Raw genomic sequence first — 72,089 nt, forward strand, 5'->3', positions numbered from 1 at the left:
GAGAAAAGCACCTTAGTAGTAGGAAAAATGTGCTGCACTGCTTTCATCAAAATCTTCAGTTGACTGAACACACGGGAACAAGGCATGGAACCCAAACAGAAGCCTCCAAAGTGCATGATCACAACATGTACAGTTGCCAAATAGGCCACGCATTGACATTCTAGAAGCAGTCCACGGAAACAGCACGATTCAATAACACTCCACAAAACGTCCACTCCCTACAAACCTAAATTGCTAGACAACTCTTCTTCGAGGGCATACACGCACATATCTTCTATAAAGTAATCACCCAAAAAGAAAACTGTGCGTCTTGCCATGTTTGCCAGCCGCAGTACAGAAAGTTCTGTAAAAGTGAATGCCTCCCTTTCCTGTGACGCACACCCAGAGCACCTGATTGGCCAAAGGCCATAGTCCCATTTTCATTGGCCAACATGGTGAGAAGGGCAAAATGTGGCAGGTGCCTTTCCCCAATCACCGCAAGGGAGTTGCCCTGCTCAAGCAGGACTCCTCCTTCTCACTATTGGTGCTCTTTTCTGTAGCGTACACCCTGACCACCTTATTGGCCAAAGGGCATAGTCCCAGTTCTATTGGCTAGCATGCTCACAAACGCAGAATGTGGCAGGGGTCTTTCTCCAAGTACCACCAGGGCCATGCCCCAGTAAAGCCGGAGGAGTCCTTCTTCCTATTGGTGCACTTTCCTTTGACGCACACCCTGAGCAGCACATGATAGGGTAATCGCTAAAGTCCATTTTCTATACGCCAACATGGTGAGGAGCGTCGAATGTGGCACGTGTGGGTCCCCAAGTACGTCAAGGGCTAGTCCCCAGTGCAGGAGTCCCTCTTCCTTTTGCTGCACATCCTAAGAAACTCATTGGACAATCCCCACATTTCCATGTTCGTGGCCGCCACCCACAAAATCCCTGCATGTGACTTTCGTACTGTGTGCAGTCATGGGGGAATAACTTGCAACCGGGGCATGGGGAGTTCGTAGTAGGGGGCGATTCTTAAAAAAGTCTGTTTTTTTGTGTAGATCCTTCTACAAAAACACCTTTTTTGGCTGTTTTCAGTAGCTTTTGTGTTTTCTTCTACACACATTAGTTCCGTAAACTCTTTACCACATCCTGTAGACGAGCAAACAAAACTGCTTTACCAATGGATGACAACAAAATGCCATTTTCTTGGAAAAACTCTGCATGTCCACATTAATAAGGTAATTGTGGCCGAAGAACATTCCATGAGCGGACAAAAAAGTGTACATGCTTCTATTGATGAGGCACTTTCCTTTGTCTGGCTCAGAACAACATCCATGAGCAGTAGGCCATACTCGCGGTGTTATAGTTGAGAAAAGCACCTTGGCGGTGGGAAAAGCGTCCTCACGACATCCAGCATCCTCCTCAGTCTACGAGACAAATGTAAGCAAGGCAGGTAACCAATATGCATGCAGCCTTAATAAATTATGATAACATCTATTACTTGAAACGTGGTGAGGTCTTTGCAAAGTGCATGCATATCGACAAAATGGCACTCATGCACAGCGTTCCACGATGTGTCCACTCCTTCCAAACCAAAATGGATGTCAAAGTTTCTTTGCAGAGCACAGTTGTGCACATCTATTACAAAGGGATCACCTACAGGACACACAATACATTTTGCCATGTCAGCTACCCTCAGTACGCATACTATAATGTGCAACTGTTTCACCTAGCCTTCCTGTTTGTTAACCACACCCACTGTTCCTGATTGGCTAATCCTCACTCTGCAATGGCAATTGGGCAGGGTGGTGTAAAGGGCAGATTTTGCCACGTGCGCCTCCTAAAGTAGCACGTGGGCCGCGCCCCTGTAAAACCAGAATAGTACTTCTTCCCTTTGCACTATCTTCTCTGCAGCTCTACTTCATTAGGTTATTGGTAAATAGGCACACACGCATCCACCAATCGCATTAAAGACGCCATCATCGAACACTGTCACTGCTGTGCAACACTTGAAATGTACCGTTACACATTTACAGTACAAATGTCGTGCCATTTCAAAGCATTTCCACCACAAAGTTCAATGAAAGTATGCACGATTTCTCCATTTGCATATATCCACATAGCCACCCAGCATGTGGCACGTGCCATCATGAAAGTACTGTGTAATCCACTACCTTTTCGTGATAGTGAAGGTGGGGTGGGTGGAAAACAATATGAAACTAGGCAGGGGATTCAGTCTTCCAGTGTACATGTATAAAGTGTTTTTTTACGTGCGAGCAAGCACATTTTATTTGTATTTTTTCTTTATATGTGTTTCTGTTTGCCTGTCCTCACATTTTTACAACATTCTGGTCAATGCTACTAGAACAGCATGTAGCCATTTCAACAGAACTGCTGCATATTTTGTGACCTAATGATCTCATAGTGGGTGGAGAACATGCTGACAATCTGCATAAACTGACGCATAAATCTGTTTATAGCACACATTCTGACCGGTGGCTGGGGACAAATTACACCGTCATGGACCCACACTGCTCTTGGAGTTATGCATGAGAAAACCACCTTGGCAGTAGGGAAAAAAACGCATCACTGTGGTCAGCAACCTCATCAGTAGACAGATTAATCGTCCACACAACATGTAACCTAAATGTACACTTCCATAGTGCACCACGACACAGTCCACGTTCATGACGGATGCCACATATCTGCAAAGGCGAACCATCCTGCCAAAACTGCATTCAATCTGACAGACCCAGAAAGTGTCCACTCCTTCCAACCCAAAATTGCCAGCAACGCCTCTTTGCATGCAACACCTGTGCAGATGGCAAACAAAGGTATCACCGACGATAAGCATTATGAATCTCTCCAAGTCGACCACCCTCATGACACAGTATTGTGACAAAATGGTAATGCCCCTTCCTATGAACCACGCCCTAAACTCCTAATTGCCTATTTCACAGAATTCCATTCCCATTTCCACCCTGCTCATAATGGGAGGATGTGCATGTGCGCTTTCCCATCTACAGTAAGGGCCACAGCCCAGTAAAGCTCTGACAATATGTCTTCCCTTTGCACTGTCACTTTTTGCAGCACTCCTCAAATTGGGTGCTGTCACATTTCAATAGACACATGCACAAATCGCATACAAAACCTCTGCATTGCACACTGTCATTTCTATACACCACTCCTTTTTTACCATTAACACTCTCAGTACACATTCCGTTTGATTGCAAAGCCCCTCCACCAGACATTTCTGCTACAGAAGGCACTATTGCAGCATCCACAAACATCCTAACATGCCCCCGAGCACACCTTAAGGCATGCACACAACATTGCCACCCTTTCCACACCCACCGCAACAGTACACATCCCAGCAAGTGACCATGTGGACACCTAACATTATGCACAAACGTTACATACACAGTTCTACCCATTTCCCCCAACCCATTCACGAAAATGTGTCACACTTAGCAGAAGCCACAAACACAACACAGTCTGCACCACCCCTATGCACTACCATTCGCACGCTATTGTGTCACTGCCAACCTATGTACACCACCTTCACAACATTGGCCCTACTTCAATAAAGTAACCAACCACATATGAGCTGCCCTTCAACCATACCCACTTCCATACTCATATGCACTGCACACTGTGGCAACACTATCCAACTTCTCACTGCACCATCATCTTCCAAATACTGTGGCATGTTCCAACTATCACCACAAAATAGACAGTAATTATTTTATTAAAAAGTATTTATTCCTAGGTCTGAGTCCCTGATATTGGCTTTCTTACCCTGTGTGTGGATAACTCATACCCCCATAGTGTAGCACACCCGTGCCTAGTTGGCTATGCTGTGCCGCCTACAAAGGGTATGGGAATCCTTACCCTCAACTCTCTCACCACTTTCCTCAGTCTAGGTGATAGGTGCATATATCCTGGGGGTCGGTGTTTATTATTTATTATTACCGCCTCCAGTCTGTGTGTCTTATGATTAAGAAAAAATGTCTTGACCAGGTGGTCAGGTACATAGCTTAAAAGAAAAGTTCTATCAATCAATAAGGTAACTTGTATATTATTTTGATAGAGTTAAAATTGATGTATTTTCATTAAGTGAGCCCTCTCCTCCAATTGTATATGGGGTCTTGGAGTTGTGGTCATCAGCCTGTCAACTCTTAAGGATAGTCAACCGGTTTCAGCGGTCCTCGTAGTTAGCCGCCTTCTTCAGGACGGAGAATCTTGCATTCTCATTGACAACATGATTCCTTCACATGTCTCCACATCATGGAGGGTTAAGAGAGGTGCTTCGGGTTACCCACGGGTGTCTTTTGCTTGTGTCCCGATCCCTGTTGGGTTGCAAAAAATGGACAGAACGGGGATAATGAGTGGGGAAAGTTCTTAATTGATGTTCAATTGTGGGAAATACCATACAAGTGGACGACTGTTACCTGTAGTAACGTTTTCTGGTCAAAGCAAATCCACCTGTGTTCTTGATGCCTTCCTGCTTTTACAAACTGGGAACAGATATCTTGATATGTCTTATACTATCCCATCTTTTATACAGGGATGTTGTCAGTGTGCAGGCATATATTCACTTTGTGATATAATACCTGTTAGGTAGGAATCCTACTTCTCAGGGTCTGTAAAAACTGGATAAAGGTGCTGGATGGTCAATTAAGTCCAGTCTTCTTCATGGTTTGTTTTTGGATACTTCTGTGGGTTAAATGTCAAAAACAGAACGTTTACAATAAAATCTTAAATGCTAGGAGGTCAGAACACATCTGGTACAGAGCATGAGTGAAAGTCTGTTATAGCTACAATGTCTTGCGTGCATTTCGCTCCCATGTTTTGTGTAAGGTGTATGAGCACTAAGCTTTATACAGACGGAAAACCACTCTGTCGTGACTTCCCCTTTGTTTTTCGTTTGCAAACACGCCCGTTGTAGGGCAAAATTAGCATGCAGCCAAAAACAAAATAGTTTTTTTTTATCTAGCTGCAGCCCAAAGTGTGTCATTGTGGCTGGCGTCCTGCATTCTAAAGTGCATACCCGCCATTTTGTTTGTCATATATACAATCAGTGGACTTTTTTAGTCACGTACCAGCACAACAATGCAAGGCTGATGGGAATTAGTTGCCTTTCTTGCAGTTTGTGCATTCATCGGCCGACCGATACTTGGTCATGTGTGATGGGGCTGCAAATATGCTGATGTATTATGTCATCTGTACCATTTGAGATGATATGCAAACTAAGCCTTGTTTTCAGTTCGAGCAAATACTGACTGTGTCAGTACATGGACATGTGTCGGTTAAAAACTACACATAATATGCGGTCATGATGGGAATTGTAGTTCACTAGAGCTGGCAGTATTACTGTGCCATGTATGAAGTTATGTCTTGACCAGTTGGTCAGGTACATAGCTTAAAAGAAAACTTCTATCAATCAATAAGGTAACATGTATATTATTTTGATAGAGAAAAAGTATCCATACACCACCAATGAATACTACGAGGGAGCAGAAAAGAATACCAATGCCCTGAACAACAATCCCTCTACAAGAGGGAGACATTTCCAACAGAAGAACAGACCAAGACCAGGGAATTGGAATTTCTCAAGTGGGAGTTCCGATGAGGATACAGGCTGATCCAATAAAACACTCCGCCTGATGATCAAGAACAAAGCAGAGGGGGAAAAACCCTGGGTTTTCAGGCACCATGAGGACGTGGCAGACCCAGAGGTTGGTGGCAAGAGCAGTCTCCCAGGGTTACCAGGAACCAAGGCAGAGGCTGGTACGAACATAACCACGCCCAAGAATAAGATCCAACCTGGATAAGCCTCAGTCAAAATCCCTAGTCGTTAATCTTTCAGATCTGACGTTGACACAAGACCAGTTGCACGTTTTAGAAAAAGGACTGTCATGTGTACCCACAGCAGCACATGATCCCTTTCAAACCAGAATTGAATTGACACAGCTCATGAGGAAAATTTGTTTAAAACAATATTTTTCTAAAAATATTTACGAGGGAAAACAAGACATTACCCAATTACACAATACATCCACTTTCTATCCCCCCCACACGCAATACCAGCAGAATCATTGACCTTCGAGAAAGTCATCCTTAAGAAACTTGAAACCATTGAGAAGGAAGAACATACTTATTACAACAACATGACTAGGAAAGAAACAGCAGCACTGTCCGAATTGAGAGGGAATGATAAGATTATAATAAAACCTGCCGATAAAGGGGGTGCAATCGTTGTCATGAATAAAAATGACTATGACAAGATGGTAAACACCTTAGTTGAAGATGTAAATACATACCAAAAATTGGGAAGTGACCCAACACTATGACTAAGGAATTTGATCAATACCATTATAGAGGAAGCAGTGGCAGAAGGCCACATCAGAGCCAAAGAAACAGAATTTCTAAGTCCAAAACACCCGAAATGGCCAGCTTTCTATGCACTCCCAAAAATACATAAAGGGATCTCACCACCACCAGGGAGACCGATAGTGTCGGGTATTGGTTCTATATTAGAACCTCTGTCGCAGTTTGCCGAATTTTTTCTCAACAATGAGGTTTTGAAAATGCGTTCTTACACCAAGGATACCACAGCCATCCTCAAGTACCTTGAGAATCTCACTCTGGCAAACCTAGACCGTTTCATCATAACCATGGACATAGAGTCATTATACTCTAGGATCCCCCAACGAGAAACTCTAAGAGTGGTTGAAAAGGTCCTAATGGAAAAAGCAGGGAGCATAGACATGCCCATCAGCCTTATCTTACAATTATCTGAAATTGCACTCACCAAGAATTTCTTTCTTAAGGAAGATACGTATTATGAACAAACAGCTGGGACAGCCATGGGAGCGACATTTGCTCCCCTTTGGCCAATCTGTATGTTGCCTCTTTTGAGGAAAAATACATCTATCCCATAAACAATCCTTTTTTTAAACACATCCTCAGTTGGCGTCGTTACATTGACAACATTTTTATGTTGTTTGAAGAAGATCAGAACACCCTCACAAATTTCATCACATGGGTTAATGAACTAGATCCATATCTTAGGTTTACCCATGAGGCAAGTAAAACCGAAGCTACCTTCCTGGATCTCAGTATTAAGAGAACAGGACATACCTTTGAAACTACTGTGTTCCGAAAAGCCACAGACAGGAATTCACTTTTAGAGTACTCCAGTTTTCATCAAAGATCTCTTAAAGAAAACCTGTATGACATACAAGCAAAAATACTCTCATCCAATCTAAGGGAGAGGAACTATCCCAATAAGATCATACAACAAGCGTGTAAAAGGTCAGGAATATACCTAGAGAAGTTACCCTCACCCAACACAGGAAAAAAGATAGGGGACCAGATGTTATCACAGCAGTGTTCAGTCACTCACCAGTGGTTAATCGTCTCAAAAAAGAAATTTAAAAATCCTGGCACTTACTAAATGTAGATAAAAATAACCTACCGGCACCACTTTTTGCCATCAAAAGAAGGAAAAACCTTAGGGATAGCCTTATACATACACATCAAGAAACTGAACCTCCAGAGATCAACACACTCTGGAATACACCAAGAATGCCTGGACATGCCCCTTGTGGCAATTGGTCACTATGTCAATTTAAGAAACGCTCAACCACAGTAAACATTGGGTGGAGACTCCCGTGGGAACAGAGGACGTTTACAAATTGCAACACAACCAATGTGGTGTACCAAATTATTGGTCCATGCAATATGAGATACATCTGAATGACAACAAGAAATATAAAAACGCGTATCTGTGAACACAGATCCAATATTAGAACAAGAAGATGTACTGCTCCCCTAGTAGAACACTAGGTGAAAAAGGGACACTCAGAAAATGAAATAGCATAGACCATCTTAGAGAAAGTAACGGTACCAAAAAGAGAAGGCAATCTAGCAGCATTGCTTTTACGAAGAGAACAAATGTGGATTTTTAGACTACAAAGCCATAAGATTGGTCTGAATGAAGAAATGTGCTGGCAAACTTTAGCTGTACAGTGATTTTCGCTTATGATCACTGAGAGAATTTTTATTGCCTGTTACAGCATATTTCCTGTCTCTTTTCCCGTCATAGTAATTTTGCTGGATTATCGCTGGTTTTTTACCAAATTTCCACAGGTCTGGGTCCACATGTGCCGCACTCATATATCTTGCTTGATTTAGAACTCGAGCACAGCCCTTTCAACCATACTGAATAGTGGCATCTACGCACGCACCTGTTTGGACCTAGACATTTAATAAATACACACAATCATTGTCTGTTACATTTAAAGAACACATGGTGCTGACTGCAATTGTGCATTTCCCTACTGTTATTTTAACCCCTTGGTACATTTTTGGGTTCATGCACGGCTCAGCTATATAGCCTGCTCTTTTGAATCTGAATAACTTCATACGTGGCACAGTAATACTGCCAGCTCTAGTGAACTACAATTCCCATCATGACCGCATATTATGTGTAGTTTTTAACTGACACGTGACCATGTACTGACACGGTCGGTATTTGCTCGAACTGAAAACAAGGCTTAGTTTGCATATCATCTCAAATGGTACAGATGACATAATACATCAGCATATTTGCAGCCCCATCACACATGACCAAGTATCGGTCGGCCGATGAATGCACGAACTGCAAGAAAGGCAACTACAATTCCCATCAGCCTTGCATTGTTGTGCTGGCACGTGACTAAAAAAGTCCACTGTTTGTATATATGATAAACAAGATGGCGGGCGCTTGAGCAGCCAGTTCATTAGCAGCCCGTGTCCGAGAGAGATCACATTGTGGGTTTGTTTAGGTAAGATATTATTATTACTTAAGGATACATGTGTGCACTGGGGTAGTCATAACTAGTATGAATAACACGTGCCAAATTAGTTGAACGGACTGTGCGGAACACAAACAATATTGGACTTCAGTAAATCATTTTACCATTTAGCCTATAACGAGTGGTATGCACTTCAGAATGCAGGACGCCAGCCACAATGATCCACTTTGGGCTGCAGCTAGATAAAAAAAAAACTATTTTGTTTTTTGGCTGCATGCTAATTTTGCCCTACAACGGGCGTTTTTGCATACGAAAAACAAAGGGGGAGTCACGACAAAGTGGGTTTCCGTCTGTATAACAGCTTAGTGCTTATACATCTTACCCAAAACATCGGAGCGAAATGCACGCAAGACATTGTAGCTATAACAGACTTTCACTCATGCTCTGTACCAGATGTGTTCTGACCTCCTAGCATTTAAGATTTTATTGTAAACGTTATGTTTTTGGCATTTAACCCACAGAGGTATCCAAAAACAAACCATGAAGAAGACTGGACTTAATTGACCATCCAGCACCTTTATCCAGTTTTTACAGAACCTGAGACGTAGGATTCCTACCTAACAGGTATTATATCACAAAGTGAATATATGTCCGCACACTGACAACATCCCAGTATAAAAGTTGGGATAGTATAAGACATATAAAGATATCTGTTCACGGGTTGAAAAAGCAGGAAGACATCAAGAACACAGGCGGATTTGCTTTGACCAGAAAATGTTACTACAGGTAACAGTCATCCACTTGTATGGTATTTCCCACAATTGAACATCAATTAAGGACTTTCACCACTCACTATCCCCGTTCTGTCCATTTTTTTGCAACCCAATAGGGATCGGGACGCAAGCAAAATACGCCCGTGGGTAACCCGAAGCACCTCTCTTAACCCTCCATGATGTGGAGACATGTGAAGGAATCATGCTGTCAATGAGAATGCATGATTCTCCGTCCTGAAGAAGGCGGCTACCTACGAGGACCGCTGAAACCGGTTGACTATCCTTTAGAGTTTAAAGGCTGATGACCACAACTCCGAGACCCCATATATGCTTTGAGGAGAGGGCTCGCTTAATGAAAATACATCAATTTTAACTCTATCAAAATAATATACAAGTTACCTTATTGATTGATAGAACTTTCATTTTAAGCTATGTACCTGACCACCTGGTCAAGAAATTTTTTCTTAATCATAAGAACACACAGACTGGAGGCGGTAATAATAAATAATAAACACCGACCCCCAGGATATGTGCACCTATCACCTAGACTGAGGAAAGTGGTGAGAGAGTTGAGGGTAAGGATTCCCATACCCTTTGTAGGCGGCACAGCATCGCCAACTAGGCACGGGTGTTCTACACTATGGGGGTATGAGTTATCCACACACACAGTAAGAAAGCCAATATCAGGGACTCAGACCTAGGAATAAAAAGTAATTACTGTCTATTTTGTGTTAAACTTGTCAGGGCATAGACAGATAGTGGAAGCCCATTGACTCCTATTGTCATTACCAACTATCACCACAACCATAGAATGTACAATACACACTTTGCAACTCACTTGTCCTGCTGTAGCACATTGACAATGTGCTCCACACGCATTCTCCAAAGATCACCACCCTGTGCCGCATACACTGCCAACCACACATTCCCCCCACCGTAATTGAACAATACATGTCAGCATATCGCCAACTACCATTATGCACATATGCACCACTGGCACCAGCACTCCTAACCAACCTCGACACCGCAATGGACATACACATCATTATGTATAACTGTTACCATAATGTATACACATTACACATACTATTCTCTTACCCACTTCCACTCAGAAAGGATTGTTTCACTGGCAACATAAACACAACATGTTTAGAACATTGCCCATACTGCAAGCATGTGCACACAGCACACTATCCAAGCACATATAAGCTGCCCTTCAACCATACCCTGTAACATACTGACTGTATACAAGCATTGCACTCAGTACCCACACAGCATTACTTTTCACTGCAGCATCTCCAACCACAGAGCACCGCCATGGAGGTATGCAGACACTCTCTCCTGCATCCCTGTGCACTTTCAATCAAATACTATGGGTGTAGCCACTACCATTCACAAAGTATTGTGCCACTTCTGACGTACCCACAATCTATATGCAACAGTGGCCTATAACGGCTTAAATGGGCTCCACACCCATTCCTTACATGTCAACACCCTCTAACCCATGCACATTGGAAAATGCATGACTGGCGTGCATGTCCTCAAGGCCTAGGCTCTTGAATGCATGGCCGTAGGGCGTGCGTGTCATCAAGGCCTAGGCTCTTGAATGCATGGCTAATGCAATGCCTACGGCCTTCGGCCAATCATCCAATAGTCTAGGCCTTGAACACACTCACATCAACGTAATGCCACCATGCATGTCTCCATATCAGCATCTGCGACAATCCACATAGACAACACTGCCACCAACACTCCTACCCAACCTGTACCCCGCCATGGTGCTATGCAGCAGCAAATGGCAACAGTTAACGTAATGGCCATGTGGGCAGCTACCATTTTGCACAAACGTGCCCCACGTAGGTAGCAGTACTTCACCCCAACTCCCCCACACCATAAAACACCCAATCACGAACACAGGTCGTACTTACCAGAATGCACAAACATACCACATCCTCCACCACCTCTACCCACAGCCATTCACAAAGTATTGTGTCACTAACCACAACATTTTCACAACATTCGGCCTACTTCATCAATTCTGCACACTGCATAGGCCTTCAACACACCTACAGCAACGTAATGCAGCCATGCATTTCACCATTTCACCAACTTCGACCATCGACATACACACCACTGCCCCAGCAGTCCTACCCAACCTGCGCACCACCATGCAACTATGCAGCCACAAATTGCAACAGGTAACACAATGTGGAAAGAAAACACTCTCTCCTGCACCCCTATACACTTTCATTCACATACTATAGGCGTACCCACTCCCATTCACAAAGTACTGTGTCACTGCCAACCTACCCACATTCAGTTTGCAGCACTAACCCTACTGCAACCAATCGGCACACACCGCACTATGCAAGCACCACCCTGTACCGGATGCAGACTGAAACATGCCTTCATGCGGTTTGTATGTTGCAGCCCTATGCTCCTCAGTGCATGCCCTACATCCTACGGGCTACGGGCTTCGGCCATGCACCCTATAGTGTAATCCTTTCACAGACCTACCGCACCTTCATTCACCCATGCATGTCTCCATGTGCCCAACTACTACATTCCATATGCAGCCCACCGCCACCCGCGCTCCCACCCAACCTATCTCATGTGCAATTCACTCCGCATTTGCAAATGACCTGCCACCACTCACCAAGAAAAGAGTTTGCTGCAAACAGGTTGCGGCAGAAGCTAAGGGACCGTTACGACAGCTGCCTCCAATCACCACAAAAAATACTAGCCTACATATGTCACATATAAACCACTTCTCACTTCCCCAGCCATTCCTTCCTTTATGGCCGCCAACACAATGCGTACGGTTCATTTTCCAGACCATGCGACCACTGCACTGTCCTCCGACACACCATGGCGGCTTTCCGAAAAAATGTTGACGCACAGCACGCTTCCCTCCAGCCAACCACCGGCCGCGTCCAAACTTTTCTGATACCATGCCGTACCGCGATCCAATGACACATCTGTCTGCGGAGAGAAGTGGGAAATGGATCCACATAGTGGACCCAGATATCACTAATTTTTTGGGATGTACATTTCAGTGTTTTGAAACAAATGTACCTGTCCCGTTTCCACCAAACACACAAAAGCATGCTTTCTGGCCCAAGTGAAAATCCGTCTAGCCGTTTGACCTGTAGCCGTGCGCAAAGTTTTTCCCCATTCAGTCTATGGGAAAATAAAAACATTGGGACCCCCTATAACATCCCCCCACGCATGAAACCTTGCCCATCTTGGCAGAATAATTCAGAGCCGTACATATACTTTTACTGCAAAGTTTGGTGAGGATTCTTCCAGGGGGAGCGAAATTATAAGCTGCCAAAAAAGTGCTCTTCCTATGAGTTTAGCAACTTGACCATAACTACACGCCCACTACCGCGGGCCGTGTGATATATATTTCTGTTTGTGTTGTTTTGTCCCTGATAAATGCTCCACTTCTTCACAATGTCATAAACTGGCTCACCACTACATCTTGGTGCTATTGTACAGGCACCCTTCATGGGAATGTCTTTGCCATATGTAAATGTGTTATTGTAATTCGTTTCTGCTCGAAATTGACATCCTTCTTCTTCAAATAAATACAATTTATAAATGCAATTTAAAGAAAATAAATATGCTACTACGTGTAGTTTTGATTGCAAGGTCTACTTTACATTTTAATTGTAATTTATGTCAGTCAGTTTCTTCAGAAAGTCATGTGAGGCTGCAACAAGGTCAGTCACAGAATCATACACCACACATGGACTCAAAAACCACGAGAGCCGCGCATCACAACGAACTCACACAGTGATGAAGGAATTTACAGAAGATCTAACGGACTTAAGGAAACAAATGTTAATTGATACACACCTTGTAAAAACTGTAATATACAGTTAAATCAAGAATAAAAAATAAAAATAAAAAAATACATCTGAATATGACAGAACCAGTCCCTGCCCAACTGGTCTTTCAATGGCACCAACCGTTTGGGGATCATGCTGTTATCATCATAGCTGGTTAAATCATCACTGTAACAGACCGTTAAAACTTTCTTAACTAACTTATGAAGGGTTGGCATGCCAACTTTGTTGCCATTAGTGCTCCAACATTTCTTAACTCTGGGAATTGAGGGGAACATGTGATATCATCCCTCGGTCTGCCCGGCTGACATCAACCTTATTCCAAGCTGGACACTTTAACTACATGACAGAATGGTTTCCCACATCATTCCAAACAAAATTATATCCAGAAAAAATACAGAGATAAATTATCAGCAAATAAATGAACTCAAACGGGAAACAGAAGTGATGACAGGCATATCGCCAGGGTTCACTGAGATGTGGAGAAAATCATGATGAGAACAAAACGCATGTCCCCAATTAGCCTCAACCCCCATCCACAATTCCTCGTGTTTCTCACAGTGAGTGCAAATGCACAGACTTGTCAAAACATTCAAAGGCCCTAAATGAAAAAGAAGTGTTTAAAGCATGTATAGATGTCTACTGCAAGTAGAAATTGCATTGGGGAACTAATTAGGAACAGAGGGAGAGTATTGCAATGGGGAACTAATGGGGAGAGAGAGAGAGAGAGAAAGAGAGAGAGAGGGAGAGAGAGAGAGAGAGAGAGAGAGAGAGAGAGAGAGAAAGCAGCCATCTGAGCAACAAACCCGTGAAAAGAAAAGGAAATTAAATTGACGATAAAAGCAAAGAATGGATGGAAGAGGAGGAGTGATATCTGAGACAGATAATGAAAGAATGACAGAAAGTGAGAGGATGGGCAGCAAGGAAAAAGAAACAAATAACAGACAAATACATAATATGTGAACATGTAAAGAATCAACAGTAGGAAAAGCCTGAAGTTCAATTAAAAGTAATGAAGCAGACAGAAAAGACAGATACTGGAAGAAGGAATAATTAATCTGAGAGAAAGGACAATGGCAGGAGCAGGGACGTAAATTCAGCAAAATCCCAGTGGTAGCGGAAGTGACATCACACAACCCTAGACCTCCAATGACATCACAGGAAGGGATGTAATTTGACCACAACCCCAAGTGGCCTAACAGGAAGTGATGGCACACGTCAGATGTGTCTAACACCCGTGTTTCATGCGCTCTCATTTCAGCCAGATATATGAACCGAGTCACAGAGGGAGGCGAGATTTGTCCACGATCACACATTTGGGGAATGTCATTTTCCAGATTCAACGTGGAGCATATATGTACATAATGCGTTACTTGTAACAGGGCAACCGAAATCTCTAATACAGGCTACAGCTAGTACATGAAACATCAATAGATCAATGGAAATGAAATTAAATGAAATGATATTTTATTTATATCGCGCTCGTACACAAGTGCTTCAGAGCGCGACCAGGCAGAAAGGGAGGGGAACAAAGAAAAAACAGAAAACAGCGATCTTACTAGGCCCAGTGACATTTAAGAAAGCGCAAGTGCAAGGGAAAGGAAAATGGGGGAGAAGTGCAGGGGGTGGGGGGGAGTGGAAAGTGCGAAGCAGAGGAGAGGAAACATAAATAAATATTAAATAGAATAAATAATCAATAAGGGCTTTAAACCATGGTAGTGCAGCCAGCAAGTGGCAGGTGAAAGTTAGTCAAAAAGGTATATCTGATAAGTGCAGAAGAAACGTGGGAGGGGGACTGTATGGGTACAGACACAGAACTCTAGTGCAGATGGTGGCCTGGAGGCAGTGCAGGAGGAAGGCAGGGTGAGCAGATACCTGGACCAGAAAGAACAGAGGGTGGCCAGGTGCACAATGCCATGAGAAGAAACAGCTCAACAGGGGAGAAGGGGGGCAAAGGCAGAGGCAAAGAGGAAGGTCTTGAGAAGTTTCCGGAACCAAAGATGTTTTTCCTCAAGTTTCAAGGTGGCCGGGAGGCTGTTCCAAAGGGAGGCACCAGCGGAAGATAGAGATCTACCCCCAGCTCGTTTTTTTGCAAAACGACTAACCCTGAGGGAGTTTGAAGTAGAGGAGCGAATGGACACAGAAATACTCGTTATCTGTGGCATTGATCTGTTAAACAAGCCAAAAAAGCACTGACCTGGGGAGGAGTGCCCTGTCTGTTTACCTAGGAGCAAAATGTTGCACGAGCAAGGCTTGCAAATTAAATGATTGACCAGGATTTTAGTATCAACAGAATTCCTGGTTATAAATGTATCTATGAGTCAGCTACCACTATGATATAAGAAACCTATTGTGCGGGTGTAAGCTGAGGCCATCTGCTCTGTGTGCATTCATCTAAGGTATGTGACAAGCAACCAAATGTTGTCCCCCACAACCCAGAGCCGAACATAATACATTAATGACCTAGGCTTTGATAAATGACTCTTCTTCAATCTTTTTTAATGGGGTGAGGATTGGGCAGGGGGGTGTGCACTTCCCTCAAGAGTGGGGCTTAATCCATCAATGAATTTCAGAGCTCTATGTGCGAGGTATGTTATTCAATGACGCACAACCCTGCCCCCAGGACCGATCCATGAATGAAGCATCCACAAATGGCTCTCTCACTCTGCTTATTTTCTTAAACAGGGTTGCACCAGAGCAGGATCCTGGTCGATTTTGTGAACCTCTCAACCATTCACATCACTTGCATTCAAGGTGAACAGACCCCAATCAGTGGCGTAGCACAACATTTGGCGGTCCCCCTGCGACCCATGCAGAGGGCCGCCACCAGGCTCCTTAACAAAGCGCAGAGCACGCCAGACCCCGGGCAGGTCCGGACCATCACATGTACGCAATGTCCATGATGATTATGCCGCTACAGGGGCATCCACTACTCCAAGTGAAAGAAGTAAATATGTTTTTGATCAAAGCTTAACTGTTACACCTAGCGTAGAAAGAAGGGGGTTGTGCCTGCTCCCCAAATATACCAACCCCAAGTGGTGGCTGGTGAGTTGTTTTATTGGAGGGTGCAAATATTTGCAACCGAGCATAGCGAGGGGGCCCGAACTAACAAAAACACCTTGGGGGGAGGCGGAAGAGGGTCACAGGGATTCTTCCCCGTCCCATGAGAAAATGTTTTGAATAATGGGTTAAAATGGTGCATTAAACAGTACACTTTCTGTGAAAAGGTGGGTACAAGGTCAGACAGTTTGCAATCCGTTTTGCACGGTGTTCGGTAACTCATGGAAAAAAGTACAATAGATGCAACTCACCAAAAGTGCATAATTTCATTTCCCAATGCATTGTCATGACGGTCCCTTCAAAATATGCCAGTATAATAAACATTTTCATGCTGGCTGTACCCATACATTTCCATCCAGGCTCTACCAACATATGCTAGTATTCCCTTATAAGAACATACTCATGTTTGCTTTGAGATGTTTTTTATAGTATCATTGCTGGCACTAGGCAAAAAGCTGGCTCTGCAAATATATGCCAGTGCTCCTATGTAAGAACATACTCCTGTTGGTTTGACCATGAAAAGTAACATGTCACAATAAGAAAACCTGTCCAAACTGGTTCCAATGTAAGCCAGTTTAGACCCATAAGAACACTTAGCATCCTTGCTTAATCATAGATGCTCATTTAATAAAAGGTCATGTTACAGTAAGAAATACACAGGCTTCTACAACAAAACGTCAGTCTAGCGAGGTAATACTACATATCATGCTTGCTTTATCAAAGATGCTGCATAATAAATGTCATGCCACAGTAAGCAATGGCTAGATTGGCTGTACCAAAATGGCAGTCTAGCCAGGTAATGACACACATGAACTTCACATGTAAAGTCAATAAAGGATGTGTCACAAATGCTCTAGTGATCCCCAGTCTCCCAGGACCTTACACACACACATGCAGGCATCCCCTTCACTCACCCATACACCTCCTTGCACATTCATTCACCCTGCAATCACCACATAGGCATGCACCCACCCAGAACATTCACCCACCCCAGCCACTCGCCTATATGACGTAGGACCCTTTGGGAATGTGCATGCAATGGATGGGATCACACAGAATAACTCCCACTCCAAATAACCAAACCATCTCAGGAAGATGGTAAAGTACTGTTTTATTAACAATTATCTAAAACAGGGTGTTTACAATGAGCATCAACAAACGTACACTCAGGCTCTCTCAGCGATCATTACACAACAATAGCTTTTATTACAAAAATACGTCAGAGGTGACGTCATACTATGTGTCAAATAATGAAAAACCTACCAAGGGTCGGGATTGGCTAAGGGGAACATCTAAGTACACATTCTATAGGAACTCGGATTGTGATTAGCTGTCCACTATTGGGTGTACATATGCCTACCTCTAAAACATGTAATCTTCAGAAACCTTAGATACACAGTTTTTCATTGGTCTTCAAACTATGAGTTCCTTCAATATATGGACTACTACGATTGGTTGGCATGCTCGTACCATGTCTGGAAAATTTGGTTCACTTAGCAGCACGTAAGCCAAGACCGAAGGCAAGAAGATGGGCATGACACTACCTCCCCACTCAATTAGCCCAGCATCTCCCATCACCCATACCTTCTGCCATGAAGATTGTCTTTGATCGTAGCCTTGCAAAGTATCCTTGTCTTTAGAATACATGGGAGTGAGAACACTCACTATCGTGTTCTGGGATTACAAGTCCGAACTCTGTATTCATCCTTGGCCCACGTTCCAGGAGACCATGATTTGATCCATTTTGCAGGTTTTAAATGCTCTAAATGAATAGAACTTGCCACTCTTGGTGTTCTTTCTTTGCACCTTATCAAGGGATGATTCATCCTTTGCACGTTCGCTCCTTTCCAGAATAGATAGCTGACCTTGGCTGCTTCAGTCTTGACTCCATGCCAGACAATCTCGCCATGCAATCTCCATGATGCTGCTTATTCTTGCTGCGATACAGTTTTTCCCTTCCCTCTTCCTGCGTCCTGGCTTACTAAATTCATGATACTGATTTCCAGCTCCTATACAATGGCGGCTTCACCTGCATTCTATTTCGTACGTATAGCCAGCTTCTATGATGACTTAGTCTACTTGCGTTTCAGCATCTGTACAATTATTGAACGGTTGATTTTCTGCAGCACTTTGTGCAAGTGTAATCTTCTTCTTCGTATTTACAAGTTCACTTAACTCTTTACTTTGTCATTCGTTTCTGTAGGATCCATACATCTTCTTCAGCCAGTATCTTTGCTTTTTTTCATTTTCTTTCAGGGGTTCCTCCCTTAGGTTGTCATCACTTCGGGGATACGTCCGATAGGGTTGTCTCAATGGGTATCTTCTTTCGAACACACACTGTGGTATTGGCAAAACAGCAGGTTTCAAACATACAGCTGCTCCTCTACACCTACTCACCCACTATTCACTCACCCATAAACCTCTCACATCCACTTACATTGCATTCTCCACACAGGAACGCACCCACCCACCCACCCAGAACATTTAAACACACACTATCACATTCCTACTCAATCACCCACAACTCACTTATCCATACACCTTCGTTCACATCCACTCACACTGCATTCTCCAGACAGACACGTACCCATACAGAACATTGAAACACACGTTCACATTCATACTCATTCACCCAGCAGTCACTGACCCATAGCACATACATACATACATACATACATACATACATACATACATGCATACATACATTGGCTGATCTCTGCAATTTCACTTTTGCCACTTGGGTTTTCCTCAACTTCTCTAAGCACTCCCTTGTGCACCCTCTGCTTAAGAAACCCTCTGCAAACCCCTCTATTCCAGCAAATTACCGCCCTATCTCTATCACCCCTTTCCTGGACAAACTCCTGGAGAAGCTGGCTATCTTTCAGCTAACCCTCCACTCTGAATCTGCTGGTTGCCTCCACAACCATTAATCTCACTTTAGAGCATCCAGAGGCACATAAACTGCTCTTCTGAACACTCTTGAAGACCTGCTCTCAAATCTTGACACTAACACTCCCTCTGTCCTCATTCTTCTTGACCTCTCCTCTGCCTTTGACACAGTAAACCATAACACCCTTATAGTACATCTCCGTGACACCCTGGGAATCACAGGTCAGGCTCTGGCATGCTTAACCTCTTTCCTTTCAGACCTCCCATCCCAGGTGGAACTTGGGTTCTTTCTCTCTGCTATCACTCTTTAAACCTGTGGCGTTCCCCAGGGTTCTAACCTATCCCCCTGGTTCTTCATTGTCTACATGGCTGCGCTGGCATGTATGATTGCCACTTTCACCTCTAACCTCAGGCTACCCTCAGCCTCCTCCTCTATCTCGCTGATATCTGACTGTCTGTGTGCAATTCAGTCATGGTGTGCTCAAACGACCTCTGCCTCAACGTCAGTAAGACTAAGATCGTTTGCATTGGGACTCCTGCTCCAGCTTTCCCATGCTCACTCTGGCCGGCCTCCCCTGGCCCTGCGGCCGCACTCACCTGCGAGGCGAAAAACCTTGGGGTCATCTTCGACTCCATTCTCTCCTTCTCCACTCGCATTTCAGACATTTCTAAAAAGTTCAACTACCAGTTGCACCTCCTTAGAGGTACTCTTACTTTTCACACCTTCCCCCAGTGGCTCACTTTCTCCAGAGCCCTGGTTCTCTAAAAGCTGGACTGCTGCAAAAGCCTCTTTCTCAACCTCCTTGCCTCTGCTTTGCACCCTCTGTAACTCATCCAGAACAGAACCGCAAGAATTATGCTTGGCCTCAAGCCCAGGGACCATATTTTTCCAGTGCTGAAATCCCTCCACTGGCACCCCGTAGCTGCAAGGATCAAGTTTAAGACCCTCTTCATTGTCCACAAGGTTTCTGGGGCCTGGGACCTACCTATGTTCAACAATGCCTACCTAAATACTGTCCTTCCCAAGCCCTTCACTCATCTATCTCCAACCTTCTGCCAGTGAGCTGGTTCTCCAAGCAGAGATTTGGAGCAAGATATTTATCCTCAGCAGGGGCCTCTTTCTGGAATAGTGTCCCTGCCATGCTCCATCTTAGGACTGATCTCCTTAAGTTCCGGAAACTCCTTAAGACATTCCTTTTCTCCTCTTCCTTCTCTCTCCCTTTAATCTGCTAACCTCTCTCTCCGCTCTATCCCTCTCTTCCTCCTTTTGAACACAGCTTGCTGACTGGCTGTCGGGTGTACCTCAGAGTCTCACAGGTCCCTGGCTCCCTCGCCAGTCCTATCGCACTTGCCTCATCGCTACTGCACTTGGTCAATGACCCATGAGAGTGACATCTCTCAGCATTTACCCCAGTTTCTGACTGAGTGGGTGCACTTAGACTCCCCCCTGAACGTGTTCTCCTCCTTCGCCTATCCTGTACCGTCTTTGCACTTGAACGATCTGAACGTACCATGCCTTGAAGATCATCTATCTATCTTCCCGGTCTTCCCTCCTTGCATGGTGCACCTCAATGCACTTGGAAAAACTGCAGAATCGTCGTCAAACCTATTTGTTGTCATCTACACTGTTAATTGTATTATATGCTCATACTATTCATGTGCCGACTTGAATTGTTCAGAAATTCAAGGCCTTTGAATGACTGTTGTTTTTTTCTCCATGTTCCCTCCCTCCTTGAGCGCTTTGAAACACTTGCCTTGTGTACAGGCGCTTTAAAAAATAAACATTACCATACCAGACATCTTACATGGACTTCGGCTCCTCGGTGCTGCTCACAAACAGGAACCAGGAGGCTGGGAGAGCTTCCTGTTTCCTGTATAAGAGCCGTGAGGAAGCCTGAGGAGAAAGGGTTGGTGCTGAACGTGGCATGTGACATGTGTGAGATGTCACCTCAACTCCAACCCCTACTGAGCGTTTCCTTCTCGCACTGCAAGCCCCAGCCTAGCCTTCACCCTAACGGTTGAGGACTGCGCCAAGGCACCCCCAGACCTGGTGTGGCGGAGCCGTCGCATCGCAGGGACTGTGGGGGACCTCGCTACTCCAGGACCTACAGTTTAAAAAGTAAATCGTTTTTTAAACAGGTGCAGCAAGGGAGATTGCAGGGGTAGCAAGGGAGAACACAGGGGTTGCAGGTGTGACCCCTGATGACCCCCAAATGACATGCCTGACCTGGAGAGAAGGAATCCTGTTATCCACTGAGGCGGGTGAGAAACTAATTATGTAACACATCTTCATTAACCATTCATCCCTCTTTCTTGTCACAGTCCTATGCATTTCAACTGAAGATGATCACTTCTGAGAGACAGTCACTCTGTTACCTCAACCAAAATCTTTGTATACATCCTTATTAAAGGGGAGCACACAAGCATCTTTACAGTAAGTCAGTAATCCTGTTTTGTTGTGTATCACTATGCAGACAGACTTTCCATGATGTTGTCTACAGGAATCTGCAAGTTCCTGTTAGGCTGCTAAGTATATATAATGGTGTTTATTTGTCTTTGAAATAACAATCTGAGCATCTTATGTGAGGGATAGGAACTCAGTTTTGGCATCTGGAACAGCAGCAAGGATGCCCTGCAATGCGTAAGCTCTGGATTGCAGTAGGGCATGATACTGCACTAGCTCGTTTGAGCTGATTGGGCCAACATGGAAACGGGAGATACATGGGAAGAGTCCTCAAGGGAGGCACAGAGCTGAATACCCAGAGTGTGACCCACAAACAACCCGCCAGACATGCAATATGGGAAACCTGAGGCAGACAGTTTCACAGTCACAATAAAGGAAGATGCTGGAACTGTGAGTGTACAGAAGAGGTAGGAGTTATGTCTTCTGTTGCACTCTATTTTGGTGAAATGGAGGGGAAGAAGCATAAATTAAGAAGACACCATGGGGGTCATTACGAGTTTGGCGTTATATGGTAAAAGTGGCGGTAATGGAATTACCGCCACATTTACCGGGTAGCTGAATTATGAGTCAGCAGTAATAACGTAGATGGTAATACCGCCAATGGTAAATCCGTCTAATGTATTTCATTTTGCCGAATTATCTTCAGTGAAATTACCGCAGAGACACAAAAGCTGTATGACTGTCGATCACAGGTCAGGACATGGTAGTAATGACACTGACATTTTGCGGTAATTCTGCCGAAAACACAGCTCAGCTACCTCCACCTTTGTGGTGGAGTCAAACCAGACAGGTGCCAGAAATGAAGCTATAGGTCCACCCAATCCACTCAAGGGGGCTACATAAGTCACATGCCCTTCCCAAACACAGTTTCCAACACCATGCTATCACTAGACATCGCTGCACATGGACCTACAGAGTCAGGAAAATCATCCCAATGACAGGGTGCAGAGAGGAGGATGAAGAGAAGCCATGGAAGGCAAGCACCCATAGGCAAGCACCCAGAGTCAGGCCTTTAACCTGGACTCTCAGGGACATCCAGCAGGTAACCATGTACCACCTCAATAGGGAGACCATAGGTGAACTGCTTTCCATAATCCAGGGGGACATTGAGAGCAGGATTAACATCAGTACAGTTGTTCCCCCAGCTGCTAAAGCTAGTGTCCGTCCTGCAATTCCTGGGGACTGGCACCATTCAGCACTCTGTGGCCATGTTGCACGGCATGTCACAGCCACCATTTTCAATCATACTTGTACAGGTGCTGGAAGCCCTCCTGCGCCATGTGTCACAGTATATCTCTCTGCCCACCACCCCAGTACAGGAGCATGCTATAAAGACCTGATGTTATACTGTGGCACACATGCCAAATGTCATTGCAGCCTTGCACTGCACCCATGTGGCATTGGTGAACCCCCAGGCACATGAAGCAGTGTATAGTAGCAGGAAGTACTACCACTCACTGAATGTCCAGGTGATCTGCGATTCAGACCTCTACATCACAGACTGCTGTGCCCGCTTCATTAGTTCCACCTACAATGCCATAGTCATATCCTGCCTGGATACATGGAGAGGCACAGAGGACAACGGACGTTGGTAGTCGGTGAGTACAAGTGCCATCACAGAATGTCAATGTGCTGCACTACAGAAAAGCATAGTGAGGGGGGCTGCATCGACACAACAGCAGAATGCATGCCCTGACAAGGCCATGTGCATGCAGGACCTTCCCTCTCACCACACAAATGACAGCCTACATACCACAGCACTAGGACGTGATGGACAATGCTGTATGAATATGCATATATGCATTGTCCCAACGACCTACCAACACACCCACATCAATACAGGTACCAGAATGCAACATCCCTAATCATTGTACTGCAAAATACAACACAGCAGCAAAGCATAGTAACACTGGTAGTTGTGCAGCCTCAGGTACATGTCACCATCAAGAAAGAGATGCAAACACCAGAAACCCGCTGAAGTACAACTAGCAAACCATCAGAGCACATGCACATGCATGAGAACAATCATTAAGACCCAAAACAAGCACCATGGCATCTTGCCATAACAATCATAGACCCAGAAAATGACAACTGCTGCCAGTGAGCTGGGTACATCGGGTAACAAACCAATGCAAATACTGCCAGATTCCACATGTACATGCTGTGATAGGAAGACATGTGGTGAAATTAAACTCATAATGCATGTACATAATGTCCATCAAAATGATGTAGTAATTGACAACACATCCACACTGCACTGTGACTAACACATTTTACCTTTCTCCTTGCAGGTGACTCCAGATATCCCCAGCTGCCTTGGCTCATGACATCTGTGTGGGATCCGCAGATGCCACAGAAAGTGGCCTAGAATGATGCACACAGCAGGACAAGGCTTTGTGTTCAGTGGACCTTCAGCCTTCTGAATGCCCATTTCCACTTCCTGGACCATACCAGAGGGACACTCATGTAGAGGCCTGAAAAGGTCAGCAAAATTGTGCTGATATGTGCCATACTGCACAATATGTTCCTCGGGAGGAATGTTCCCCTAGCCTCTGATGTGGACATGCCACCCCCTGAGGAGGCAGATACACTGGCTGTGGCTGAAGTAGTTGCACGTAGTGGCCGGGATGAGTTCAGAGCTGGACAAATATTGCATCAGGAACTCATGGACAATTTCTTCTGAGCACATTTCGTTCAACATGCCATGCACTGTATAAATGTTGTCGCATTAAGGATTAAACACATGTACACAAAAAGGAAAATCCTGGCATTGCTTCAGGCAAACTATTGTTTTATGTGAAATTGTGCACACACTCAACAAACCCTCCCCCCACCACCACTCTCCTCCCAACACCATCTCCAACACACCCTTGTTCACTGCCCCATCCCCACAACCTCATCCCCAACACACCCTTCCCCACAACCTCCCCCCAGAACCCCCTTCCCCACAACCCCATCCCCAACACACCCTCCCAGCGACTGCCCCCTTGCCACACACTCTCCCCCCACCGCCCCCTCTCGTGTGCCTATTATATACAAATGAACAGTCACTTGTGTGGCCGCTTGCCCCTAAGAGTGTCCTCCAGCACCTTCTGAGCCAGATTTCGCACAGGTCAATGCCTTGGTGTGCTAGGCAGTGATCCCTCGGGCCGGGGGGGGGTGAAAGGGATGGATAGATCAGATTCAGGCCCCAGGTTTTATTGCATGTCCAGGAGCATGTTAGCCTGCAATGCCTCAGCAAAGGCTGAGATGCCCTCCGTCAACTCCCTCACCCTCTGCCCAACAACAGTTAGGGCCTGCTCCATGGCCCTCAGTATCTTCTGTGAGGGTCCCTGTATGCAGTCACGGATGGCCGTAAATGTTCGACCTGTGATACCGCTAGTGACTCTAAGCACACCTGCCGCTGCTCCATGTCATCAAGCCTCCTCCATATGGCTTCCTGGAATGGATGGATAATGGGATGAGGGCTAGGTGGAAGGCTGGGGCTAAAACAGGGTGTCCCATATGACCGACCATTGCTGCCACCCTCTGACTACTGCCCACGATGTTGCTGGGTTTCCTGCTCAGGTGACATGGGGGTATCATGTACAAGGTGGGTGGGTGCGTAAACAGTGTCCTCTGTGCACCTGCCAGCATCTGGCTCCCCTCACACATCCTCAGTTGGAGGGTGGTTGCTGGTTCCAGGGGTGCTCTCCCTTACTGAATTTGGGCTTTTGCAGCAGGTGTTCATGCACCTTGCCTTGGGATTTTTCCTGGGACATGACTTCTGTGTCCTGTTGCTGTGGATGGCTGCAGGAAGTGTATTCAGGTTTGATTTAGTTTTCAAAGATGGCCACCGCCGTACTTCCCGTTCTGGCGATGACGCTATTAATGCCGATTGAAATTCCGCCTTTGGAATAAAATCTGATGGCAAAGCATTAACGGTAATTCTGCCAAATGTCTGTGAATTTACCATCAGGGAGGCCTGTTTTGGCACTAATTCTACCCGTCGGAATTACCGTTACCATCAATGGTGTGTGTGTGTGCTCCTGACAGGTTGTAATGCGGCAGAGATTTCACCGCACACCATAGCAGTAACAGTAATTCCACTGGCCTATTACCACTGTACTCATAATGACCCCCCCCAATGTCTTTTCTGGCAGAGAAATCATGGAAATGTGGCCCCCTCATGCTGATGTTCCTCAGATTCCAATACTGCCTAATCCTACAGCTATGATTAGTCCATTATTAAGTTGAAGCTATAGAGGATGCTGTAAAATTCAACCACAGCTGTGGTGGACGAAAAGCTTTCTGTACCACCTTTTCCATTGCAGATGGCCTCATTCCAAGAAATGGTAAACATGTTTTATTTTGACGTTGATGCTAATGTGGGATCACCAGGAACATCGTTGAAAAGGGAGATTATCGAGTATATAACAGCATTTCCCATTGCCACCATTAGAAGAAATAGAAACACCATGAAAAATCCACCATTTCTGGATATTGAACATCTAATGAACCAATATAGATTATTCAGGAGGAGTTGTTTCTACACATTTCACAAGTGGTATCCCCATTTCAAACCTTCCATAAACACACTTCTGTTGCAAGTGAAGATGCGTCATCTCCAGCTGCCATGATTAAGAAAGTGGATAGGGAGCACCCTACTTCTACAGAACGCTGTTGCATTCAAACTAGGTGTGTGTTTTATACATCTGATACATCCATACATATCTAAATAGAAGAATCATCTTTAAAGAAGATGCATGTGGCTTCATCATTTGTCATCATTGTTTCTTAGGGCTGTAATATATGCAGCTCGCCAATACTACTAAACGACTTTCAGTCAGGGATGGCAACTTATTTGATGGATTGGACTGCAGCCTTCTGGAGAAGAAGATAGAAAAACAATGTATGTTATCATTCTCCATCTCTTAGTCCAAGAGCCATAGCTAAGTGGATGAGTTTGTCTGTGTCAGCTAGTTATGCTGTTTTATGTTAAGGAGTTAAAGAGTTAAAGAGTTAAAGAGCACTCTACTCGCAATAATAAAACAGAAGTAGGTTAGGGGGAAATACTGTATTCAACTTTTTGCCAGATAATCTTACATACTAACATGACAATATCTAGGTTTTTAAAGCTTTTCAGAACGAGAGACAAAACCTCTTAGATATTGGGGAAGAGAGTTAAACAGTATGCCAGATATGGAAATGACCGGCCAACCATTCTGTAAATTCTGATTAAGGGGTCTACCAACACGTTTTGATTGGAAGATTTAAGGGACCTCAAAGTCTGATAAGAAATAATTCCTGATTGAAAAATGATGATGTATAAGCGAGGCACTAACCTTAGAGATAGGTTAGTGAAGGCTGAAGGGGAACCTAGACAGGATCAATCAACCTTGATCACTAAGAAGAAAGGTACATTCCCCTGTTTTACATGCAGTCATGGGCCTCATTATGAGTATGGAGATAGCCATGGTGCTATTAGCGCCATGGCTGCCTCCATATCGGGCTCCAATTCCGGGTTCCTTCAATGGGGAATTACCGGGTCATTCCAACATTGGAAGACCCGGTAATTCCTCCTTGAAGGAACCATTCCCCATTTCCATTTGAGCCCCCGTAGGGCTCAGTGGGAATGGGGAGGGAGCTAATAACGGGCAAATTACAAATGGCCTATTATTAGCTCCCTCTTCCCCTCGCAGGACCCGGAAAGGACGTCTGGTTTTCCAAAGGGAACCTCGTAATAGGCACTCCCATAATGAAGGGTGCCTGTCCTGTACCGGCACCCCTCATTACGGGAGCGCCAGGGTCGTAATGAGGCCCATTGTCATTGTAATAATGTTGTTAAGAGTAAACCTATTGTCCATCTACACACAGGTAGGAAGATGCAATTGAACCACTTTTCAACTTGTCGATCCATTGGGGTCATCTATAGCATCAAAAGCCCATGTGGTCTTCTTTATATTGGGCAAACATCTAGATCAGCCCGGGAAAGGTGGACCAAACACAAATCCAACATCCGATGCAAAAATGAGAAATCTCCTGTTGCCAGACATTTTGTTTCAGCTCGACACACCATTGCACAGATACGGTTTTACATTTTGGAAGTGGTTAAGAGACCCCCAATGGTGATGACTATAACAAGTTATTATCACAAAGAGAGATGTTTTGGATTAATTCTCTTGGCACAATATCCCCTAAAGGTTTAATTGAGGAGTTCTCCCTCAATTGTTTCATTTGAACTTATTAGCATATTTAGTTTTGGATTTTTTGCTCCTCCACTCTCTTTTTTAGATGAGTCCTTAGTCTTTTGTTCATTTTTATTTAACTGGCGCTTGAAATACATTGTCACTTTCATTGATGTACGTGTGAGTTATCTATTCTTTTAGTTGATTCTATTGATCATTTTGTTTACTTGATCTTTTATATTTTTTCAGGCACTGCGTACTTGAGGCGTCTAATTAGCCGTTCACCTCTTGACTACAATTTTTTTACTTGGATATTTTTCACTTTCTGTGGGTTCCAGTGCGCCACCCCATTTATATCTGTTATTGCATATAGTAGTATGCAGTACAGACTGTGTCTGTAGTCACTTAGAGGTTGCCACCTTTCTCCTGTTTTTGTTTTTACCTTCTGACTACATTTTCGGGTTGTATACTTTTAGCCTGCCTCTTTCTGCACTGTTTTCTCCAGCAATTTCAATCTAGTCCTCTTTCTGTTTTCATCTATTTTTACGTAGGCACTGTCATTATTCTGCCTGTAATTTTTTACTTTATTTATTCACTTACATTCAATATTTTTTGTATCTTTCCTTTAGTTGCGCCTCGGTGCAGGGAATGTTCTGCACGGCACACGTGATGTCCGTGTTTTAGATGCCCTTGCTCCATTAATTCACGTCGCTTTGTCACATGAGTTATCACATGACTGTTATCGCGCAGCGAGTTTCTCTTGCTGTTTGCACCCGCTCAGTTGTTTCCCTTCGCTTTGGAACAGCGCAGTGGATACGTTTTTGGAAGTGTATGGACTACATTTGTTACGATCTTTTGAACACACCCGACGAGGTAATGCAGCATCTTTACGGGCACTTGCTTATTGCAGGTACCTAAGAGTTGAACTCGTGTTTTGTTTGAGCATTCTTTCCATGTCGTGACTCATGTGGGGCTTCCTCTTTTTTACTTTCTCTTTAGCACTGTTAATACTGTGCCCACTGATCCATTCACTTGGCACATAATTATAGTGCAGACATCCATTTGGACTTGGTTTCAAGAGTTCGGTTAAGACACAGAGCGTTTTTTGGCTGGCTTTACTTTGATAGACGTTCTGTCTGCATACCCTACCTTGAATTCTGCATTACCCTTTACAAGAAGGAATTTATGTGCCTTGGCGCAAGTATTACCATCCCAGATATTGGGTAAGCAACTTTTCTGTTGTGTTATATTCTTTTCACGAGTATTTGGGTATATGCATCACTAGTTTTCTAATTATATTTACTATTTTTTATAGATTACATGTGGAATTGAGTTTGGTTATCTAAGTGACCTTCGCTGGGTGTAATTGCTTCTTTAAACCTTACAATCCAAAGTCTTGTCCATCAGTTTATCGTGCCATCTCTTCAGACGATCATGGTACAGGTACACCTAGTGTCTGTCCACTTTGCTTCACTTTCAGCTTCACCTTTGGAGTCACACTATTTATAATTCTGGATATACTTTTGAGGGATGATAAAGTATTCATATAGGAACATGTGATGCTGTGTTAAGAATGGGAAGTTTTTGAGTTAAGTCCACTGAGAATGTGTATGATGTGTCATTGTCTAATTACGATGATGTTGATTTATAAGTTTATGGATTATTGTTCATACATGTGATTTCAGATTCCCTTGCTCCTGAAGAAGGGGTTGGAACCCTAAAACGCGTAGAGCTAGAATTTCGTTTCATCCCAAGACTATTTCCTTTGTCCGTCTTTTTCATGATGGCCGTTACATTGAAGTAACTGTATGTTTCTTTTGAATTATGTGTAAATCAGATATTACTGTACTTATTTACTTTGTGGTTTATCTCTAAATATAAGCTATATCATTTTTCAATTCTAATTATGTTTTGACTGACTTTGTCGGCTTTGAAGGTGTGCAGGGGACAGGAGTGTCTTTAGTTTTAGACACTATTTCCTGTTCATATAATACACAGGCTCAGTGTCAGGGCCAGTCTTCCTCCCCAGCACCCAGAATATATTTACATTAATTGTATTACTTTATTGAATACATGTACTTTTGTTGTGCTCCTATTGAGAACCTTTTCTTTTGAAGAAATCTGGGAGGCAGTAATGGATGAGGTACTGGAAAGCAAAAGCTCCCTAGAAGGCACACCTGCTTAGCGTACCCTGCCTTGGCCAAATGTTGTTTTGTGCAAATCTAAAAGAGCTGGTGAAACAAGCAGCAGCATTTCCCGAGCTTTCTAGGCATGGTTCAGCCCACTTGATGTTCACTTCTTTGACAAATCTTCCCTGTTGGAACTACAGTCTTCAAGTTTTCTACTTCAATACCGTCTAGGAGAGATGCAGATGAGGTAGACATTGTGCACAATCCAGTTTGTCTACTCCTTTTCATGCACCTGTCCAGCTTTACTGACTATCCAGTAGATATGGTGCACTTTTCCAGGCCCCTTTAAAGTCTTCCGTTGCATCTCTATTGAAACATGCCTTTTCAGATGCTTGGGCTTGGATGAGGTATTTGCTATCAAGTTATAAACCTTTCCACCATGCTCTGGTGTTGTGATGATAAAGTGGTTCAAGGATCCTTTGAAGATCTAGTAGATGAGACGTAATTGAAATTAATGTGGCCCTGTCCCTTGAGGGAAATACAAAGAAGGTGCATTTTCCATTATCTTTCTCGATCCAAAACCATTGAGCAAATATCATCAGACCATCGTTCTGAAAGGGGGTAGTCATTGTATTAGATCTACAACTTCCATGATGATCGTGGTTCAGGATATGATGTTGTTAGTCAATCCCAGTAAACACCTGGCCTCCGTAGACATGGAGAGCGCATGCATCTGCATCCTTGTATTGCATCAACAACACATTCTTAATTTTGCAAAGAAGGAGGTCATTGCCAAGTCATGGTCCTGACATTCAGGATGAAGTCTGCACTGTATTTAAACATGTATTTAGTAGACTTCTTCATCCAATGGGGTTCACAGTACCCCCAAACATTAATGATTGACTGACCCATCTACCTATCATGCCTCAGTTAATAAACGCCACGAAATAACTTTGTCAACTCCGGGAGAGTTTCAATTGGATAAATAACATCAATAAGGCCTTTCTGATTTTTCCTCACCATCTTTAAAACACAGGGGCAAGATGCACACAGCTGTGGGCAAAGTGTTTCTTCCCCACCAAAGGAGTGTGGGGGGCAAAGCTGTTCCTAGTAAATCCAGCAGGACTGTGAGAAATAAGGGGAGGAAAGGGAAATGCTTCAGTACTCTGAGTCAAAGGCCCTCATTCCGAGATTTCCAGTAAGCCGCCGGTAGTACCATCGGCTTACCAGCAATCTTGGCTTACTGTTTCCACCACCATAGGACTCCATGGAGGTGCCAGTGCTTCAGTGAATTATCTGCCGGTAAGGGACAGAACTACCAGCAGGTCAGGCCTGTCGGCAGTTCACTGCACCTCCGGCAGACTCGGAGTATGACGGCACTGAAAAAGTAGCGGTACACGTCATTACGTTACAACACCTTTTTCTGGACCAGCATACTCGTTATGAAGCCATCTTTCTTGTCAAATTCCCACATCCCACCTCACCCTCCTGTAAACGTATCTTTTTGGTAATACTGCAAACTTCTGTTGTATTGGACACAGGATCATTGTTGAGAATGATGAGTTTTGTACTTTTCATATCGGAGGAGGAGTTTAAAAAAATATTTGTTTGAGGCATCTGGAGAGCATGTTTCTCTAATTCTCTTTTGGAAAGGTTAGGCTCAGAGTCGAGAGTGATGGAGATTACCAGTGCGTAATAAGCACATTACCTTTGCGTACTGCTATTGCAGCTCTAACCGTTCAACGCCTGAAGGATAGCTTGGTGAGGTGCATCTTACATTGTGAACGCTTTAGTTCAAATGCAATTCTTGAAATGAAGGGCTCTGGGGATCAGAGGGTTTCTTGGGAAGTTCTTGCCCCCTGCTAGTGTTGTTTCCGTATCTAAACAGATCATCACAACCTGCTTGACTGATGGGAGAAATAACAAAATAATAAAACAGACAAGCACTGGCCACGCACCAACGCCATATCAGCTAATATACCCCGAGATGCAAGGGTAAAACCGCAATAATAGCCGGCTACACCGGCATAACCAAAGCCCAACCCAGTGCATGTGCCAGTCAGACATGCAGGAACATACATTATAGGAATAAGGCAAGAGGCAAGGGTAAAACATATGCAAAGACATTTAAAGTGGATGCACCAACAGTGGTTTATTGGCAACTACCAGCCTCCAGTAGGCAGAAAAGACCCCGGAGAAGAAGACTAGGTCTGACACATGCCTCAGATAGCATAAGTGCATATAAGAGTACAGTAGTAAATTGCCAATTGGCCCACAGTATATCACACCAGGCATCTGAAAGGGTACAATACCCGAGGGCGCAAATGGATGTCTTCCGCAGGGCCACATCAAGCTACCATCACAACTGACATTGATAGTGGCACCCGGCAGCGAGGGACTGTGGCAGTACCTGATAGCCAGCATTATTGCGCTGAAGCATTGCAAACAGCCTCTACCTGGCACCAGTGGCCGTAGAGTGGAACAGGCTAGAGGGGAGTATGGAAGTAAAGGAGATCAGCAAACCGTCACAGGTTACATCAATTATGGCATCCAAGTCCCAAAGGAGCAAGTCTAAACAACCAACATTAGACACTTTTACCAAACCTATGAACTTGGCAAAGACTATCATGCCAGAGACCTCATACCCTCAGTAGGAACAGGTCCAGGCAAAGGGAGACCAGCAGGTCTTAGAGGCCATAGCTGCCTTGAAGATTGCACTTGAAACCAAAATGGATGCCATTAGCCTAGATGTAAACCTCCTGAGGCATGATTTCCGTACACTCACAGAATGCACAGGAACACTGGAAAAGGAAGTTGCAGCAAACACAGATGGCCTGAAGGACACCTCAAGGGAAGTAACAATCCTGCAGCAGCAAGTGCGGAATCTGGAAGGAAGAGTTGAAGATGCAGAGGGGCGGCCAGATGCAATAACGTAAGAATCATCAGACTTCCTGAAGCGGAAGAGGGCGGGAACCCCACTAACTTCATCGAAAACATGTTACTACAGGAAGTCGGTCTGGGCACTCTCACCCAGGGCTTTACAGTCGAAAGAGCACATAGGTCCCTGATGCGGAAACCACCACCAGGTGCTCCATCGTGGCCCATTATAGCCTGGATTCTAAATTACAAAGACAGCGAAAACATTCTCAAACACTTCTGGAAAGGCGGCACGATACAGCGGGCATCAGCCAATATTACTGCATATCCGTACTACACTTTGCAGGTGCAGTGACAAAGGATGAAGTTCACATCGGTCAAAAGAAGGCTGCGGGTGGTAAACCTGAAGTACAACTTGTTATATCCAGCAAGGCTGAAAGTAATACACAAAGGCAGATGAGGATGTGCATAAGTGGATGGACACGGAAAACTTGCCAACTAGAGTGCTGACCGGACAACAGAAGAGGGAGACACATGCTGAACAGCGTATGGGGATCTGTAAGGACACGCCCAAGCATAAACGACTGATGGCATGAGGGGGGCAACCTTTTTTTAGAAGACTCAGGCACTAACACTTTGTAAACCGCAGGAGCCAGCAGTGGTGTCCCTGGCTGGGAAAACACTGCAGAGAAGCGTCCTTCACCTTAGAGTGTTTTTGTCCACGGATACTAGTTGTTGAGTATCCGCTTGTTGCACTCCGGCACCAGAAAAAGCAACTGGTGCAGGGCGAGAAGCAGGAATGCCTGAGCACAAGGTATTGAGCTGGGCAGTTATGGGGGAGGGGGAGGGTATGGGAGTTGGGGTAGTTAGCGGGGAGTTACTCTATAGATTCACAAAAGTAATGTATGTTATGTGCATCGGGCTGTCAAGACAAGTAGGAATATTCATTTGGGAAGTGGGATCTTAGAATCGTTTCGTGGAATGTCAGGGGGCTGAATAGGTATATTAAACGTAATAGGATTATGACATATGCCAAATAATAGACATGGCACTTCTTCAGGAAACACACCTGACAGGAGAAAGAGAAGCAACTCTAGCTGGAAAATGCAGTGGTACGACCCTGGGCTCACCACACTCTGCACATACACGAGAGGGGTCTTGATCTGTTCAAAGTCATTAAGACCTATAAATATGTAGAGGGCAGAATGATCATAGTACAGGGATGGGTGGAAAAGAGAGAGCTCTCTGTCATCAATACATATGCACCAAACCATGACACAGCAGCTTACTTCCATTCACTGTACCCCCAATTGGGCTCGTATAGAGATGGTACGTTGGTATGGGGTGGATACTTTAATTGCACGTTGTGCCCAGGCCTCGACAGGTCAGATGACAAATCAGCACACCAGAGCCCTGCAGCCAAGGACTTGAATACACTACTGTGAGCATTCCAATTGTCTGACATATGGAGAACCCTGAATCCGCAGGCCAGGAGATATTCTCATTACACCTCCCACACAAACCTACATACCAGACTAGACTATGTCTTCATAGGGGAATAGACACTAGGCAAGTTTAAAATGGCAGAATACAGACCATGAGTATTATCAGACCATGCTCCCTCACTGGTCACGTGACAATATTCCCCTCCCACGGTGCGCATCCTTACCTGGAAGCTTAGAAGCAAATCCCTCAAAGATGTGGTGTTATGTGAATAACTAAGAGAGAGAGGGAAGGATTACTTCAGAAACAATACAGGGAGCGTAAGTTCAGCGGGTACACTGTGGGAGGCCTTCAAAGTATTGATAAGAGGGACAGCGATAGCTAATGCCAAGAGCATGCAAGCCACAGTGGAAAGGGATTTAAGCACAGCCAAAGCTAAGATAGAGGTGCTGGAGGGCTCGGAAGACACCACAAGGGAACGGGCCCTAGAAGTCACCCGTCTGCAGCAAGAATGTTTGGGTCATTGGGAGAGGTTGGGTAACCTGAGCTATAAGAAATATGTAGGAAGAAAGCACACGGAAGGCAGTAAGACAGGATGCCTGCTTGCCTGGCTCTACAAGAGTGAGATTAAATGATATATAATACAGGAGATCAAAGGGGGATTTGGTAAGGCGTGTGTGTCACAAGAAACCATAAACACATGATTTTTCCAATATTACAGTGAGTTAGATGCAGAGACATCAGAAACACAATCGTCAGACATAGATGAGGCTCTGGCACAGATAGATCTCCCCAAATTAGATGCAGAAGCAGCGAGCAGGCTTGAAGCTCCCATAACTATCGAGGGGCTAGTGTCCACTATAAGAGGGTTGCTGACTGGTAAAGCCCCAGTCATGGACGGATTGCCTAGTGAATTCTACAAGGAATTCATAGCAGATGGTGCGCCCCTGTTGTTAGCAATGCTAAACGAAGCCTTGGATATGGGCACACTACCAATGTCATTCACAGAGTCCATTATCGTCCCATTATTGAAGCCCAACAAGCCTGACACTGATTGTGGATCCTACAGATGCCTATCATTGCTTAATCAAGATGGGAAGATACTAACAGCCCTAATGGCCAATAGGCTCAAGCCAGATATGTTCCAAACAGAAATATTCCGTGTAACCTGCGGAGTCTGCACCATGTCATCGACCAAACTCACGGGAAGTTGCACCATGTCATCGACCATACTCATGCCAGTATGTACCAATATGCTGTTTCCTCGCTGGATATGGTAAAGGCAATTGTCTCGGTCAGATGGCCATGGCTGCTAGCAGCCCTGAAAATCTTTGGCATGTGGCCAACATACATAAAGTGGGTGCGACTGCTATATAGAAGTCCAATAGCAAGGGTCAAGACTGGCACCGGTATCTCAAACCAATGGCTGCTGGGGAAAGGCACCAGGCAGGGCTGCCCATGGTCTCCTATGTTATTTATACTGGCCTTAGAGCCATTCGTGGTGTATCTCAGGAGGGAATATCAAGATGTGGGCATAGATATACAAGGCAGTAGTAATGTAGGGGGTAATTCATAGAATTTAGCGCACAAGTGGCGCACGCGGCTGGCGCAGAGTGTGCGCGTGCGAATCTCTGCGCCAGCCGCGTGCGCTAAAATCCATTTCCGCGCACAGCGTATTCATGGATTTTAGCTACCAAAACCAGCGGTGGCGCACAGTGGCGCAGCGACCCTGCAGCAGCGCCAGTTATGCCCCCAAGAACACCCCTCACGCAGGGAAAAGCCATCAAAATCCCCAATCCAGCGCAAATGGCTGCGCTAACCATGTACCAGCACGGCAAGTGGGGTACGTGTATTACTGGGGTTCGCGGGAAGTTTCACACGCGATTTCAGCAGGGTACGTGTATGTCGGGGGTGCGCGGGAAGTTTCACACGTGATAGGCCCTGTGCGAGTGGGGTACGTGTATTTCGGGGGTGCGCAGGAAGTTTCACACGCAATTTCAGCAGGGTACGTTTATTTCGGGGGTGCGCAGGAAGTTTCACATGCGATTTCAGCAGGGTACGTGTATTTTGGGGGTGCGCGGGAAGTTTCACACGCGATAGGCCCTGTGCGAGCAGGGTACGTGTATTACTGGGGTTTGCGTGAAGTTTCACACGCAATTTCAGCAGGGTACGTGTATTTCGGCGGTGCGCGGGAAGTTTCACACGCGATTTCAGCAGGGTACGTGTATTTCAGAGGTGCGTGGGGAGTCCTACACGTAAATTGGCAGTGTGGGTCCTTCCAGGTGTTCCCTCTACACCCTCCATGGCCCCTGCAGGCAGCCCACACCACAGGGGACTACCCCGCACCCCTGGTCATGTCCCGCAGACAGCCCATCCACCATGGGCATGCCCCCCAGCCAAGCCACATGTCAGCTTGCACTACTGATCACAAACTCATGTCCCCCTGCACCGCCACCCCCCAGCAGTGCAGGGCACCTGCCAGCAGGCTCCCACTCATGTCCCACTCATGTCCCCCTACACCCCCACCCCCCAGCAGTGCAGGGCACCTGCCAGCAGGCCCCCACTCATGTCCCCCTGCACCCCCACCCCTCAGCAGTGAAATGCCGATCTCATGACACAAACCAAAAGTCAACTATGTACATCAACACATGTCCGTCACACACATACACTGGTTGGCATTGCTTGTGTAAACCCACATTTTCACATGCATCAACCCAATGACCGAATCCCACACATGGAACAACAAAAATTAAAATGTATTATGTACATAAAATCAAAAATGAAATGAAAGCATACCAAAATATGAAACATGAAATGAAAAGCATGTGAAAAAGATGATTGAATGAAAATGATAACCAATCCAAAAAAATTAGAAAGAAAAACAGTCCAAAGTCACCCTCCAACAACGCAAATCCAAAGGAAATGTAAAAAAAAAATCTCCATTGCTTCATGTCCATAATAAACAAAAAAGAGAAATCAATCCATAGTCCAACTATTTACAATCCACTGTCCGGAAAAAATAAATCCATTGCTCCATGTCCATAATGCAAAAAAAAAAAAAAATGAATACATGATGAAACAATATACAATCCATTGTCCAAGGATGTAAAGGGTCCATGATCCCAACCAAACAAATTAAACCTACCTAACAAACTACCTAAAAATATAACTATATACAAATTTGCGTGGCATTATCCATTGACCACAAATAAAAGGAAAACGAAAAGGAAACCTAACTCTAAAAACTATTTACAAGGGCAGTGAGCTAGTCCGACGGCTCACTTTTGGATATCCCGGGCCAGGGTATCATCGAACTCCTGCTCGATGTCCCGGAGGCGGTCCTCTTCCATGGCCCTGAGGGTTCACAGGGACAATGACATCTGGACCTCCAGGTCCCTGCAAATTGCCTCGAGGCACTCGGCCCGCCTCAGAGCCCTACGCATGGAGTTCTCCGCCCTGACCATCGTGAGCCGTGCCTCTTCTGCCCACTGCCGCTCCGCATCTATAGCATGGCCTAACCGCTGCCACATGGAAGACACTTCCAGTCCTGGGTCCTCCTGCCCCTCCGATGTTGAAGGCCCCGAGCCATCATGGCTCCCACCTTGTTGCTGCTGTGCCTCTACCTGACCCTGGCTCTTGCTGCCTGTACATCCTCCTCTGGCTGGGGTGCAGTTGTTGATGTGGCCACCCCTGCTGGACGTCCGACTCCCGACTGTGGCAGGGATGTGTCCTCCACCAGCCTGGCCGCAGGGTCAGAGGCAGCTCCACAGGGTACCCAGGTGATACATGGGTGGGAAGATGGCATGGAGGACGACTGGCGCATAGGAGGTTCCGGTGAGGAGGGGGTCAGAACAAGGTCCAGCAAATGGAGGAATCTGGCCCTGGTAAGCTGTCCCAGTAGGTCTACGCAGTCAACGAGGCATTCGAGATGACGTGCAGTGTCCTCACGAAAACACTGCAGGTCACCTCGCATGCCCCGTTGACGCAACGCCATCCCACTCAGGACAGGCTCAACCCGGTCCCGGATAGCCACGTCCGCAGGGAGATGAAGGCCATTTGTTGTAAGCGGATCCCCTTCCTGAAAACGGGTCTGTACGTAGGCATACCTGCTGGTGCAGGATGTTGCAGTCACAGGATCGGGGACAGGATTACACACAGGCACCTCCGCGGTGGCCTGTGCTGCCTCCAGTCCCTGCCCCTGCACTGCACCACTAGCAGCAGTGGAATCCCCACCTCCAGACCCTGTGTCTGTCTCTTGCACGGCCTCCTCCTCCACCAAACACCCCACCAACCTGGATGACTCCGTGCCATCTTCCTCCGTCGGAGCCTGTGGGGTCTCAGCTGCCTCTTCTGCTACCGAGGATTCCAACTCCGACCTCCTCCTCTTGGACCTACCCTCGGCAGCCTGGGACGCGGCACCGGACTACTCACTCCCTGACGAGATGACAACCTGGGAGGGGAGCCGGGCCTTGCGTCTCCGGCTGGCGGTGCGATCCCTGCCGCTGTGCTCCACAGCACCCTCTCCGCCCTCTTCATCAGTTGACGCTGCAGACAGGGAGAGATAGGACACAGGCGTCAGGGCACTGTACAATGGACTGAAACACACATGACAGTTGCATATGAGTGGCAGTGTCAAACTTCAGACATGGCATCACAATCCCCAACACACATGTCATTTCAACTCACAAACATGAGCAATTCCACAGCCATATCACAACATTCAGCACCAACAGCCAGCACAATCCATACACATAGAACAGCATTAGCATCCAAAGGTGAGCCAGACATCACATGAAACACAGGGAGTGCAGTAGACATGCACAAACGCCACCACACTTACATGCATGTCTACATCTCATCCAACTGTTGCAGTGATGAGATCGCCATACATGTCAGATCTGCCATTCAGCCTTCTACATATCAGTGTCACATGCATCCATAATGCATCACAGTTGCACACTTGTCAAGTACACGCACATGCACATGTACACAGTGCAGATACATGCATTGGGAACCACCATCCATGACACAACCATGCCAATGTACATAAACAGAAATTCAAACATGTGTGCTCCCACACCTGCATTTGTCCAGCATGCTTACCAACACATACACCATCAATGTGTCTCACACATGAGAGGACACACATGTGTCAGCCTCACGCCCATGTTCATACACATCCCTACATGGCCCTACAAAAACACATGTGCAACCTGCACACTACTGGCACACCACGACACGCACAGCGTCCAATCACTCTGCATGTACACTTACCGCTCGACTCCAGATGGGTCTGGATGTAGAGCGCTGGGTATATGCATTCCAGGACCCTCATTTGGTGGTCCGACAGCTGGCCCCGGCACCCCTCGGCATCCGCTGCCTTTGCGAGGCGCTGGGCCTTGTTGAGGGTCCTGGGCCTGAAGTCCTCCCAGCGCTTCTTGACATGATGTAAGTCGCAGACTGCCACCCCCTCCGCGTTGATGGCAGTCACGATGTCCATCCAGATCCTGGTCCGTCCTTCATTGTCGGCGCGTGAACTTCCAACGAGGGCATCATACTGCCCCAGGACTTGCTCCACCAGGACACCAACTTCCATGGCACTGAAGTTGGTGGCCCTCTGCCTCTCTTGCTGGGGGTTGCCATGTCTGCCCAATGGTGTTCTGCTGGTCATGGCATCCCCAGAGGTAGGAGTGGGTGGGCAACTGGGTCCTGGGGCTGGGCTGTGGAGCGATGGAATCCCAGTCGGGAGTCTTCAGTTCCAGCAGGGGTGGTCACAGCAACTGCACCCCTGGCTGACGTGCAGGCAGCAAATGGCAGGGCACGTGGGCAGCAGGCAGTCAGGCAGCAGCAGATTGCAGGTGGGAGCATGCTCGGGGCTCTGGGGGGCAGGAAAATGGCCTTCAGGGCAGGAGCATGGTCTTCCGTGTGTGTACGCGTGGCCAGCTTGATACAGAGTGATTTGGCACGTGAAAAAATTACACGTCAGTGTGTAATTTGAGGAAAGGCCCTTAGCGCGTAAGAGTGTCAGCACACGTACGTGATTTCATTGGACCAAAGGCCCTTAGCGTATAAGCGCGTCTGTGATGTATCGCGCACGGGCGTTGCCCTTTCGCGTGTAAAACTTCACGCGAACCCCAGGAATACACGTACCCCACTCGCACAGGGCCCTTTCGCGTGTAAAACTTCACGTGAACCCCAGGAATGCATGTACCCCACTCAGTATATGCGTGCTTTTTATTTGTGCACACTTTTGTAAGGCGCAGGGACGCTACCACCTGCCTTCGTGTGGTGGACGTGTTTAGGCCTGTGCGTGTCTTTTCCCGTGTGCGGGTTTGCCTTATTCGATTCCATGAATACGTGTGGTTTGCGTGCGTGTGAGCGTTCCGTGTACTTCCCAGCAGTACTTCCCGTGTTACGCCTTCTTTTTCACGCGTTATTCCCCATTCCGCGTGTTACGCCTCCTGTTCCGCCTACTTTTGTTGTGTGCGCTGCGCTATGTGGCTTTCGCTGTGCGCTTAGCGCACACTGTTTGAAGACGTGTGCGCCAGCGTGCGCCATGCACGGATTTGGCGCACAACCAGTGGTAAAGTAGCACAGCGCCTTCCTTGAATCGCACGCGTGTGCGTGCGCTTGCTTTCTCACGCTTGCGCCTCCTTGCGCCTGCTTGCGCTGGGATTTTTGCTGCACGTTTGTTCCATGAATCGGCCCCTTAATTTCCTTATTTGCTGACAATATGCTTTTATATTTGCAGCATCCGTAAACTAACCTTCAATATATTTTAGATGTGCTGGAGCGCTATGCAGACCTATCAGGCATCACGATTAACGCACAGAAATTGTGCCTATTCCCTTTAGCAGGATACAGGGGAAGGGCTTTGAGCGCATTGCTTGTGCTACCAATTAATTGGGAGGTGTCCACATTCAGAACTTGGGGGTGGATATCTATCATGACCCTAAGACAGAACACTTGCAGAACACGGTAAGGGCAGTGGACAAAATAGAAAAGTCTATGGCCTTTTGGGCCAGACTGCCGGTATTGCTGATGAGTAGGGCAGCACTGCCAAAGATGGTGGTGCTCCTGAGGCTCCTCCATTTCTTCACCAATGTTTATACAATATACCTAAAAGTTTCTTTAGAAGATTGGATACTATATGTCATAGTTTTCTATGGCACAAGTCGAGATGCCGTATGGCACTAACGAAATTACAGAGGCTGTAGGACCAAGGGGGAATTAAAGCCCCTCCCTCTGAGGCACATTTTGTATTGTGCCAACTGCAATTCGTCACAAATTGGCTCTCGGATGAGCAGACCCAAGACATCTTGTTACTACAGCCACTATGCACCCCATTCTTCTTGAAGGAGGTGATATGGACCGCGGCACGCTTGCTCCAGGACCGCCATTGCTACTGACGTTGGGTAGATCGGTATGGCAGAGGGCTTGTCGCTTGCTAGAGAGGGAATCACCCTACTCCCTCAAGTCCCTTTGGCAACACTCAAAGGAGAAGATCCGCAACTCAGATTAAATGTGAGGAAGTATTGGGAACCAATGGGGGTGGTGACGGTGGGAGACATGTTACGAGAGGGTAAACCGATGGATTTTCGTACACTCACATCTGGGCTAGGCATACATGAGGGACAGCACACCAAGTACACTGAAATCCTCACTGGAGTGCAGCGGAGATGGACGGGCACAGATGGGACACTACAGGAGGATGTGATCATAAAAACACTGGGCCTCATTACGACCCAGGCGGTAAGTTACCGCCTGGGTCGTACCTTTACCACCATGGCATAAACTATGTTTACGCCATGGTGGTTGGCGGACTTACCGCCCCATTCCGAGGTTGGCGGGGCGGTAAGTCCCCAATCCCCATTTACCCTTCCCCATTCCCATTTCTGCCCCATAGGGCATAATGGGAGTGGGGAAGGCGTTAATTACGCCACCGTAAATTACGGTGGCGTAATTAACAACAAGGTCCCTTAGCGCCATGGATTTTAACACCTGCTAAAAGCAGGTGTTAAATCCTCCATGGCGCTAAGGTACCTCGGAATCAGGCGGTAAGGGTCGGCGCTGTTTACGCTGCCGTAAACCCCTTACCGCCTGGGTCGTAATGAGGCCCACTGTATGATATTTCAGAGGGGGGACATGCAGTGTCAAGAATATACAAATGATTAATGTCACGGCAGGGGGATACGCTTGGACAGACCAGGCGCAGCTGGGAAGTGGACCTGCAGGAGCAACTCACAGATGCAGCCTGAGGTTGAGTGTTAGCATATCACAAAAGGGTATCCAGAAATGCAAAGCTCCATTTGATTCCATTGTATGTCACTCATAGAGCATATTTAACTAGGAGGAAGATCGCCAAGTTTAGCAAGGCGACGGAACAGTCCTGCCCGAAATGCAGTGCAATTAAAGCGGATCTGGTGCACATGTTCTGGGCTTGCATGAAGATCTGTCATTATTGGGAAGGGATAGCTCAGGCCAAGGCCAAAGCAGGTATAACACTAGATACAGGTTCTACCGCAGCCTGTCTGCTCTGCATTTTTACGTGCCCGAAGCAGGCGAGACATGTTAGTAAGCTGAAAGACCTGGCATACAACCTGACAAAACATAGGATAGCAATGGGTTGGAAATCACGCACGGTCCGGAGGTACGCCTGTGGTGGAGTGACCTCCAAAAATGGACACTGGCCGAAACCTCAGTGTGGCAGGAGGCTGTCCGTCGTGGCCAAGAAGAGTAAAACGTAGACTTAAATTCCTGGAAGCATATGGTGCAGGAACTGATGGCTTTGGCGCACAACGAAGCCCGGGGAGCCAGGGTCGCTCAGTCACAGCCGGCGGACTAATACTACGGTGTATGCGGGGGACAGTGAGAAGTAGTTTGGTAAAACAATGTATGTGGAATAGGCGAGGGTGTTGGGGTATTTGGGGGGAAGGGGTTTACACAGACACAATCGGCTGCACATTGTTATGTAATGGTATAAGAGTCTGTAAAGTTATATTGTTGTTCATAAACCAATAAAAATGTTTTTTTTAAAAAAGACATAACATGATCCTTCCCTGCTTACCTTAAATCCATGATTCTTCCCTATGTCCCAATTAGATCTCTGTCCTCCAGGGGTTAGTAAGATCTTTATGTTTCAATCGGACCAAAGGCCTAGGTAAATCCTTTCAGTTGTGGCAGCTAAAATATGGAACTCCCTTCCTTCTAATCTGAGACTTGACGAAAACCATGCAAGCTTTTGGCATAAACTGAAAATGCTCCCCTTTGAATAAATCCCTTCCTGCTCTTAATCCTGCTCTTAATCCTGTTGGAGCTTTGTATGTCTCGTCTGCTTTGTGTCTGTCTCACTTGTGTCTATGTTGGTGTGCCCTGATGCCTGCTGGCTTAGGCAATTTATAAAAAAAAAAAAAAAATTATCATAACAGAGACAACAGCAAAATAAAACATGCTATAACTACAGCTTGCGAAAAGCAAAATGCATCCGAAATGGATGCTTATTCTACTCTAAATGCTTGTTGGAAGTTTTTGTCTGCATTGTGAATTTGAGGTATTTAAGAACAGACTAAATCAATGACTCTCCTCCTGAAATGTGCCTGAAATAAACCTTTAATGAGTCTAGCAATTGTTGTATAAAATTCCAGAAAGACAAATTATTTGATATACCTATTCTTTCTTATTTACGTTCACTGCTCAAAGTGTTACACTTATGGACCCCCCTGTTTTTTAAGAGGCCTAAGCTAGCCACTTCAGAAACAAAGAGCCACATGGAGCTGGCCACAGCCCAGGAGCCTCCAGTTAAAAAAGAAACTTTAAAAAAAACAATAAAAAATCATTTTAGGGGTAGCAAGGGAGACCTCAGGGGTCACAGCTGCGACCCCTGGCACTCCCCAGAATGACGTCCTTCGTGACAGGTGCTCTTTTTGGGAAGTGTTTCCTATTAAAGTCACTCAGCAGTACAGAGCATGTTAAGAAGAAGTGAGACAGGCAGATGGAGGAAGGGTGTTGGATATATTTTGGGGTTATATCTATTACCTCTTGGTATTTGGGGTATTTTATCATTCTTGGTAATGTATTGATATAACTCGTTGTGGTATTCTTCTTGTGGTGAGACTCATTTCAGAATATGACCTAATATTTGTTTTTACCAGGGTCACTAACAACAAACAAAATACCGGACTTGATACACTCTGGATGGAGGGCTCATGCCCCCTTTCCTTGTGGTACCTTATGTACAATACCACACTATGCCCTTTTGGCTGCGTTTTAACAATTGTAAAGCATGCAATTTAAACAACGCACATTCATTCAATCTCTCTAGCTACACAGCTCTCAGCAGCTACTTTGTTTTGAGATATCTCCTATCACACTTCTGCCTTTTTAAGGATATCAAATAAAAGAGACTAAATGCAGAATACCTGTAATCAGACTGAAAGTTGCTTTCAAATGTGTTCCTTTATCGTAAAATAGAAATATGCAAGTTAAAAAGAGTAACAGTTATGCCCACATTATAATTCACAGTGCGAATGTGTTGCAATAGCTTCTGTGCACCAAGTCTTGCCAACTGTCCTTGGCAATGTAGAACTTGACAAGAGAAGTACACTTTAAAAAAAACAAAAAACACAAAGTGGAGATTTTAAAAATATAAATGCAGTTACATGCACGTTATGAAGTGAATGTAGACTATCTGACCTCATTCAAACAGTAATTGCTCACTTAAACTCATATTTACCCAGATATGTTGGCGATGTTTCTAATTCAGTTTAGCATGGAAATCCTCATCAAACTGCTTCACCCTGGGGTGTCCAGATAAGCACTGCTCCAGCACCAGACAACCAGCCAGCACTGAATATCGTCTGCCCAGTCAGACTTTGTTACTTCGTATCCTAGTGCCCGAAGATGTCTGAAAGCTACTCGCTCACAAAGGCCTTTTTATCACATCTCCCTGCCACTCAAGGGAAATACCTCCCCTTGAGCAGATCATTCCACTGGAAAGGGCACGTGATTTCATTGTTGGAGAGCAAACGATACATCTCACCATGAGTTGACTGCTCAATACAATTAACTGTTTTCAGTGGAAGGGATCTTCACATTTTCACCCAGCCCAAATTCAGCCAGCACGTTTAATTTCCCATTTTAAAGAGCATCAGGCATTTTCCAAATTTGCATTCAGCCTATTTCAACATAGACTAACTTGCACTAAATGTCATTAAGGGATTCAGTTACATGTTAACTGGGGTTGGGTTAGTATGTTAATTTATATCAGTATTATGTTTAGTGCAACTCAATCGATTGAAATATCATACTGAAGCAACATGCAATTTAAATCATGTGCTCTGTGCAATTTCAATCATATGTTCCATGCGTTGGCATCTATTTAATTCTGCCTGAGAATCACACCATTGAGTCCAGAAATGAGCTTCACCCCCTGATCCCCATATTGCAGTTTAAACACACGCTAACATGTGCATGCTAAAATGATGAAATATAGAGCCTCACCGCTAAAATTCAGAGCCCCTTGGTGTGGTGGCCATTGGGAAACTTTAAAACAGTTACTGGGCGTGACCTTGCTTTCAAAAGCATTACCATATTGTGCACTCATAGTGTCACCATGTGCCAAATCCAGGCTGAGTTTTCTGAATTGGCAAACTATCTTGCGGCAAAGCTTTATGCCCATGCAGTTTGGTCCTCAGAAAATGTGACAGTATGGAAAGACAGAATTACCACAGAGTTTAAACAGGAGGCATTTGAAAACATTTTTGATTAAGGAAACATTGTGCAGGTGTGCCTCCTTAGGCTATTAAAGCACCAGAACGCAAGCAAGAGAATAACTGCAGCATCAGATTATGCATAAAACTGTGGTTCTTGTTACGTAGGTGTCAGGTCCAGCTTGATACTTCCTGCAGGAATGATGATGGCCCTCCAGACCCCTCAAGCCTGCCTGCCCAACAGCCTCTGAATAGATATAACTACCAAGCTGGCAAACACAAGGGGAAAGGGGAATTGGAAAAAATAAAAAACGCAGATCTTCGCTGGTACTTTCTGCCACCTTCTCCTCCTTCAACTGGGATGAATGGTTCTGTGTTGATCTAAAAGGTAACCACAGGTAATCACAACAAGTTACTATTTACACTAACTCTTACTCTAAATGAACTAAAATAGCTTTTGTCACCCGCTCCCTTGAAATACTTGCTGCCTATGCTTCCTTGTTGATAGGCTATCTTTTATATTGTGACTGTTATTTTTCATAAAAAATATGAGGTTTTCTGTAGCTTCTCTGTAATTCCTTTCTTTTAATTATTGTTTATCGAAAAACTCTTACTGAGGAATCTTTCTTGACTATAGTAGAACTGTTTCAGTTGAAAACATTCCCAGTCTGCAGGAACTCTACTCAATTTCCTAATTTCGTCTATTACTAGAATACCCACACTGGAGTCTGCTAATGACTGCATGGCAAGCTGTCTCTTTAAGAAGTCTTTCAAATGTCTTTTATGCGAGAGATTAAGAGCGTCCATGCTCAGCCTTACAATTAGAAACTTGATGTTTTTTCAAAAAACATGTGTGTGCCTGTACGCACGGAAACTTCCCTGGCATACAATGTGTTCCTTCAAATAACTGAGACACTTTACTCTCTAATGCACAACAAACTTGCTCTTTGTGACATTGATGAGAAAAGAGGACTGCGATTAAGTTATTTAGCAAACACTCGCTGCGTAACCGAACGGAATAGCTGTTTAACAGCTGGTTCGAATTGCAGCTCAGTAGTATTATTATGAGGCGCTTGCGGCGCACACGCGATGTTGAAAGGTTCTTTCCTCTAACCTGTACGAAGTCTTTTGTGATACGCGTAAAATGCAAACGCAGGAAAACTTTAATTAATAATATTAATGCAACATAAACTGGGATTAGTACTCCTCGCGCTACCGACACCGACTTCTCACACAGTTAGTAAAAGTTAACGCGTGAATAAGACACAAGGTTCATTTGTTCGGCACGCATGCAATTACGCCAGCAACTGCAACTGCTTTAACTTTTTACATTTAAACATCAACATATTTACAGTCTGGAATGTGGGCAATGAATTTCACTTTAGGAAAGAGTTCATAGATCACTTTTTCATTTACTACAGACATTAAACATCATATTCTATAGTTTGCATGGATTGCACTTAGCTTGCTTCATCTGTTTCTAATTCTTCAGTTCTAATTCTTCAGTTATCTTCTGCTTGTATAGTTGCTGAAATCTTCTCCTTGACAAATCATCTGGCTGGATGGTATTCTTAGTATTCCTGGGGAGGTCTAGTTGTTATTTATTTAACTTGTTTTACAGAACTATGGAAACTGCGACCTGCCTCTTCGGAAACTAAAATGAATGGCAGTTTAGAACTCCCAGTGAAATTCAAAACAACCTCACAACCAGACTCCTCCAATAACTGCTGCTGAGCCTCCATCTTGTCCTGGGTAAACAAAGGCTTCCTGCAAGCCACATTAAGGAAGAATTACATAGTCCCAGACATAACACCCAGCCTCTCAATCCACACCCATACACCCATACACTAACTGCAACATCCTACTGATCACCTCTACTGCACCACAAGTTAAAGTATTTAAGTTGCGTACATTTAAATGGATATCTAAATGGGTCTTTTAAAATGTACCACACCAATTAATTTCATATGTATAGTTGTACAATATTTAATATTGATCCAATCAGCCTGACATGTGTTTCGAGACTTGGCTCTTCTTCTGAAGCTGACACATATAAATCATATTAATTGAAAGATAATGAAAACAATTATACACAGGTGTATAAATTCCCATATATAAAATCAGGAACCAAACAAAGGTAACATCAGGCGTGGTATAACATAATTCAAATATACAGGACCAACATCGTGTTGTATATAGAGAAGACAGAAACCATTATTCAAATCAAAGTTAAAAGGTCAGCAATATTATGAAATAACCAAAAACATTACCAATTTTGTTGCACAGTTGAGGAATATAGACAGTACTTTCACCTAACCCTAGATTCAGCAGCTGCTTGTGTCATTCGTGGTCTCAATGAACAGGTACATTTGTCATGGGTGGATTTTGAGAAAGAGGTTAGACATCAATTCTCACCTTATCAGTCTATACAGGATGCCAAAAAGCAGCTTATACTATGACGGCAAAGCCAGATATGTCCCCTCCCCAACACCTTCAAAATTTGAAAAGAACATTTTCACAATTTGATGTGGCCTTTAACCCTAACTCTGTAGAATTTAAGACTGCCTACTTTGATGGACTCCCAAAAGAAATTGTATCCCAGTTAATTTGTGAATTTGACAGGGAAAAACCACTAGAATGGATAAAAGAACAGGGGACCAAACTATATGAAGTGATATTTGGTCTGAGAGAGGAACGGCCTAAGGATAAAGACAAAACCAAAGTCTAAAGAACCTGTGCCAGCGATTATGGAGGTAAAATCTGCAAAAATGCTGCTTGAATCAGCCCAAACTCATTGAAGGAACAACATGAACCTAACCAAAGGGACATGCCTCCACAGAGGACATCACCCCAAACTCCTATTTTACAATCCATTGATCCCAGCAATAGGGATTCTTACATTAGCCCTAGATATTTGGGTAATTCTCCCAGGTGGGGTTTCACCACGATATGTCAGGTCTAAATAACAAACAAAATCAAATGTACAATGGCCCATAGCAGACACTAGATTTGACCCTAATACAATGGTCTATGGCTACGAAGAAAGACCAAGATATGTGGATAGATTCATTGAAAATGGAAACCAGCATAGGGAACAATTCCCACAAATGAAAGACAAACTATGAATTATGTCCCTCGCCAATATAACCAACCACCACCACCAGTCGACCATGATCAAAGGATGACCACTCCACGTTCTCCACCTCCTGTGTCACATGGCATGGACACAGGACAGACATGAACAGGTTTCAATGCTTAGAGGCTCAAGTTAACATGTTGTCTGAACAGATAGGAAAGCTATGTGCAGTTCAAAAGCAACAGACAAGTGAAGGTGCAGAATGTCATAGGAGTGATCTTGTGCATTCTGACAATAAGTGACTAGTTAATTACCTCTGCCCTGATGAAAACACAGATGTCTGTGAATCACCTTTGAATAATGGTTCTGAAATGCTTACTGATTTAAAAACAAGAAAACAAACAAATGAAAGTGAGACAGGGAATTTCAACACACACAAAAAAGGAGTGTGGTTCAATTTAGAGTTGGACCAGACTATTGAGGTGTGTGAAAATGAAGAATATAAAAGGGGGGAAATGAACAAGAAAAATCCAAAGAATCGAGAAACAGATTTAAAAAGAGCATCCAATGCGAAAATACAACACAAGGTGAAGAGTTAGGATCAATGGATAGATTATCGTCACTTGATAGTCAGAATACTGTTGACACCCATTAAGAGGAAACAATAGCTCAAAAGAAGGGTGCATTACAGTCACCTGAGGAGTAGTTTCAACCACGGATATTTCAAGGGACAGAAATGAAAGGCTCCATGCAAAACACAGATTAGTGTCATGTGCCAGAAGTCGACAGGCTGTCACATGACACTTGTGAAAATATCCAGTCAAAAGGTGGCAGTGTATAGAATCCAGATAGTGAGAAAAGTACAATAAGAAATTGGGGTGTGAACACTAGTGTTCATAAATCAGGGGGGCAGTGAATAGCTGCACTCCAAACGCGTTCTGAGCCCAGGAAAATAGACAAAGAAATTCAAAATGAAGTGGGCAAAAAGGAGGGAAAAATGTCATTTCATATGCCATTTGCCTAGCAAAGAGTTAAAAAGAGCTAAGGAAAATAAGTCCTGAAATCAGCAAAAATGCACAAGTTTTTTATGTACTAGAAAAGGTTGAAGATATACACTATGCTCCTATTACTATTGAAGAAATATGTAATGCATTCACAATGATTGATACAGGTGCCCAAGCAACAATAATGCCAAAAGAACTAGTGTATAAATGAAGGGAGTTCCCCACAAAATCACAAAAGGTGAGGCAGAACGAAGGCCTTGTGCACAATTTCAACGGGGAAGAAATACCTATTGAAGGTGTCACTGAGGTTGACATAGAGATAGGGAAGCATCGGATGAGACAAGAAGTATTGATCACATCCATTAATGAAATACCCTTTTTTTATAGGGACAACTTGACTGAAGATTTTGTCGCCCCTCATTGATGGGGTAAATGTAGTATTGTGGTCCTTGGCTAAAAAGCCATGAGACCTAAGAAAATAATAACACAAAGCAACAGTGTAAAAGAATGCCATACCATTGCGAAATCAGAACGTGCAGTGGAAGTATCTCTTCAGAATGACTGTGTGTCACTGTCATTCTCATGTGTCAGGATGAAATGTGAGGAGAAAAAGGGAAGCAATCTTTGGACCCCAAGAAAAAATGGCAAACAGAAATAGATGAAAACACATTGCATTTTTATCTAAATGAAGAAAAACAAAAACCAAATGTCACTCTAGAGATAAGAAAAGAGAAGTACATTTCAATCATCTCAGAAATACATATGGGAGATGAGCAGCCATGGATTCTTATCCATGTGAATGGGCATCCTGAAATGATTGATGACATTTTAGCACTTGAATATGAAAGGAGTTTTATTAATGAAAATGTACTCTAGCAGGTAATTGACAGGGAGGAGATCCCAAAGTTCAGAATAAAAAATCAACACATTGTTGGCCTAGATGACCCCGAGTCGGGACAATGAAATTGTAGAAAGATGTATGTTGAAGATTACAATTGGCCCTAAGAGTATTCATCACAATGTGTGGATCCTGAGCTGGACACAAACAAATTCCTATTTGGGAAATGACATCATGCACAGGATGAGTATGGTATTAGACTTTCTAAATCAAGAGGTTTGGTCCCGGTTGGGTGGAGCCGCACCTGAATTTGAAGACAAAAGACAAGCTTACCATTATGCCCAAATTACACCAAATGCAGTTGTACTGCAGGTGAAAAGGGATGTTACCATTCCTGCATTCACCAGACAAGTTACAGTAGCATTGAAATACAGAAAGGGACAACAAATAAAAGGTTCTGATGCATTTGAATGCCTACATGATCAATGAGGCAACAAGGGCTACAATGCGAATATACACCACTGATAGAGATTGGGGATGGACTCATTCCGATCCTGGTGGACAATGAAGGGTGTCAAGACATTAATTTGGAAGAGAATTAATTCGGCAATAGGAATGGCATTACAGAAGTTTTACTACACTGCCGATTTCAGTAACGCAGTGATTGGAAACATTCTGAAAGCTATGGGACTGCACAGGAGGGTGAGCTGCCAGAATCCTGGGATTCTAAGCCTAAAGGAATCTTTAAAGTTCAGTCTTTGTACATTATGAGCCAAATTAAATAGTGTGCTGTCATCAAGATGATTGTATTCTATTCAAATTGAGTGAATCTCAAAGGGAAAAGCAGCATATTGAAATGGAGGTCAATGTTCCAAAATATTTAAGTGTTGTGACCCTTCAAAGAGATGCTGCCACTGGATTAGAGGGAAGTACAGAAGGGTTCCCCCTTTGGAGGACTTGCCAGAGTTTTCTAAAATGGTAGAAGAGCAAATTGAAGATGCAGATGCTTTCACAAGTGAAGAACACAAACACCAGATGAAAAAAATATTTATGGAATTCAAACAGGTTTTTGCCAAAGATGCATATGATTGTGGGTTAACCGATTTGATGTTGCCACACTATCCGAAGGACATAGTAGGGAGCCAGTATTTGTATGACAATATAGGTTACCTCTGGCATGTTTGGAATCACAAGCTGAAATAATAAAAAATGTTGAATCTAGAGGAATCATTAGGCCTCAAATACCCCTATACTAGGTGTGCTTAAACCTAATGGCCAATGGCGCTTGTGTGAAGATCTACAAGAATTAAACAAAAAGGTACCTGTTTCGCGGTGGCCCATTTATTGATCAGGGTTTTGCACAGGTTTAGGGGTCAAAGGTGTTTACCACATTAGACCTTACAGCTGGATACTGGTGTGTGCCACTAGCTGAAGATATTCAAAATGTATTTGCATTTTCTTATGACAAATCACAAGGGGGGTAATTCATAGAATTTAGCGCACAAGTGGCGCACGCAGCTGGCGCACAGTGTGCGCGTGCGAATCTCTGCGCCAGCCGCGTGCGCTAAAATCCATTTCCATGCACAGCGTATTCATGGATTTTACCTACCAAAACCAGCCGTGGCGCACAGTGGCGCAGCAACCCTGCAGCAGCGCCAGTTACGCCCCCCGTGCAGGGAAAAGCCATCAAAATCCCCAATCCAGCGCAAAGGGCTGTGTTAGCCCTGTACCAGCACGGCAAGCAGGGTATGTGTATTTCAGGGGTGCGCAGGAAGTTTCACACGCGATAGGCCTTGTGCGAGTGGGGTACGTGTATTTCAGGGGTGCACGGGAAGTTTCACACGCGATTTCAGCAGGGTACGTGTATTTCGGGGGTGCGCGGGAAGTCCCACACGCAATTTCAGCAGGGTACGTGTATTACAGAGGTGCCCGGGAAGTTTCACCCACGATTTCAGCAGGGTACATGTATTACAGGGGTGCGCAGGAAGTTTTACACGCGATTGGCCTGGGTACCTGTATTTCAGGGGTGCGCGGGAAGTTTCACACATGATTTCAGCAGGGTACGTGTATTTCGGGGGTGCGTGGGAAGTTCCACACGCGATTTCAGCAGGGTACGTGTATTACAGGGGTGCGCGGGAAGTTTCACACGCGATTTCAGCAGGGTACATGTATTACAGGGGTGCGCAGGAAGTTTTACACGCGATTGGCCTGGGTACGTGTATTTCAGGGGTGCGCGGGAAGTTTCACACGCGATTTCAGCAGGGTACGTGTATTTCGGGGGTGCGCGGGAAGTCCCACACGCGATTTCAGCAGGGTATGTGTATTTCAGGGGTGCGCGGGAAGTTTTACACGCAATTTCAGCAGGGTACGTGTATTTCAGGGGTGCACGTGAAGTTTCACACGCGATTTCAGCAGGGTACGTGTATTTCAGGGGTGTGCGGGAAGTTTTACACATGATTTCAGCGGGGTACGTGTATTTCAGGGGTGCGCGGGAAGTTGTACATTCGATTGGCCTGGGTACGTGTATTTCAGGGGTGCGCGGGAAGTTTCACACGCGATTTCAGCAGGGTACGTGTATTACAGGGGTGCGTGGGTAGTTTTACACGCGATTGGCCTGGGTACGTGTATTTCAGGGGTGCGCGGGAAGTTTCACACGCAATTTCAGCAGGGTACGTGTATTTCGGGGGTGCGCAGGAAGTTCCACACGCGATTTCAACAGGGTACGTGTATTTCAGGGGTGCGCGGGAAGTTTTACACGTGATTTTGCTGTCAGAGCGGGGAACACATATTTTGGGGGTGCGCGGGGAGTTCTACATGTGAATTGGCAGTGTGGGTCCTCCCAGGTGTCCCCTCTACCCCCTCCACGGCCTCTGCAGGCTGCCCACACCACAGGGGACTACCCTGCACCCCTGGTCATGTCCCCCAGCACCCCCATGCCCCCAGTAGTAAGGGGCATCTGCTAGCAGGCCCCCACTCATGTCCCCCTGCACCCCCACTCCCCCAGCATTGACAGGCACCTGCCAGCAGGCCCCGACACATGTCCCCCAGCCCCCCCACCCTTCCCATCATTGACAGGCACCTGCCAGCAGGCCCTGACACATGTCCCCCAGCACCCCCATCCCCCAGCAGTGAGGGGCACCTGCCAGCAGGCCCCCACTCATGTCCCCCTGCACCCCCACCCCTCCAGCATTGACAGGCACCTGCCAGCAGGCCCCAACACATGTCCCCCAGCCCCCCCCACCCCACCATCATTGACAGGCACCTGCCAGCAGGCCCTGACACATGTCCCCCAGCACCCCCAACCCCCCCAGCATTGACAGGCACCTGCCAGCAGGACCCAACACATGTCCCCCAGCCCCCCCACCCCACCATCATTGACAGGCACCTGCCAGCAGGCCCCGACACATGTCCCCCAGCACCCCCAACCCCCAGCATTGACAGGCACCTGCCAGCAGGCCCTGACACACGTCCCCCCTGCACACCCACCCCCCATCATTGACAGGTACCTGCCAGCAGGCCCCGACACATGTCCCCCAGCACCCCAACGCCCCCATCATTGACAGGCACCTGCCAGCAGGCCCCGACACATGTCCCCCAGCCAACACGTCATCACAATCTAGCTCCCTGGCTCTTATGGCCACCCAAATCCCACCCCACGCCACCCCATTCCAAACACCCAACCAAGCTTTACATCCACTCCAAATTGAAATCCCCATTACATGATAGATCATAAATAAGCAGTATGCGCATGAGTACAAGTCTGTCAGACCCACACAATGGCAACACATGACTGAGAAAACCCACATTGTGACATGCATGAAACCAATGAGAGAAGACCACACATTGAAGTAAGAAACAAAAATGTATTCAAGTCAAAATGAAGGGAATGAAATCAAAACACACAATAATGCCAATAATAATCAAAATGCAGCATGTCCCAAAAAATGATAAATAAATAAAAGGAGAATCCAAATTAATCCAAATGAAAATGTGTCCAAAGTCACCGTCCAACAAAGCAAATCCAAAGTGAAAGAAAAGCGTAATATCCATTGCTCCATGGTGAAGAAAAAAAAAGATGAAGGAGAAAAATCCACTGTAAAACTATGTACAGATAGCAAATCCAGGGTCCATGAGCCAAACGACATAAATGAAACCTACAATGAAACCTACCTAATTACTAACTATATACAAAAATGTGGGGCATAGTCCAGGCACCCCAAATGAACGAAAAAAGAAATGAAACTTAACACTAATGAACTATATACAATGGCGGCGGGCAAGTCCAACGGCTCACTTGCTGATGTCATGGGCCAGGGCATCATCGAACTCCTGTTCAATGTCTTGGAAGCAGGCCTGTTCTCTGGCCCCGAGGTCTCGCAGGGATAATGCCATCTCCACCTCCAACTCCCTGCGAATTCCCTCGAGGCACTCAGCCCGCCTCAGCGCCCTGCGCATGAAGTTCTCCGCCCTGACCATTGTGAGCCATGCCTCCTCCGCCCGCCGCCGCTCCGCACCTATCTGCTGGCCCAACCGCTGCCACACAGAAGACACTCCCATTCCAGGGTTGTCCTGGCCTCCGGCCGATGCCTGCCCCTCTGATGTAGATGGCCCCGAGCCCTGATGCCTCCCACGTTGAGCCTGCTGCTGCCTCCGACGCAACTGCCTCTGCCAGCACGACGGCATCCAGGCTGATGGAATCCACCGACGCTGTCGTGCACATGCCCTGCCCGATGATGCCGGCACATCCTCCATTTACTGGGGTCCAGTTGCTGTGGTGTCCACCCCTGCTGGACCTCCGACTCCCGACTGTGGCAGGGATGGGATCCCCACCGAGCTGGCTGCGTTGGTCAGGGCAGGTGCACAGGGGGCCCTGGTGGCATCTGGGCCAGAAGACGGCATGGAGAACGACTGGTGCATAGTCTCCACAGAGGAGAAAAGGGCCGCCAGAGTGGCCGACACATGTACAAAACCCACAACCATGGACACTCCCAACTGTGCCACGTTGGCACGCTGCTCTGTGTGATGACGTGCGTTCTCCCCCCGGGAAGCACGCACGTCATCATGAATGTCACGTGTGCGCAACGCGACACCAATCAGGACCTTCTCCATACGGCCAGGGGTCCCCTCGTCTGCAGGTAGAGGAGTGTCAGATGACATGGACATCCCCCCTACATGCGTACGGGCCTGGGATGGGGCATCCCTGCTGGTGCATGGTGGTGCAGTCACAGTGTCAGGGACAGTGACATGCACAGGCCCCTCCACGGCGACCTGTGCTGCCTCCTGCCCCTGCCCCTGGACTGCACCACTTGCACCAGTGGTACCACCCCCACCAGGCCCCATGTGCGGCTCAGTAGCGGCATCCTCCTCCTCTGTGGAAACCACCAACCTGGATGGCTCCACACCGTCTTCTGCCGTTGCAAGACCCCGTGGGGGCTCACCCACCCCTTCCGCTGAATCCGTAGTGGCAGACGCAGCACCAGTCCCCTCACTCCTGGACGATGGTAAATTCTGGGAGGGTGACTGGGTCTTGCGTCGCCGGCCGGTGGGGGCATCCCCGCTGCTTTGCTCCACAGCGCCGTCTCCGCCCTCTTCATCACTTGCCGCTGTGTAGAGGGAGACATAGAACACAATGCATCAGGGTACTGTACAATGGTCCCCTAGACAGGAAGCAATAGCAGATGAGTGGCACTGTCAAACATCACTTCCATCATGTCCCTCCACAACACATGGGTCAGTGCAGGCAAAACACATTCAGTAACAGGCATGGCGCATGCAATGAACATTAGCATACATGTCCAAGGGACTCTTGAAACATACAATGCTGGTTTGAAACTCACATGCATCATGGGTCATGCCTATCACATGCACACACTTCACCGTAGTTTCATCCATCTGGCCTCGTACACCCCAGACACAGTGGATACAAGGATGAGTTGGCTGCATCAGTGAATCTGAACATTGTCACAGACATGTGAAATGCATCAATGGCATTTACAAGTCACAGACACGCAAGTCAGACACACAGAGATGGACACCATCCATGTCCATGACCGCAGCACCCATCTGTCACACCCCATCCATGACCAATAAAAGAGACAGACATGCATTAATGTGTGCATTCCGCTTGCTGCTCCGCATGTTGCATTGTAACACATGCACCTACCATGTGGTTCACACATTACTGGTCTCACATGCATGACCATGATGTCCCTGCAAACACACACATACGCACATGGCCTATGACACACATACAGGCAAGTATCAGACAACCAGCATCCTGCAACATGCCCTGTCTCATACAGCAATGCTTAGCCACTTACTGCCCAACTCCAGATGGGTCTGCCTCTGAAGGATCTGGGCGTGGAGCGCTGGGCCTACACATTCCAGGACCCTCATCTGGGTGGTACTCATGCTGCCCGGCCCCCCTCCACGAGGCGCTGAGCCTTTATGAGGGTCCTGGACCTCAAGTCCTCCCAGCGCTTCTTGACTTGCTTGATGTTGCGGGTTGCCACCCCCTCCGCGTTGATGGCAACCACAAAGTCGTCCCAGATCCTATCCCGTCCTTCCTTGTTGGCGCGTGATGTTTCCGAAGAGGGCATAATAATGCCCCAGGACATGCTCCACCAGGACACCAACTTCCTTCTGACTGAAGCTGGTGGCCCTCTGCCCCTCTGGCTGGGGGTCGCCAGTGGTCTCAGATGGTGTTTGCCCCGACATGGCGACCCCCGAGGCAGGCGTGGGTGGGCAACTGGGTCCTGGGGCGGGGCTGTGGAGCGATGGTATCCCAGTCGGGAGTCTTCTGTTCCAGCAGGGGTGGACACAGCAACTGGACCCCTGTAGATGGCTGATGTGCAGGCACCAAATAGCAGGGCACGTGGGCAGCAGGCAGTCAGGCAGCAGCAGATGGCAGGTGGGAGCGTGCTTGGGGCTCTGGGGGGCAGGAAAATGGCCTTCAGGGCAGGAGCGTGGACTTCCATGTGTTTTCGCGTGGCCAGCTTGTTACGGAGTGATTTGGCACGTGAAAAAATTGCACGTCAGCGTGTAATTAGAGGAAAGGCCCTTAGCGCGTAAGCGCGTCAGCACACGTACGCGATTTCATTGGACCAAAGGCCCTTAGCGCTTAAGCGCATCTGTGACGTATCGCGCACTGGCGTTGCCCTTTCGCGTGTAAAACCTCCCGCGAACCCCAGGAATACACATACCCTGCTGAAATCCCGTGTGAAACTTCCCACGCACCCCTGAAATACACGTACCCTGCTGAAATCGTGTGTAAAACTTCCCGCAAACCCCAGGAATACACGTACCCAGGCCAATCGCGTGTGAAACTTCCCGCGCATCCCTGAAATACACATACCCTGCTGAAATCGCGTGTGAAACTTCACGCGCACCCCTGCAATACACGTACCCTGCTGAAATTGCGTGTAAAACTTCCCGCGAACCCCGGGAATACACGTACCCAGGCCAATCGCATGTGAAACTTCCCGCGCACCCCTGAAATACATGTACCCTGCTGAAATCGCGTGTGAAACTTCCCGCGAACCCCAGGAATACACGTACCCAGGCCAATCGCATGTGAAACTTCCAGCGCACCCCAGAAATACACGTACCCAGGCCAATCGCATGTGAAACTTCCTGCACACACCTGAAATACATGTACCCCACTCAGTATATGCGTGCTTTTTATTTGTGCACACTTTTGTAATGCGCAGGGACGCTACCGCCTGCCTTCGTGTGCCGGACGTGTTTAGGCCTGTGCATGTCTTTGCCCGTGCGCGGTTTTGCCCTATTCGATTCCATGAATACGTGTGGTTCGCGTGCATGTGGGCGTTCCGTGTACTTCCCATCAGTTCTTCCCCGTTACGCCTTCTTTTTCACGCGTTATTCCCCATTCCGCGTGTTACGCCCCTGTTCTGCCTACTTTTGTTGTGTGCGCTGCGCTATGTGCGCTTTCGCTGTGCGCTTAGCGCACGCTGTTTGGAGACGTGTCTGCCAGCGTGCGCCATGCACGGATTTGGCGCACAACCAGTGGGAAAGTAGCGCAGCGCCTTCCTTGAATCGCATGCGTGCGCTTGCTTTCTCACGCTTGTGCCTCCTTGCGCCTGCTTGCGCTGGGATTTTCGGCACACGTTTGTTCAATGAATCAACCCCAATATGCGTCATCCCGAACACCTTTTGGATATGTCAATAGGGGGAGTGAGTTTGGGATATTCCTGAGCAAGGCGCTCCCAGATGCAGCTGAAAGGGGGACAATAGTTTATGTGGATAATGTGCTAATCAAAAATGAAGATCTGAATAGTCACTTCAATGAGATTAGACATGTGCTCAGTCAGCTACATCAGTCAGTCAGCTAGAAGGCTGGGGCAAAAGTATCTTTACAGAAAGCACAGTGGTGTAAAAATAAAAGGTAAACTTCCTAGGTCATGAAGTGACAGAATATGGATTAATCCCACAAAAGAAAAAGGTAGAGGCGATTCATAAGCAAAAAGATCCCACTAATTTGAAAAATGTAAAGAGTTTGTTAGGAATAACAAGTTACAACAGGACATGTATTGAGAATTATACAGAGATAACAGAACCTTTAACAAGATTATTGAAGCAGGGCATACCCTAGAGATGGTAAAAAGAACAAGAACGAGAATGAGGCAGTAGCCAGACTAAAAGAGTGTCTAATGGAAGCACCATGTTTGGCATACCCAATGAAAAAATAGGATTTCTTTGGAGAAATAGGATTTAGAGATCAATGCATGTCAGCAGTGTTATATCAAAAACATGATGTGAATAACAAAACTATTGCATATGCTAGCAAAGCATTATCACACAGACCAAATTTAGTGAATGTGAAAAAGCGGTTCTGACCACTATCTGTTTGTTACAACATTTCCACCCCATAATTCAAGGGGAGTGGATGATTATTGAAACAAATCACCAGCCTCTACAATTTTGGCTAAGTAAGAGAATCCGATTAGGGAATTTGGCCCAGTCAAGAATTACTTCCTGGACATTAGCACTTCAGGGATTTCCTGTAGAAGTGAAACATGGACAAAATAAAAAGAGCCCAGTTGCTAAAGGACTAGCAGAATTGTATGAATTGTGGAGCCATATGTGCACCTGATGACACACAGCTAGAAACAATTTTGAATGAATTTGAGCAATCCCTGCACAAAACATTCAATGAAGAAACATGTAAGGATTTACCAACTTTGTATGTAGATGAATGAGCATACAATGTAGAAAATGATACATAAAAGAGCTTGTAGCAGGAATAGGAAACCTATGGTTTAAATGTGACAACATTCCAAGAGTAAGCATGAGGATAGGTCCCAGAAGTAGTTAAGTGGTAGAATTGGCGGTTATTTATAAGGCTATAGCTACAATATCTACAGCAGTAGAAAATAAACTCAAAGAAATAATTCTAGTAACTGATTCTGATTATGCACGAAATTGTTTTGTGGAGTATTTACTTGGCTGGAAAGTGAAAGGAATGCTCACCTATAACAAGAAACCACTTAAATATGACAAGATGATCCACGCTATAGACAAGCTTACATCAGAAAATGACCTGATAATCCATTGGAGGAAATTATGTGGTCATTTGAAAACATCAGTTGAAGATATGGAGGGAAATGATCAATTAGCCAAAATTGGAGCTGTAATGGGGGAATTATTTCCTATTGAAGTATAGACTCCATCTACTTTATATTTCTCAGTAAAGTACATACACTCAATACGATTTTCCAACATATCCATTTGCATTTTGTGTTATGCTAATGGAAATATTGTGACATTCATCCTCCTTTCCAGGGACTGGAACGGTGGATACCGTGCCAGAAGCGCAGGTTATCAGCTCAAGCAAAGGAAGGGTGGATAACAAGGTCTCTGGACTATTATCCCCCCATTCCAGCCACTGAAATGGGGGATGAAGGCCATTAGCAACCTAGTTTCCCAAAGCGGGAACCCGAGGTGCTAAAAAAGAGGATTTTGCTTCCTACACCGGGACGCCTGTGGAAGGAAAATCCTTTTCCAACATGGCCACCATGGGAAGAGAAGGCAAGGGTTCCATACAGGGCCCTCTTTGCTTTCCATGGCAGCCTGCAGAAGGCAAAAAGAGAACCCTATGACCATATTACCACAAACACATTTTTCTTCCCTTTCAGATCTATCCTAATTTGGAATAACCTCACCACAAAGCCAGTCCCAGGTGGACATGGCCGCTTTTATCCTATGTTTTGTCTCTTCTGGTCATGGCCAGTAGCCAGATTGTCTGGATCATGACCTTATTCCATGAACCGGACAATGTGGCCACTGCCAATGGCCACAGGCTACCCCTCAGTCACTAAAGCTATACCGCTATTTTTTGTAACGACACTTGTCAAATAATAAAACACTGGCACATTTGCAAAACCATGCTTGTAGATCCTTGCCAATGCGCCTTATGCAAGTTTTCTGGAAATCCACCCATGTTTTATTTTTTCAAAAGTGTCAAATGAATGCACATACAATTGTCATATAACCTAGCCCCCACTTCACAAAATCCATTCAGACTTTACGAAAACATTTATATCTAGATCTATAATCTTTTTGCAAACCTTTATGTAGATTTTTCAAATGGCACCACATTTATAAGCCTTTACATTATTTGGGCACCCCCCCTCTAATTTTGCCCCCTCTTGACAAAATCCCACCAAACTTTGCAAAAACATTTACATCTAGATCTATTATCAGTTTGCCAAATTAAGTGTAGATTTATCAAATGGCACCTCATTTATAAGCCATTACAATATTTTGAGACCCCCCCTCTAATTTTCCCCCCTCATGACAGAATCCCACCAAACTTTGAAAACTAATTCGAAATCAGGTCAGAAATATCCCATCCCATCCTCATCAACCCTCACCTCCCCAGAGATTATTTGATAAATTTGACAAGTGCAATGCTCAGAAAATATTATTGTCCCAAGGGTTCAGGCATGTATTTTTATACATACATTGATTGATCATTTCCAATGCACCTTACCTTAGTTTTCCTCTTTTGTAAAGATGCGAAATCTGGCAGCAGGGCGTGGCCATCTTGTGCTAATCTTATCCATTGCTGCATCGGCCTAAGGTAAACTGCCCTGATGTCACCAAATCATATGCCCCGCCCCTGAACCTCACATCACCAAACCTAGTGATATTGTCCACCTTTCTCGGTGACGTTCCTTGGCAGTGTAGCCAAACGCGCCCATAATCACCTACGTGACGTGACGCAGAACCCAAAAATCAACACACATCGACTCACAACACAGCACGTCACAATTCGGAATATTAAACCGTACTTTAAAAGGAAACAACAAGACTGTACAATTTGTAAAGTACTTTTATTTCACAAAAAACGCTCCAAGAACATCCGACTATTGCCATATTCAATTAAATAGCAAACTTGTTTCTTCGCTTGCGATCCAAAATGTTTATCGTGAGTCAAGCGTTGTTCTTTTTGCGTACACAAGGTGTTCATTTTGGGTAAAATAAGCGCTTGGGTCACACAGTGAATTCCAGGGCTTGTGTATCAACTTGGGGCTGGACCACCGTAAAGGACGTTATGTTGCTCCTAATCGCTAGTTCAGCGTAAGGGCATATGGGCCCTTGGCGATCGTCCCAAAAAAGAGTCAAATATATCCAGTTGTTCACAAGTATCTGCAGCTGCCGGTTAAAAAACCTGTCAGTTGGCATCTGGAATCTATGACAATCGCAGAATGGCAGGATGTACCTGTTTCAAAAACATAACAGAAATGTGTCTCACTAGCCGATCTTTATTACAATTTATCTATTGACTTATTCATTCGGCATAGAGTTTAAACTAATGATTAGCACAGACATGAAATAATCTCAACAGCGAGAAAACAACGTGGAAAGTGGTCCACAATTCGAGGTACTCATACATGGCATTTTAATGAAATATTAGCGTTGAACCTGGGGGAACCGAGTTGTGGTCTACATGCACCTCGATGCTGGACTGCCCATGTGCACTTTAGAAAGACCACTACACACAAAGGTTGTACTTGTGTTTCATTGCAATATGCCACACAGAACAAACAAGTAGAATGTAACCCAGAAATAATGGTCAGATAATAATAAGTTGATGCTTGTTCGGGTATAAAATCGTTGAAAATCAAACTTACATTATATTCGCCATTTCCATTCTCTTGGTGTAACTCAGACCGTAACGCAGACTCCGTTCGCACCAACGCTTTTTCATAAACTGAATTTACATGTTCCTTAGTCCAGTTTTGGAATGCATAAGCTTATCATATCTCACATTATTACAAACCTCCTTTCATTCAATTCCTTTCGGAATAGTCCCTTTCTCTCAAGGTCAAAAGACAATTGAACCTTATACTGTGTGTCCGATGTGTGGGCTTCCTTAGCTCGCAAGCAATCATTCAAAGCTGGTGACCTTCACTCAGAATCAACATACATTCTTAATTTGCAACAACTTGCCTCAAAGCATCCATGAGAACTGTAATTCTGATGCACGTGCAGGGCTGATCTTTGCATCAGGCAGTGCAGGTGGCTGCCTGAGGTGCCAGGCTCTTCGGGGCACCAATGTGACTCCATTATTATTTTAATTACATTTTAACACATACATGAATAGCCCTTTATTTTCCAGGCTCTTGGTATAGCACCAGCACATCAATTTATAAACATCACGTGTTTTAATTAAGAGTGTAAAATAACATGAAATTGCTTCTATTTAATATTAATAAATGTTCGGCAACCAATATAAACAATATAGAGGAATGTAGTATTACTCTGTAATACCAAAAGGTAAGGTTGGGGTTGCAGACTGCAGAAGCAACAATCTATGTTTACAAGTCCAACATTTACGTTTCTGCCTCACCATCTGTGTTGTCACTGAAATAATGCAATCAACTTAAACATTTGTGAAGGTTGCAGGCTAAAAGCACTGTGCAGAGAAGTGATACAGCACCCACATGCTGTTATATGTTTTGTGGGTGGTCCTCACTTCCCTAGCACTCTGCACTCTGTCTTAAAGGTGCCCCAAGCCAGGCTTCCCCATGTTGCTTGGTTTTGCTAAGAGACTGTATAGGACACACACAGACACAAAGCTGTACCCATCATTGTGTTGCACCCAGTCACATGTCGAGGCACACACAGGCACTGAAGAAGCACCAGATCAGACACAAATGAGAGGGTGTGGATAAATGGTGGGCACAGCCACCGGTTAGAATGAAGACCCACCCACCCATGAGTGCCCAAGCCCTCACAGTGAGTGAATAAAGCAGAGCCCAGGCAATTACCCATGATCAGCTTCAGTGATACTCTTCCGTTCATCATGTTTGGTAAGACGAACAGATCTGTAGAAGGACAAGGCACAGAAAATAAATGGTGGTGGTAGTTACACATTTAACAAATGACCGGCAATTGGCAATGTAAAACATTTTACTGTTAGCACCTGCAATCGTATGTATACATTTTTAGGCAATTGAAATCAGATGGGTGTTCATTCTTGCATGTCAGGGAGTGATTGTAAGTGTAGGGGCAGGAGGCCGTTCATTTTCACAGCAGAGCTTAAGTGTGTGGTTTCTGAGTGGTTTTATAAGTGAAAGAGAGATATAACTGATTGTAACATTGAAGCTGCACTACAATAGGCTCATTAGAATGTGTAAAGAAGTTAGATGCCCCCACACAAGTAAGTTTGCCCCTCCCCATCGTCTCTGAAGTTAGCACCTCTGCCAACATCTGGGTCGGGGGGCAATGATGCTTGTGCCTGGGGTGCAATCTGGTCTAAGATCGGCCCTGTGCACAAGCACAGTAGGAAAAATGTGGGGGCTGCCGTTGCTCAATGATCGTGGCGCTGCTAAAGGGTAGGGAAACCTTGCAATGATAGAATGCGCCCTACTCCAACATTGAAGTAGAGGGTACACAAAAAAGAGTCAAAGTGTTTCTAGCAATAGCCCCATATATGCTTAGGTCACAGACTCCTTCACTTATGTAGCCTAGGTCTCATCCCTTTTGTGGGATTGTAAGGCAATTGTAAAATGTGGAATAGTTAAAAATGTACAAAGAGGATACATTTTAACAGATAAATTGAATGCTTTATTTGGACACTTCTTAAAAACATTGTTGATCAAAAAAACAGATGTTAATCATTTGTACCTGGATTTGAACTGTTCCACGAGCTCTGTTTTAGGTGGACAGGGCACGCTGGCAATATTTTCTGACAATGTATGTGTACTCAGAACAAAATTGCAAACAATTCCATGATTATACATCTCCATCCTTTGAATGCCGAAATGCAATCTCTTTGGTCTATACTTTAGGCGCATATTGTGGAACACCTACAAATATACCGTGTGACTTTCACAACAAAAAAACACCAGTTTTTTGCTTGCCATATCCCATCCCATCCTCATCATCCCTCACCTCCCCAAAGATTATTTGATAAGTTTGACAAGTGCAATGTTGTGTTTTTTAATATGTTTTACCGTGATGTCTGCGGACATCAAACATGGATCCAAGATGGCAGGCGCATCAAAAACAATCCAACGCACCTCACACTTCATCCCAGCCAATCAGCGAACACGTTGCATGTCCGCGGATATGACGCAAGCCAATTAACCAATCGGTGTCCTGTCCACGGAGCAAACAGGGAAGTGTGTCGATATCACACATTTTTTGTGACCTACTTTTTAGTTGTTTTTAAAAGAACTACTGGACGGATTTTCACCAAATTTACAAAAGCACGCTTTTGGGACCAAGCTGCTGCTCCTGCTGCAAATTTGGTGAAAATCCGTCCAGCAGTTTGGGCTCTAGGCGTGAGCAAAGTATTTTCCCCATTCAGTCTATGGGAAAAAAAATGTGGGACTCCCGCTATAACTTTTCCCCCCCGGACCAAACTTCACCAAACTTTGCAGAAAAATTCAGAGTGGGCCATATACTTTTTTTTCAAAGTTTGGTGAGGATTTGTCCGGAGAGCAAGGTTATAAGCCACCCAAAAAGTGCTCTTCCTATGGGATTAGCAACTTAACCATAACTACACAGCCACTACCGTGGACAGCGCGGTGACAAATGGTGGAGAAATATAACTTTGGCAGGTGTGTTGATGTGCAAGAGCGTTTGGGGAGGGTGGGGGAGTAGGAGATGGGTCAAATGCTGTATTTATTTAGGTGGCAGGCACCCCTGTTTTGTTCGTCTTATCCGTGGACAGCCGCGCTGTCCGGGATGTCCGTAATTAGCCAAAATCGGGGTGTCCTAAGGACACTATTCCTGTCCGTACTGGCCGCAGGCAAAGTTGAAGCTGTTCTAAGAACATAATCGGTTCGGGATGTACGCATTTAACCAAAATGGGGGTGTCTTAAGGACACTATTCCTGTCCGTACTGTCCGCAGGCAAGTTGAAACTGTTCTAAGAACAGGCGCGGTGTTCGGGATGTCCGCAATTAACCAAAATGGGGGTGTCCTAACGACACTATTCCTGTCCGTACTGTCCGCAGGCAAAATAAAACTGTTCTTAGAACACGTTAGGTGTCCGCGGACATAAAAAATGCCCATGCTATACAGTTAAAATATTTGATTCTATATCTATGGGTGTGATATGCTGCGGTGGTTGTGGCCAGGGCCTAGAGTCTTGGGTGCATGGCCAAAAGCCATGCACCCAAGACCGAAGTTATGTGCACCGAAGTTATAAGCTACCATGGGTGGCTTATAACTTTGCTCTCCCTGGATGAATCCTCACCAAACTTTGTAAAAAGTGTGATATGGGTGGGCCCATATAGACAGGTAAAATGTTTGATTCTATGGGTGTGATCTATGGGTGTGATATGCTTCGGTGCTTGTAACCAGGGCCTAGACTCTTGGGTGCATCCAAGATCGAAGTTATATGCACTGAAGTTATAAACCACCATGGGTGACTAATAACTTTGCTATCCCTGGAGGAATCCTCACCAAACTTTTTAAAAGTTGTGATATGGGTGGGTCCATATAGACAGTTAAAATGTTTGATTCTATGTGTGTGATCTATGGGTGTGATATGCGCGGTGGTTGTGGCCAGGGCCTAGATTCTTGCACCCAAGACTCTAGGCCCTGGCCACAACCACTGCACCATATCACACCCATAGATCACACCCATAGAATTGAATATCTATCAAATATTTGCAAATCTACAGTGTATGTACTGTTCGATTTGTATGATTTTGGCTATGTCATGTCATTAAGATTTTAGAGTATGGTAACAAGCACTGCAGTATAACATATCCATGGAAGTAAACATTTTGCATTGTGGTGTACGGTTACATGTTTGCTTCGATGGTTGTGCTATGGAGCAGTATTTATGAGTTGTACTTATTATAATATACTTACTGTTTGGTTTGGTAACTGGAGCACATATATTTTTTGGCAATTTCTGTGATAAAAGAAAAGATCATTTTAGTGTTGGTAGTTATAAGGATTTATTAGATTGCAAATAGACATTTCAGCTTTTTTTTACCCTCATATTTAGTAGTTTACAAACCAGTGTACTGTGCAATTTGCTCAGTTTCTGTGTTTGTTGTTAAATCATTGGGTCTGTGGAAAAAAAAATCCATGTTGGATTATTGGATTAAAAAAAAACTTTTTCTTGGTACAGTACATTTATTTTTGTGTTTTCAGTGATTACTTGTTGTTTCTGGCTAATGTTGGCTTGTTGGAGATTTTTAGATACTTGTTGAATTATAACTGATTATACTTTTTATTTATATTCTCAAATTGTTAATCTATCTGTTTGGTTGTTGCAAAATATTGTGGCAGTTAGATACCTGTTGGTGTATTCTAACTGTTTATTTCTTGTTATTTTTAGTGGTAGTGATTTATCTGTTTGGATGCTGCAAAATCTTTGGGCAGTTAGATACCTGTTGGCGTATTCTAACTGTTTATTTCTTCTTATAATTAAGTGGTATTGATTTATCTGTTTGGTTGTTGCAGAATTTTGGGGCAGTTAGATACCTGTTGGTGTATTCTAACTTTTTATTTCTTGTTATAATTTAGTGGTATTGATTTATATGTTTGGTTGTTGCAGAATCTTTAGGGTAGTTAGATACCTATTGGCGTATTCTGTTTATAGTTTTGTAATTGAAGTTTTATTAATGTTTGTGCATAGATTAATTATTACCTGTATGGTAGATTATACCTATGGTTGTGAAGGTTTTCTTACCAAGTGATAATTGACCATGTGTGAATCCAGTCAGTTTGCAGTTGTTTTTAGTACCATTTGCATTATAACATAGAAGCATTAGTATTACATATTTACTATGTGTTTGTATTAGTAAGGTGGAGCGATTATCTGAATTGCAGGTAGTACATAATCTGCCATGGTTTGAATTTTGTACAAGTTGCTGTAATGGGTCGGATTCACAGTTAGGTATGGATACATACACAAAACGTTCATTAGGGATTTGTTCATATTGTATATTGTTGCACAGAGTGCATGTATGTTGCCACATTTAGGAAATGTGGAAGGTTTCTTTTATAGGTATGTTTTTGTTTTCCAGTACTTGTAGCAAGTACATTAGAAATTCTTGTGGATCTTCTTGTGAGTTTATAGTGAATTTCACCATTCCAGCACAGTAGTCCAATTCTTGTTTTATTCCATGAACACTATGGCCCTGATTCATGGATTATTTGCGCTGAAAGAAAGGGATTTTTGCGCCATTCTGCCCGCAAATCCCTGTTTAACAAATGGGGATTTGCGGGTAGAATGGCGCACAAATCCCATTTTTTTCGGCACAAATAATCCATGAATCAGGGTCCATATGTGTTGTCAGGATTGTTGGTTGAATTTCTATGAAGGACTAACATTTGCAAACACAATTGGTCTGTACTGTGTAAGTAAATGTTGTCAACAATTGATGGCAATTGAAAGAGAATATTGGTTGCTACATTTGCATAGCAATTTACACCAGTTATATTTGAAAATGGACCAGATAGTTCTGTGTCAAAGTCATTTTTTTGGAGTGTGTGTTGCTTCTATGAAGAAGTACCTGAGTTACTTTGAGTAATAGATTCTTCTTTGGTTGTAGTAATTGATGAAGTATTAGTTTCCTTTACTCTCTTTGGAGGATTTGCAGTGACATCCTGTTGCATTTCTGTTTGAACTAGTTTTCTTTTACAACGTTTTGCTTTTTGTGGAACAGGATATGTTTTTAGATGGGGGTGTATAGTGAACGTAGTCTATTGTATTCTAAAATGCAAGGAATATCAGCATTTATTATACTTGCATCAAAGTTGATTAGAAATAGACCGTCAAGTGTACGTAAGTGTGATAGTGCTATGTAGCTCATGCCTTCTTTAAAGACTGTGTTCCCAATATCTATCAATGCTTTATCTATTGTAAGACCTTGTGATTTTTGAATGGTGATTGCGTATGCTAGAGTTAGAGAAAATTGTTCTCTGCGTACAAACATCTCTTTGAAAAGAAGGAATCGAGCAGTTGACCACCCTATCCTTTTTACTTCTGTACAAACTCTTCTAGAGATGTATGCTTATTTTGGACACTTTTATTTTCATTTGCTCTATTTCTGCGCTGCTGTCTATGGACTTGCTTTCTGGTAGGCATTCTGTGGGGTCTGTTGAAACAAAAAAAGAAGGTATGGGTTGTGCTGTTGTGCAATGTATGTGTGCTGTATGCATGAGTGTCTGAGTATGATGGTAAACATGTATGTGGTGGTGTGTAATTGTACATTGGGCAGCTACAATTTGGTTGGGAAGGCTATTCTTCTATTTGTGTGTTACTATACTGCGGTTCAGATGACAGTAGAAAGTGAGCTAGTGGTGAGGAGAAGCACTAATAGTAAATCTAATAGTATAAAATTAAAACAGTTCTTTGTTTTGTAATACTAATATTCTAGGGGCTGAGTTATGTTATTTGTGTTTCAAAAAAACAGGGATTTGTGTGCCATTCTGCCTTCTAATCCCTGTTTAATAAATGGTGATTTGTGGGCAGAATGGTGTACAAATCTTCATTTTTTTGGTGCACAAATTACATGAATCAACCGCACAACAAAACAGTAAGTATCGCAATTAAACTGAAGAGGAGAAGGCGAGTAGTGCAGTAGAACTGAGAGCGAGAGGGAGGGGTGGGGAAGAGGAGGAGGAAGGAAACGGATGGGGTGAAGGGTGTGAATGGGCGTAGGGGGAAGGGGAGGGAGATGATCAAAGAGATAAAGCAAGGGGGGAGGGGGGCAAGAAGGGGAAAGGGTTTCATGGCGGGAAATGGAGAAGGAGAGATTTGAGGGAATTGTGGAATGAGGAAAAGGTAGAAATAGAGCAGAGTGAGAGAGGTAAGGAGTTCTAGTGCAGGGGGGCTAGGAGATCGAAGGAGCGGAAACGGGATGTGGCACAAGGGGAAGGAGGAACAGTGAGAAGGAAGTGGTCAGCAGAGTGAAGGGAGTGGGAGGGAGTGTAGAAAGAGAGGAGGGAGGAATGATAAGGGGGAGCAAGACCGTGGAGAGATTTAAAGACTATTCAGAGAAATTAAGGTTGTATTGTACTTACTCTTTTTTTGTGGAATGAGCAGGTTTCTTTGGAGTTATTTTTTGTAGTTCAGATGCTGCTGTTTTCCAGGAGTGTGGTCTTTACTGCAATTGTAAAAGAAAGAAGTTAGTAATTTTGTGTGTTTATAGCACTGATGTTAATTGATACGTTGATTTTTATGTTTTTGTAGTAGTATTCTTGTTTGATATATGACCATAGTGTATGCATGAAGTTTCATTTGACTATGTGCAGCATTTATATTTTATTTACAATATTTTAGTTCAACATGCTTTGCAAATGAGTAGAATATTAACTGTATGAAACTCACTTGTTTTTTTAAAGGTGTGTTATAGGATGTTAGGAGAAAGAAGAAATAATGATATATTTATTTTGCAATTTTTATAAGGTAAATGGCATGGAATGTATGTATTTGTGAAGGTGTGGGTAATAAAGTGGAAGGATGTGATTTACAGGTAGTGGTGTTATTGCAGCTTGGAGCTCTTCAATGATAGTGTCTATGTGTGTGAGTGTATGAAGATGCATGACCTTTGACTGGCTGAGTGTAATTTTATAATACACTAGTAAGTGTTTTTCTAGAATTATACTGTTATTTCTCCCATATTTGAATATTATATTTTTTTAGATAGCTGTGTGTGTAAAAACAAAGTAGATAGCAGACAGGTTTGAAAGTGACAGTTGATTATAGCAGATGGGAAAAATGGCAGTAAGTTCATTGTATAGGTAATACAGGTTAAGTGGCAGTTACTTTGTTTATATGCATTCATAAGAGTTGTACATGTACTGTTCAGAAAATATGCATACCTGTATTTTGTATTCATGCATGTGGATATGCATGCAGCTGCAAGTAGAAATCTTGGAGACTTGTAGGGTAGTTTTTGTAGTAGGTGCTGTCCAATGATATGCAACTTGTACTCAGAGTGATCAACAGTACATTTGAAGTGCTTAACTCTGATTATGGAGTTTGATAAAGAGGTCTTGGATGTGATTGGTGGATGGTTGTGTGACTGTTTCGCTGTATCCAATTAGGGAATTGCACAGAGAGTGAAGTGGAAATGGTAGAACGGCTGTCCAAGTCACGATATGACCGCAGACATTGCGGTAGTCCATGGACATCGCGTATTACATGCAGGGGTTTTGGGGTGGAGAGGCATGCAAATGAGAATGAGCAGAGCAAGGGATTGGTCAGTAACGTTTACTGGGTGTGTTCTATAAGGAGCGAGTTTGTCAGAAAGTGTTTTTCCTGAGAGAAGAACAGTTAGCTATGGCTGTGTGTTTCAGAAAACAGATTATCTGGATTTTGGGAGACTCATGGATACATTGGTTGGAGTAGCTGCAGATCTTGGATTCCCTCATGTGGAACTGCACTGGCATGGAGTGCGTGGAATGAAGTGGTTGGACTTGGTACATCTCTGTGCTAATTTGGAGACAGAGCTTCATCCAGACATTATTATAATTCAATGTGGAGGGAACAGTTTAGGACATGTGTCAGGAATTTCTTTGCAATTTGCGATGAA

The sequence above is a fragment of the Ambystoma mexicanum genome, chromosome 5q, assembly GCF_040938575.1.
Source record: "Ambystoma mexicanum isolate Mex_15411 chromosome 5q, UKY_AmexF1_1, whole genome shotgun sequence".
In the NCBI taxonomy this organism is placed as follows: Eukaryota; Metazoa; Chordata; class Amphibia; order Caudata; family Ambystomatidae; genus Ambystoma; species Ambystoma mexicanum.